At 36.4% G+C, this 72,089-nt stretch overlaps 4 protein-coding genes across 7 annotated transcripts; 3 read left to right on the top strand and 1 right to left on the bottom strand.

Annotated features, from left to right (window-relative positions):
* Positions 1–19,334: 19,334 nt before the first annotated feature.
* Positions 19,335–21,760, top strand: LOC104091712 (bifunctional monodehydroascorbate reductase and carbonic anhydrase nectarin-3-like). The gene is made up of 7 exons (XM_009597118.4): positions 19,335–19,441; positions 19,643–19,860; positions 19,955–20,061; positions 20,179–20,281; positions 20,435–20,602; positions 20,686–20,739; positions 21,506–21,760. The coding sequence occupies exons 1-7, from the start codon at positions 19,363–19,365 to the stop codon at positions 21,584–21,586; spliced, it is 810 nt and encodes a 269-aa protein (XP_009595413.1). The 5' UTR covers positions 19,335–19,362; the 3' UTR covers positions 21,587–21,760.
* Positions 21,761–25,067: 3,307 nt separating this feature from the next.
* LOC104091697 (nudix hydrolase 19, chloroplastic) lies at positions 25,068–31,869 on the bottom strand. 4 transcript variants are annotated; one of them, XM_009597100.4, is made up of 7 exons: positions 31,216–31,869; positions 30,204–30,344; positions 29,930–30,034; positions 29,239–29,338; positions 27,758–27,850; positions 27,221–27,495; positions 25,068–25,438 (listed from the first exon to the last, which is right to left on the bottom strand). In XM_009597100.4, exons 1-6 carry the CDS (start codon positions 31,813–31,815, stop codon positions 27,221–27,223), a joined length of 1,314 nt encoding a protein of 437 aa, XP_009595395.1. In that variant the 5' UTR covers positions 31,816–31,869; the 3' UTR covers positions 25,068–25,438. The 4 variants fall into 4 exon arrangements, with proteins under 4 accessions (XP_009595395.1, XP_009595401.1, XP_018624775.1 ...); XM_009597106.4 differs by lacking the exon at positions 25,068–25,438 and adding an exon at positions 25,681–26,048; XM_018769259.3 differs by lacking the exon at positions 25,068–25,438 and adding an exon at positions 26,355–26,907.
* Positions 31,870–52,682: 20,813 nt separating this feature from the next.
* LOC104121072 (cytokinin riboside 5'-monophosphate phosphoribohydrolase LOG1-like) lies at positions 52,683–56,648 on the top strand. The gene is made up of 7 exons (XM_009632966.4): positions 52,683–53,024; positions 53,382–53,479; positions 53,652–53,682; positions 54,967–55,066; positions 55,724–55,794; positions 55,915–56,058; positions 56,269–56,648. The coding sequence occupies exons 1-7, from the start codon at positions 52,899–52,901 to the stop codon at positions 56,362–56,364; spliced, it is 666 nt and encodes a 221-aa protein (XP_009631261.1). The 5' UTR covers positions 52,683–52,898; the 3' UTR covers positions 56,365–56,648.
* Positions 56,649–59,545: 2,897 nt separating this feature from the next.
* Positions 59,546–63,132, top strand: LOC104121073 (uncharacterized). The gene is made up of 3 exons (XM_009632967.4): positions 59,546–60,764; positions 61,064–61,734; positions 61,830–63,132. The coding sequence occupies exons 1-3, from the start codon at positions 59,656–59,658 to the stop codon at positions 62,846–62,848; spliced, it is 2,799 nt and encodes a 932-aa protein (XP_009631262.1). The 5' UTR covers positions 59,546–59,655; the 3' UTR covers positions 62,849–63,132.
* Positions 63,133–72,089: the final 8,957 nt, after the last annotated feature.

Raw genomic sequence — 72,089 nt, 5'->3', positions numbered from 1 at the left:
ACACACCAAAAGATACAGTGAGAAACACAGTAGAAACATTCTTGTAAGGTAGGGAGTTGCGGTCAGCAGAATTTTCATTTCGACCACAGAATTGGATTGTGGTCCGCACATTTCTCATTTTGACTGCAATTCAGATGCCACTAACATGCCAACTCTTTGATAACAGAGAATTGGCTATTTTGCGGCCGAAACCAATTTTCTGCGGTTCGCAAAAATTATCTAGCAATTGCACTTGAGAGTCACCAATTTGACATCTCTCTGATCACAGGAATTAGGTTGTTCTGCGGCCGCAATGGAATTTTTGCGATTCGCACATTTTTCATTGCGGCCGCAGGACCATGCCTTACTAAAGTACCCTAGACTTTAACTTTTGTGGACCGCATAATTTCTTATGCGGCCGCAGATTCCAACCAATTATGAACAGACAATCATTTTTACTAGGGCTTGAAATCTTTGCACAAATTTGACATGGAAACAACATCTAAGCATGAAAATCGATTAACTCAATTCTCTTAGAGCACCTTTCCAGTCTACCCACTACATATTTACCCCACATGGTTGTTCAAATAGATTCAATAGACAAATGGTCTAAATTTTTACTAAAAATCTAAAAAATAAAAGAAATTAACATGATGATGAATCATACCAGATGTGAATGAGTGCAAGAGATGAGTGATCAACAGTTTCTAGGCTTGTGAGCCGAGAATTTAACAAGAAATTTCAATTTGGTGCAATTTGTGAGCTCAGAGAGGGAAAATGGGAACAGTGCCCTAGCTTCTCTATTTATACCAAACGGTTTCTGCCAAGGGAAAGAGACGTGCGTACGACCGCAAAATTCCAATTGCGGTTAGCACTCTGTTACCTGAAGGCCCAGTTGCCCTTGCATTTTGCAGTCCGCAGAATTTGGTGTGCGGCTGTAGAATTTGCTACGGACCATAGAATTTGTCTTGCAGTCGCAGATTGGCCATTTTTCTGACAGACCAACTTTAGAGAGTATTCATTTTCCACCTTCAATTTGTACGGTCGGCAATGTAATTGTGCGGCCGCACAGCACCTTTTGCTGTAGCAACCATAATTGTATGGTCCACACAATACAATTGTAGTCTGCAATTCTTTCCACACTTAACCAATTTTCTAGGCACAATTCCTGTAAAGTACACTCATCCCTGCAACACACTACAAATCCAGTTAGCACAAAAAATAACACCTAACTACAAAAGAAGAAAAGAAAAGAAAAAGAAACATCGGTTGCCTCCCAAGAAGCGCCTGATTTAATGTCGCGGCACGACGAAGATTACCATCATTTGAAATGAATCACTGCCACAACGTGGCCATCACCAACTTTTCCCAAATAGTGCTTCACCCAGTGACCATTGACTCGGAATACCTCATTGTTTTTGTTCTTCAAGTCCAATGCACCAAAAGGTGTCACACCCACTAATTCAAAGGGAACACTCCATTTAGACTTTAGCTTTCCGGGAAACATCCTCAACCGTGAGTTGAATAGAAGAACAAGATCACCAATTTTGAACTCTTTGTTCCAAATGTATTTTTCATGTAGATATTTCATATTTTCTTTGTACAGGACGAACTTGCATAAGTGGTACCGGAACTCATCCAATTCATTCAAATGTGCAATCCTCAAATTAGCGGCTACATCCCAATCAAGATTCAACTTCTTTAGAGCCCACATGGCTTTGTGCTCAAGTTCCACCGGGAGATGATAAGATTTTCCAAATACCAACCGGTATGGAGATATTCCGATAGGTGTTTTGTAAGTTGTCCGATAAGCCCATAATGCATCATCGAGCTTCTTGGACCAATCCGTTCAATTAGCACTCACTATTTTGGACAAGATACTCTTTATCTCCCAGTTGGAGACTTCCACTTGACCGCTAGCTTGTGAATGATAGGGAGTCGTAACTTTATGAGTAACACCATACTTGCTAAGTAAAGTGTCAAAGGCCTTGTTGCAAAAATGCGGCCCCCATCGCTTATGATAGCCCGTGGAGTACCAAACCTTGTGAAAATATTCTTCTTCAAGAATGCCACCACACTTTTCGCTTCATTGTTGGGTAGAGAAATGGCCTCAACCCATTTAGACACATAATCAACCGCGACCAAGATGTAGGTGTTTCCACAAGAACTCACAAAAGGACCCATGAAGTCAATGCCCCACATATTAAAGATCAATCTCTAAAATAGTAATGAGAGGCATCTCATTCTTCTTTGAGATTTCACCGGCCTTTTGACATTCATCACATCTTTTCACTACATCACTTGCATCTTTGTAAAGAATTGGCCAATAGAAACCGCAACTTAGCACTTTAGCCGTCGTTCTTGCTCCACCATGGTGACCATCATATGGCGAAGAATGACAAGCCCCAAGAATATCACTTTTCTCTTCTTCCGGTACACATCTTCTAATTACCCCATCCGTATAAATCCGAAAAAGGTATGGCTCATCCCAATAATAATCTTGACAATCCCGTTTAAGCTTCTTCCTTTGGTTTGAAGAGAACTCAATCGGGATAATTCCACACATAAGGAAATTTGATAGATCTGCAAACCATGGCACCTCCTTCATTGAAATAGCCAAGAGTTGCTCATCGGGGAAGGAGTAATTGATTTCAAGGTCATCCTGTGGCCTCCTCTCCTCCTCCAAATGAGACAAGTGGTCCGCCACTTGATTTTCACTCCCTCTTCGATCTTGGATGTCAATATCAAACTTTTGCAACAAATTCACCCATCTCATAAACCGAGCTTTGGAATCTTTCGTGTTCATAATATAGCGAAGTGTCGCATGATCCATGTGGACAATAACTTTCGCACCCATCAAGTACGGGCAAAACTTCTCAATTGCGAACACAATGGCAAGGAGCTCTTTCTCCGTAACGGTGTAGTTGACTTAGGAACTATTCATAGTCTTACTAGCATAGTAGATCGGATGAAAAAATCTTGTTGATGTGTTTCCCAAAAACAGCTCTAACCGTTACGTCACTAGCATCGCACATTAGCTCAAAAGGGATACTCCAATTAGGAGCGGTTGTCAACTTGAAATTTAACAATTCAAAGGCTCTCATGCAATCATCATTGAAGTGAAACTTGGCATCTTTTTCTAAAAGCTTGCACAACGGGTTCACCATTTTAAAGAAATCCTTGATGAAAAGCCGGAAAAACCCCGTGTGGCCTAAGAAACTTCGCACGCCTTTCACCGAAATTGAAGGTGGAAGTTTAGAAATCACCTCAATATTTGCCTTGTCGACTTCAATGCCATTCTTTGAGATCTTATGGCCAAGGACAATGCCTTCCTCGACCATGAAATGACATTTCTCCCAATTTAGCACCAAATTCGTTTCTTCACATCTTGCCAATACTTTATCCAAATTTGCCAAGCAATCATCAAAGGAATCCCCAACCACCATGAAGTCATCCATGAAAATTTCAAGGTAGTCTTCCACCATGTCCATGAAGATAGCCATCATACACCTTTGAAAAGTCGTTGGTACAGTACATAAATCGAATGGCATCCGCTTGAATGCGAAAGTACCATAGGGACATATAAAAGTTATTTTCTCTTGATCTTCCGGAGCAATAAGGATTTGGTTGTAGCCCGAATATCCATCTAGAAAGTAATAGAAAGCACAGCCGTCCAACCTATAAAGCATTTGGTCAAGGAAGGAAAGTAGAAAATGATCTTTTCTTGTAACATTGTTGAGCTTGCGATAGTCCATACACACTCTCCACCCGGTCACCGTTCTTGTGGTAATCAACTCATTCTTATCATTGGTGACCACCATCATGCCGCCCTTCTTTAGGACACATTGCACCGGAGAAGTCCACGAACTATCGGAAATGGGGTAGACAACCCCGGCATCCAACCATTTGATAATCTCCTTTTTGACCACTTCTTGCATAGACTCATTGAGTCTTCTTTGATGTTCAATAGATGGTTTAGCTTCTTCCTCCAAGTTGATCTTGTGCATGTAAAATGAGAGGCTTATTCCCCGAATATCTACCAATGTCCATCCAATAGCCTTCCTCATCTTATGTAGCACTGTCAATGTGGAGTCAACCTGCACGTTAGTCAAACAAGAGGAAAGAATAACCGGTAAAGTAGAACAAGGGCCAAGAAATTCATACCAAAGATGTGGAGGCAATGTCTTCAACTCCTAGGTCGGAGGCTCTTAAATTAAAGGCTTTGTAGGAGGAGTTTTCCTATTTTCAAGATACAAGGAGAGTTTCTGGGGTGCATAGTTGTACGACCCCATTCCTTGAAAAGAATTCACACATTCCATGAAGTCATCCATCTCCTCATCATAAAAGTTAATCAAGACGACCTCCAACATATCACCCATATTTATCATGGCACTTGTATAATCAACAATCACATCGGTCACCAAGTGCACAAAAGAACACACTTCATTGCTATTAGGTTGCCGCATAGATTTGCACACATGGAATATCACTTTTTCATCACCCACCCGAAAAGTGAGTTTTACGACTTCCACATCAACAAGAGCCTTCCCCATAGAAAGGAAAGATCTTCCAAGAATAATCGGCACCTCATAGTCCACTTAACAATCAAGAATGACAAAATTCGCTGGAAGAATGAATTTATCAACACAAACCAATACATCTTCAATCACTCTCAACGGTCTCTTCATGGTACGATCGGCTATATGTAATCTCATAGATGTGGGTCTTGGTTGCCCAATTTCCAAAGTCTTGAAAACCGAATAGGGCATCAAATTGATACTTACCCCAAGATCACAAAGAGCTTTAGCAAACTCGGCACTTCTAATGGTACAAGGGATTGTGAAAGCGTCGGGATCTTCCAATTTAGGAGCCATTGAATGCACAATTGCACTCACTTAATGAGTGACTTTGATAGTTTCAAAATTCATCGACCGCTTCTTTGTCACCAAATCCTTCATAAACTTTGCATAACTGGGAATTTGTTCCAAAGCTTCAACTAATGGCACATTGATCGAGAGACTCTGCATCATGTCAATGAACTTTTTGAACCGATTCTCGCCATTTTGCTTGGCAAGCCTTTGAGGATATGGAGGGGGAGGCTTAGGCAATGGTGCCTTAGCCTTTTGTACTACCGGTTCCAGTATGTCAATAGCGTGATCCCTAGACTGGTTCACTTCCTCTTGAGTCTCTTCCAAATTATCATCAATATCAATCCGCACTTCATCATGTGCTTGCAGCACATTGTTCGGGATCTCTTCTTCTTGTACTACTTTTTCATCATCCACAAGTTGCCTTTGACTTGAGGTGGGTGCATTCCCACCTCTTCCACTTCTTGTAGTAACGGCCATAGCATGCCATGTATTGTTCCCACCCTTTGGGTTCACCACCGTGTCACATGGTAGTGCCCCCTTAGGATGAGAATTTAGAGTTTGAGAGATTTGCCCCATTTGCACTTCTAAGTTGCAGATCGATGTGTTATGTGAGGCAAGTTGAGCATCGGAATCGGAATTCTTCTCCATCATTTGCTTTAACATGTTCTAAATGTTCCCCATTTCATTGTTGGAAGAACTAGGACCATGGAAAGGATAAGGAGGTGGGTTGCTCGATTGTTGATACATCGGGGGCCTTTGAAAACCCGACCCTTGGTTGCCTTGATTATTGTTCTATCCACCTTGACTATTACCGCCCCAATTACCTTGATTATTGCCATTCCAATTTTCTTGATTGTTGTTGTTATGCCAATTCCCTTGATTATTTCCACCACTCCAATTACCTTGTTTGTTATAATTCTAATTGCATTGATTGTTTTGAGGTCGCCATTGTTGTTGATTTGGGCCTTGGAAATTGTTTTGTTGCCCTTGAAAGTTGTTCACATATTGCACCTCATCTTCTTGGTCATTGTAAGAATCATCTTGATCAAACCCACTATCTTCTTGCACAAAATTATCCACTCATTGTTGCACTTGTAGACCTTTAGTTTTCTGTTTGTTCACCATCATGTTTACTCCCTCCATGGCATTAACTTGCCTAGGATTTTGCACTTGTTGAAGTTGAGCCTTTGCTGGTTGATTCATGGTGGTAGTCAATTCGACTATGGCTTGCCCGTGGTCATGCAACTCTTTGTGGAGGTGAATCACATTGGGATCATCTTGTGGAACATTAGCCTAAGATTTCCATGCCGATGATGTGTCCTCAATTTTATCTAAGATCTCACACGCCTCCGCATAAGGCGTAGTCATGAAGTTCCCACCGGCAGGTTGATTCACTACACATTGGTTGGTTGTGTTGATCTCATGATAGAAAGTTTGTTGAATCATGTTCTCCGTCATATCGTTGTTGGGACATTCTTTAACCATTGTTCTATATCGCTCCCATATCTCGTGTAGTGGTTCATTGGGCTCTTGCTTGAATGCTAGAATTTCATCTCTATGTGTACCTATGTGCCCCGGAGAGAGGTACTTAGAACTAAACTTTTCTGCCAATTCATCCCAAGTGTGAATGGAATGGTTCGGCAAACGTTCCAACCAATCTAAAGCTTTCCCCCGTAAAGAGAAGGGAAAAATCCTTAGCCTCAAAGCATCCTCGGAGACATTTGTTTGTTTACTCCCCCAACACATGTCCACAAACCCCTTCAAATGTTTATATGCATTTTGACCTGGAGCACAGGTGAAGAAGCCTCGTTGCTCTAGCAAAGTGAGCATCACATTGGTTATTTGAAAGTTGTCCGCCATAATACGGGGCGGGACTATTGTGCTTGCATATCCTTCATTGGGCAACACCCGGTGTGGAGCCACTCGTGGTAGATGTGGGGATGAAACGGGCACATTGTCATGAGGCACTCGTCCTCTTCTATTGGCTTGAGGTTCAAGAAGAACCTCATCCACTTTATCATCATCAAAGTCCACATCCCCCAATGCAATATTTCCGAGCTCATTGTTATCCATGGTTGAACCTACAATTTCCCAACACGTTAGTAACACGGAAGGAAAAGAAGATATTCCAAAAATACACCAAAATATATAGCTAACACCGTTTGTAACTCCCCGGCAAAGGCACCAAAAATTGACAATCGCGCATAATGCACACCTCATAACAAGGTATAAAATGGTCGATAGTAGTTATAGTAACCCAACGAAGAGTCGGGATCGAATCCACAGGGAGTTAGATTGGAGTTAGGAGTATATATTCTAATGCGTGAATTTGAACTATCTTAATTTGCACTTCCACAAAATGATTTTGTTGCTATTTCTATTTTAAAACTAACGATTGAAAAGTAAAGACATAAAACTAGGATAATTGTTTTTGTTGTTTTTCAAGTTTGTAAAAAGCCTAGGGCTATGACCATCACCTAGGTGTTCGCCTAATGGGCTAAAAACCTTAATGTTTTTTTTGCTGATTGGGGTGTATTATAGCTATCAACTCTCAAATACCCACTCAATACCTCTCGGTCAAAGAGTGATTTTGCCCAATTTGGCTTTCTCAAGCCCAAATGGGTATCATACAAAAAGGTTGATAAAAGCTCAAGTCAACAATGATAAAATCTATAGTAAAATACTCTAAAATATATAAAACTTCCAAAAGAGGCAAAGAAAAATGGCTACAAGACTTGCTAATGTCAAAAAGTTGACCTAATTTTATGAAACTAGTCAATTAATACACGGCTGGAAATTCTGCATCTTGCATGAGCTAGGATTCTGCGGCCGCGAGACAACATTTCTGCGGTCAGTAGATTTAGAATTGCGGTCGTAACCTAGTCTTCTACGGTCCGCACTTTTATGTCTGCGACCGCAAGGCACTTCTCGTGCGGCCACACAATTCTTGTGCGGTTCGCAATTCTGAGGGACTTGGAACTTGGAAATTTGCACACCCTCTGAAGTTGATCTCAAGCTCTTCTTTTGCGGCCGCACAATTCCTGTGCGGTCCGTAGTTTGCTAGAAAGCCTGCTGGGATTTCCTTCGTTATTTGCGGCCGCAGATGGAATTCTGCGGATCGCAATTTCTTCTGCGGCCGCAGAATTCCTTCTGCGGACCGCACTTTGTATGCTTTTGTACCCTTTTGTTGCCTTGAGCTCAGACTACTCCTTTTTTAGTCGGATTTCATCTCGGGAGTCCAACTTCCAACATTCCTGCAATTTTGTACTTTTTATTAGTTTTGGGAATACAATTCAATTCTTTTAGACTAAAACAAAAGTAAAAATGCGTTAATAAGTAGTCAAAATCCCCACTTATCAGCTACCACTATAGAATCTCCCAACACGGTAAACACATAAGCAGAGCACAAAATCACGAAGCTCACCCATATAAGAAGCAAGATATGAAATCTCATCCCGATAAGCAGAACCGAATCAAAATGAGAATGATGCTCCTCTATAACAAATCGAAACCATACCTGTAACGACATCATCAGGTGCAGCGGCCTCAGCCCCACCATAGGAAGCATATCAACGGGTCGGGCCTCCCCCTCTTGGGCGCCCTCTACCCTCCTAGATACCCCGCTGCGACACATCTATCTGAAGTCTGGGACAATCTCTCACCATGTGGCTGGTATCTCCATACTCAAAGCAACCCCTCCGCTAGCGTGGCTGCGGAAGTTGTCCGGTACGGGCACTCTAAGACCCATGGATATTTGAAGCACCGCGCAAAGCCTAAAGTGCAAACTGAACTGAGTGACCCACAAAACCTCTACCATGGCGTACCCTGCCTCCAAAATAGGGACTACTAGATCCTCCAGGTCCACAAGGCTTCTTAGCCTCCCTGCCCCCTCTCTCCTGGCCCCACATGCCCTCTAATCGGCGAGCGATCTCTATCACCTGCTAAAATGGAACATCCGTCTCTAACTCCGGAGCCATGCTGAACTGGATATCATGACTGAGACCCTCAATGAATCTGCGGACTCGCTTTCAAACTGTACAAACCAAAGCAGGTGCATGTCTGGACAAATCACTAAATTTAATGGCATACTCTGACACTAAGATAGTGCCCTAGCGCAGCTGCTCAAACTTCGCGCGCCATGCATCCTGAAGAGTCTGGGGAACAAACTCTCTCAAGAACATCTCTGAAAACTGAGTCCATGAAAGTGAAGCTGCATCGGCCGGGCTAACAAACTCGTACGGTCGCCACCATTGATATGCCGCTCCCTTAAGCTGGAACGTAGTAAAAGTAACCCCACTCGTCTGCACAATACCCATAGTGCGGAGAATATGCTGGCAGTCCTTTAGAAAACCATATGCATCCTCTGAAGCCAAACCACAGAAGGTAGGAGGGTAATACTTCTTGAACCTCGCAAGTCTAAGTTGTTCCTCCTCAGATGTTGTTGCCCTAACCACGGGCTGAACTGGAATAACAGGTTGTGTCTGCATAACACTTGGAACCTGACAAACATGGACTCGCTGCTCTGGAGTATGGGCGGCGGGAGTCTGAGCTCCTCCCCTTGTCTGTGAAGTAGATGGTGCAACCAGAATCAACCCTACCTGAGCCAATGTGTCAAACATGCTCAAGAACTATGGTAAAGTCTCCTGAAGTCCTGGGGTAGCAACAGGCGCTTCCGGTACCTGTCCCTTAATAGGAGCTACTAGAGGCTCCTCAACTGCTGCTCTAACTGGTGCTCTAGCTAGCACGTGCTCCTCCTTGGCCTCTACCTCTATATTTTCCCTGACCCTAGCAACACCAGCTCTAGGGTAGCGTCATCAAAAACTGCAGCTCATGACCTCACCATCTATGAGAGAATAGAATGATAAAGGCTCAAACTTCGAGATCAATAAATCTGCACGATAGGAATGAAAGAAGTGAAACTGTCCTAAAAGTTCTGTAGCCACTCGAAGATAAGTACAGACTCTTCCGTACCGATCCACGAGACTCTACTAAACTCGCTTATGACTCATAGAACCTATGAACCTAGAGCTCTTATACCAACTTGTCACGACCCTGATTTCCCTCCCCGTAGGATGTCGTAATGGCACATAGTCTTTAGGACTAGGTAAGCCTAACGCATACTAAATTAATGGCAAAATTTAACCAACAACTATTAAATACGAAATAGAAATTTCTAAACAAGCCAACAATCCCAAAACCGGTAGTACAAGTCATAAGCTCTACTGAGTTTACTAAAAAAATCTTTAAGTACAACTATTCCATAATAGAAATAAATAGTACAAGTAAAATTTCAAAAGGTGACTCTAAGGCCTGTGAACACGACAGCAGGTATACCTTGAGTCCTCACAACAATCCCCGATCAGCTAGCTAATGATCAACAAACTCAAAAGTACTGGATCTGCAAAACAATGTGCAGAAAGTATAGCATGAGTACACCACGGTGGTACCTAGTAAATATTAAGACTAACCTCGGTGGAATAGTGGCGAGGGACAGTCAAGACACCTACTAGACTTAATAACATGTACAAGTATGAATGTGTAAGAGGGAACAATACCAATATAAAGCTAAGCATGTCGACAAGAATAGCTCAACAAGAGAGGGATAAAGTGTAACAATTTTCCACTTAAATACATCTCGACGATAAGAGAGATAGCATGAATCAAAGATTCCCAATAATGATAAGTTAACAATGAACGGGATAACAAAACTTCAATTAAGGTTAAGAAATTACGGAAGAGATAATATTAACTTCAATTAATGTTAAGCATTTACGGAAAAGACATCAATAACTTCAATTAAGGATAAGCAATTACGGAAAAGACATCAATAACTTCAATTAAGGATAAGTAACTACGGAAAATACATCAATAACTTCAATTAAGGATAAGCAATTACGGAAAAGACATCAACAACTTTAATTAAGGTCAATAAGAGTTTATCGGCAACAAGGGTAGAACATGAATCGATCAACTCCAAATAAAACACGTCAGGGTGACTTTAGTAAGTGGAGGATTTAACATGGTAAGACAATTTCATTTTCAATGGACATAAGAACCTAAGAGTCCAAAACGGTCAAATTCCCAGAAATAAGCCCGAGTACGTACTCGTCACCTCGCGTATACGGCCTTCACATGACACAATTAGCACAAATGACTCAAATCCTAAGGAGTAATTTCACACAAAGTTAGGCAAGATACTTACCTCAAATAAGCTAGACCAATGCTCTAAAGTGACCTTCTCGTGTGAAACAACCCCAGGACGGCTCAAATCTAGCCAAAATAACATCATCTCATGAATAAAAACTATAGGAAACAAATTCGGATAATAAAGCTTCAATCTTTAATAAAAACTAAAAAGTCAATTTCGGGCCTCAGAACCTGATAAAACTCACAAAATCAAAACACCCATTCCGATACGGATTCAACCATACCAAATTTATACAATTCCGACATCAATTCGTCCTTCAAATCATCATTTTACATTTTTGATAGTTTTTCACAAAAAATCCCATTTTCCCCCCAACTCAAACCACTAATTTAATGATAAAAACAAAGATAAAATTACGAAATAAAATCAAATCCGAGTAAAGAACACTTACCCCAATCCAACACGTGAAGAACCCCTCAAAAATCGCTCAAATCCGAGGTCTACAACTCAAGATATGATAAAAATGGCCAAACCCTCAAATTAGAGTTCTAATATTTCTGCCCAGTGAATTATACATCGCGATTTCGGAACAAACATCGTGATAGCAAAGAGTAAAACCTTCAGTTGCCCAAAACATGCTTCGCGAATGCGACATGTGGGTCGCGAACGCGGCGGCCAAGGTCTTCTGACCCTACGCGAACGTGTTTGTGTACTCGCGAACGCAAAGAGAAACAATGCATGATGCCTTCCCGCCTTATTTCTGCGCGATTGCGGACCACTGCATGCAAATGCGAAGGCAAAAGTCCTCCAACACTACTAGAAATCCGCTAAAAACCGACCAAAAATTTCCGACCAACGTTGGTCGGTCAAAAAAAGGGACCAAAAACCGTCCAGCTTGGACGGAAATTGGAAAAACAATATTTTACATTTTTTTTAAAATAAATACCGACCAACGTTGGTCGGTAAATTGGTCAACAAGTTGACCCAACTGGTCAGACTTGCTTAGTCAAAAAACATTTTGGATTACCGACCAACGTTGGTCGGTTAATGCAGGGGAAGCATTTATCGACCAACTTTGATCGGAAATTTTTATTTTCTGGAAAATAACCGACCAAAGTTGGTCGGTTATTACGTCAACATTGGTCAAACTTTTCAATTACTTTTATATTTACTATCTAAATAATATAAATATAATCTGTTAACACTTTTGTAATACAAATAATGAATACACTAACATATACTATATATAACATGCTATATATGTAGTTAAAGTAGTACAACGAAGCGTGTTATATATATATATATATATATATATATATATATATATAACAAGCTATAATAATGAATACACTAACATATACTATAACAAGCTATATATATAGTAGTACAACGAAGCGTGTTATATATATATATATATATATATATATATATATATATATATATATATATATAACAAGCTATAATAATGAATACACTAACATATACTATAACAAGCTATATATATAGTTAAAGTATTACAATGAAGTGTGTGTGTGTATATATATATATATATATATATAGAGAGAGAGAGAGAGAGAGAGAGAGAGGTATAGCCGTATATATATAAGAACACGAAGCGCTAGGACCACAGGGTAGGGTTCTTTTAGGGATAGACTTGTGAAGATCCTAATTAGTATATATAATTTATCATCAAATATATCTATTTGTAAATTGATTCATCGACTTATAACTTACTTAGATGTATCAATGAATATTAAAAATAAAACGTTTGACCTATATCGACTAATAGTAAAAACAAAACGTCTCGATCTATATCGATTAATCTATGTCATGCATTATTAGTGATGAATGAATGAAAATAGAAGAATTAATACTAAACATCTTTGACATGTATATATATATATATATATATATATAGATCACAAATTAAAGAAACGAAATAAGTTATTAGTATTAAGTAAACGAGTTAAATTAATAGGTCAAACATGGTCAAATTTTAACAAGCTATATATATACACACTAACATATACTATAACAAGCTATATATATAGTTAAAGTATTACAGTGAAGTGTGTTTTTGTGTGTGTATGTGTGTGTATATATATATATATATATATATATATATATATATATATATATATAGGTATAGCCGTATATATATAAGATATATATATATATATATATATAAGAACACCAAGCGCTAGGACCACAGGGTCAGGTTCTTTTAGGGATAGACTTGTGAAGATCCTAATTAGTATATATACTTTATCATCAAATATATCTATTTGTAAATTGATTCATTGACTTATAACTTACTTAGATGCATCGATGAATATTAATCGATGATTCATCAAAACGTCTCGACCTATATATCGATTAATCTATGTCATGCATTATTAGTGATGAACGAATGAAAAAAGAAGTTATTAGCATCAATTACAATATAGTGTATGTGTGTGTGAGAGAGAAATTACTCATATACTTAATTATAACTTAGAAAATTTACTTAGATAGATGCTATTATAATTTATTAAAAGTAAATAGTTAATATAATTATTTATAAAGATTATGCTTATAGTTTATAATTATTTTATAATAATTGTATAGTTAAATAAAATAAATGCTTATAGTTTTTTATAGTCAAACGGTCAACACTTAATGTACCGACCAACTTTGGTCTCGTGGAGTTTTTCCGTTGCCCCAGTCTCGTGAGTCATCTCCAAAGGGTCGACCTCCATGTCATCGTTCCTCCCGTCCTCCCCGTGATCGTTCTTCCCCTCCTCCACAAGACCGTTCTCTATACCGTCTTGTAAATGAAAGTTCATCAGACGGTGATGATGATGTTGTAGAAAACACCCCTTGACTTTTATATACTTTGAACTAGACAAATAGAACTAGTTTTGAACTAGTTCTAATTAGTTTTAACTTTGTTTTGGATTTTTATGTCCAATTGAACTTTAATTTGTTAGTTTTAAAGTATTTATTGAATGTTTTGGTTGTTGTGTTGTTGTTGTTGTTATTGTGTTGTTATTGTTGTGTTTTTGTTTTTGTTTTGTTGTTGTTGTTGTTGTTGTTGTTATTGTTATAATTCAGTTGTTATTAGGTGTATTGGTATGCTGGCAGATGGTGTAGCTGCCAAAATAGGCATTTTATGCCAAAATTAAACCCAGAATAACCGACCAAAGTTGGTCGTTTTTAATTTTTAAAAAATTATTCCAAAATACCGACCAAAGTTGGTCGGTTAATGAACATTTAATTCCCAGAATTCAACATTACCGACCAACTTTGGTCGGTATTTTGTCTGCACTATTGAGGTTACCGATTATAGTTGGTCGGTAATGTTTAATTTAAATTATTTTAAAAATATATATATTTTCAATTAGCGACCAAAGTTGGTCGATTTTTTTTTATTTTAATAATTAATAAAAAAATATAATTTAGTTAAACCGACCAACTTTGGTCGGTAAAATTAAATTAATAAAATATGTTTCCGACCAAAGTTGGTCGGTAAGTACTTAAAATTGTCAGATAGTCGTTTTTAGCTGCCGACCAATGTTGGTCGGTAATTTCCGACCAACTTTGGTTGGTAAGCCATTCCGACCATCAAAACACTGTTCACACCCTAATGGTCGCGTTTTGGTCGGTAATTGGCCATAACCGACCAACTTTTTGGTCGGTTTTTAGCGTATTTCTAGTAGTGCAAGCTACACGATCGCGAGCTCCTATTCACGAACGCGAAGAACAATACTACCTGCCTCCAAATTACACTACGCGAACGCAGTGCCATTGACACGAACGGGATGAAAAAAAATGAGATGACAGAACCAGCAACTCTAAAGCATGAAGAAATGGCCCGCAGCCCATCCGAAACACACCCAGCCCCCGGGACCCCGTCGAAACATACCAACAAGTTCCATAATATAACGTGGACCTGCTTGAGGCCTCAAATCACATCAAGTAACATCAAAACTATGAATCATACCTCGAATCGAACTTAATGAACTTATGAACTTTCAACTTCTACAACTCGCGCCGAAACATATCAAACCAACCCGAAATGACGTCAAATTTTGCATGCAAGTTTCAAATGACACAACGGAGCTATACCCACTCCCAGAATCGAAATACGAACCCGATATCAACAAAGTCAACTCCCGGTCAAACCTCTCAACCTTCCAAACCTTCAACTTTTTAATTTTCGCCAAATTGCATCAACTTAACTTACGAACCTCCAAATCTAAATCTGGACACACACCTAAGTCCAAAATCACCAAATGAAACTATTGAAATCATCAAAATAGCATTCCGGAGTCGTCTACACAAAAGTCAAAACTCCGGTCAACTCTTTTCACTTTAGCTTCTAAAGCAAGAATCATTCTTTCAAATCAATCCTGAATCATCCGAAATCCGAACTCGACCACACACGCACATCATAATGCATAATACGAAACTGCTCGAGACCTTAAACCACCGAACAGGACGCTAATTCTCAAAACGATTGGCCGGATCGTTACAATGTTCCTGATGAAATAATATTTGTTGGTATGAGTCAATTTTTCTATTTTGAAAGCAGGTGACTCAATGAAAACTATTAAACATGTTCTTTTTCCAAAATTTTAAGCTCTACAAACATGTCAATTTAGCCCCATCAGCACATTTAAACAACAAATTTTCATTCTATATTGTTGATCGTAATTCATTCATGAATGACATGACGCCCTAGAATTCTATAAACAAACACTACAGAGTAGTAGGAAGAAAATGTGAAAGACCAGAAATAGATAGGCAGGAGATTTGTGATACGAGCAAACTTCCGGAACAAGGCTAGACAGAAGAATTAACCATTTAAAATTTTGTTTTCCCAATTTTCATTTTATCTAAGCAGTACTTTGGAAAAAAGTCAACAAATCCTTTTCTTTTCACATTTTAAATATTGAAATAATTGACTGAACATGAACGAGGGCCGTTTAGACATCGCAAGTCTTCCCAAAATTCATTTGCGTGGTGCTTGTTTGGCCCCTTCTGAAACGTTTTTTTTCTTTCTTTTAAAACCTTGAGTTAGGTTTGGAAAAACTTTGTCGTGAACGAAACAAAATTTCTTAAGACCAACAATCATCAAAACATGTTTACGTTAGAGAATTTTTCCAGAAAAGTATTCAATAACTTTTTAAAAAAAAAAAAAAAAGGAATTGTCCAAAACGCCATTCCAAAACACGAGCAGTAGCCCCAGTCAGAATATCATTTGATTTAAAAATTAAATAGCTATCAACAAGATGAGGTGAATGAATGTGAGTCAATAGCCAGAAATATTAGTCTTTATGCCTACAGATTTGCTAGAAATTTCCTGAAAGAATAAGCCAAAAAATAGAAAACCAAAAGAGAAGCATAGTTGGAACTTTCTCTAAAATGACTATTTTTTAGATGCTAAAGCAAAATGTGCATTTTTATCCTTTAGAATAGGCAGCTACGAGTGCAAAGAAGTTGAAGTTTCAATACACCACGCCAATTTATAGCCGGTTTGGCCTGTTTTTTTATTTTTTTATTTTTTTTGGTCAAAAGTGATTTTTCGGTTAAAGTACTTTTCCAAAGTTAAGATATTTGGTCAAATTTTTAAAAAGATAAAAATACTTTTGAGTAGAAGCAGAAACTATTTTTGAAGAGCTGAAAAAATTTAGATTTTTTCAAAGGCAGAAATGTTCGGGACTCTCCTAAACTTGATAACTTTTATTTAGTTCCTCCTTAAAATTCACGTGGTCGTTAATATCCCCCTGAATTTAAAATTTTGATAGTCTTGATCTCCTAGATGCTGATGTGGCAAAGAGCGTGAATACAATCTCTTTTAGGCGCGTGGGAGGGAAGAAAAATCGAAAAATCAACTTCTAAATGGGGTATTTTTAAATACTAACCGTCACATAATCAAATATAATAATTTATTTGCTTCAATTGCATTTCTCGTTGTTTCTTCTCAATAAACATTGCATATTTTATCTCAATTGTAATTTTTTAGATACAATGAATATAAAGCTGAGGGTATATCGGAAACAATCCCTCTGCCCTTCTAGGGTAGGGGTAAGGTTGCGTACATCCTACCCTCCCCAGACCCCACTTGTGAGATTACACTGGGTTGTTGTTATACAATGAATATATGTTTCAACTATGTATTTCTTATCTTTTTTTCGATCCAAATCTACAAAAGTTAACTGAAACTCCATTTATTTTAGCCAAATAAAAGAAGATTTAGCCAAAGTAAGAAGTTCAAATGGTGTATTGCAATGACTATTTATTTAAACTATGCATTTTTCGAGTCAAATTCGCAAATATTTGGTTGGAAATTTACTATTTTTAGCTAAAATATTTATTTAGCTATGGCGTTCGAGCAATGTATTTTTTTAGATGCAATGATAATATGTTCTAGTTGTGTATTTCTTCTTTTTCCGACCAAATATGTAAAAGTAACTTGATTAAATTATCATTATCTTTAGACAAATAAAAAATTATATAGTCAAAATAACGTTGTCTCAAGTTTTATTTAACAGATTTCGGCACGAAAAAAGAAATTTAAATGCATGGTGGACTTAAAAGGATAAAAATATACATTTTATTATAAAAAATACTACATGGACAAAAAAAATCCATGTGGCAGCGCGTATGTCATACTCTCATGGATTGTCAGCGTCCAGGGGGATCGAGTCTATGAAATTGCCAAATTCAGAGGAGGTATTAAAGACCACGTAAAGTTTAAGGGAGAACTAAATAAAAGTTGTCAAGTTAAGGGGGGTCCTGAAATATTTTGCCTTTTCCAAAGGTACTTTTTTGAAAAGCACCGTTATGAAAATACACTTATTAGAAGCACTTCTTAAAAAAATAATCCAATAATAATTAATTCTCAAAAGTGATTTTCCAATTGATTAGCCAAATATAAATTGCTTCTCACCAAAAATAATATTTTTTTAAAAATAAGTTAGAGTTTAGAAGCTTGGCCCACAGATTATTAGACTGATATATAATTTAGATCTCTTCTTTTTAACAAGTTTCTGGAAGCAAAAGAACATTTTATAAGCGGACCATGCTAATTTCAAAATTACTGATGCACCTAATGACATAATTATAAAAATAATATCTTCATGTCACTACGTAGCTGAGTATTTGTTAAGGTTTATTATAAGTCTATATTGGCAGCAGCAGCCCTATTATTCAACAGCAGCAAGGTGCCAAAAACCTTTTCTAGAGATTTTTGCTTTTTTTCATTTTTCACAATAATTTTTTTATTTTGTTATTTTGAGAGATTTGTCATAATAAAAATAGATTTAAAAAAATATTGTAACCTTGGATCTCCAGTCTCATCCTTGATATCCAGACTACTTATCTCGTATTAGAATGGATAAGCAGGAAACTTTGCAATTCATCAAAACTTTAAATAACAAGATACTCCAAATAAGAAATTAGGAAACATCAAACACAATCCATGATTCGGATCTGCAAGTAATTATTTTTTTAAAACCGTCAGATCACCTTTGCTTGATCGTATAAGAAATTCCTTATGCTAACGATGTATTTAATAAAAGTTGTAAATTGAAGTAAAATTAGAGTAGGAAAAGAAATGTACATGTCCTCCATAATAAGTTGTGATCCATTCCTCTATGAACTCATCCAAATTAAAAGGAGCTGAATAGAACATGGTATCATTTCTGCCTCGCCCTATAGGCGCATCACCATCTCACGGCATGCTTAAAAAAACAAAACTAGCTATTAATTTCTAAAATTATTAATTTTTCACATATATATATTTATGTGTCTCTCAAAAATATTGGGTTTAATAAATTTGGCTCCACTCTCTCTTCAAGGTCCACCGATCCACGGTAGGGTTTGAACTCGTATTTTTTAACCTACACATTGCATATTGTGCTCTTACCATCGAACCAATGCAAGGACATGCAAATATAGGTCCTTGTATCAATATCAATTGCGTGAATGATAAAGTTTTATTTTAAACATTCCATGCAACATGAATAAACAACAATAATGAATCGCTCATGAATGGTCATGCTAGCGAGAAAGATGATGTTATCGTGGACGTCAATTAAATAGAATTTCAACCAGTAAAAAGTCAAGAGAAGAATTTCAAAAAGGAGTCCTCGGTCTTTTCATGTACCTTATTTTATATTAATCCAGAAAGTAGTACGATGTTTCAAGCCCACCTGAATTAAATTAGAAATTTCGCATTAGAAGTTTAGTCAAAAGCAACTTCTTTTTGGTCACAGCTTCACATTAACTTATCCTCCCCTATATAATGATCCAGGAGTTTTCTGAATTTGCTCATCAACTACATCAACATTTCAACAGTTGAAGATATATAATAAAGATATGGCAGCAACCAAAAGCTTGTTCATTATTTCTTTTCTTTTCCTTTCAAGTGCATTTCTTGCAAGATCTGCAGAAGTTGGTACGTTAAAACTATTATAGTAATTCAGCTCCAGTGCATGTTTGATTTTAGTGCGTGCATGGCTTCTTATTTTTGGTGCTTTCCTTTATATACAGTCAGAATGAGTGTGATAATTTTTATATGTATGCACATTTTGATATTTTTATCCTAGATTCGCGTTTGTTTATTGTTATGATTTTCTTATTGTCTGGGAAATTGTAGATGATGAGAGTGAGTTTAGTTACGATGAAAAAAACGAGAATGGACCAGCTAACTGGGGCAAGATTTATCCAGAATGGAACACCTGCAATACTGGAAAATTGCAGTCTCCAATTGATCTTCTTAACAAAAGGGTTGAAGTAGTATCAAACTTGGGAAAACTTCGTAAGCATTACAAACCATCCAATGCCACTCTCTTGAACAGAGGCCACGATATGATGGTAAATTGATAATTGTGGATCAGTACTACCACAATATTTAAAAGACTCCTCGACTATGATTTTATTAATGAGTGATTATAATTTGCAAACGCAGTTGAGATGGGAAGGTGGTGCAGGTCACTTGAAGATAAATGGAACAAAATATCAACTCAAACAATGTCATTGGCACACACCTTCTGAACACACTATCAATGGAAAAAGGTATTGCCTAGCTTACATATAATAATGTTATATATTCACTGCGAATTGTTATTCTATGTTTCTCTTTCTCTTTTCTTTTTTTCATTGATTTTGTTTCGTCAATATCAACAAATGTAGGTTTAATTTGGAGGCTCATTTAGTACATGAAAGCGATGATGGAAAGACTGCTGTAATTGGAATCATGTACAAGATTGGACGGCCTGATTTCTTCTTATCTATGGTAAACACCAATATATTTATATATAATTAACACAAGGATTTAACTTATATATCAGTGACTATTTTAATTTTTAAAAAACATTTGACTATTAACCTGCTAAGGTCATTTGCCTTATTTTTTGGGGTTCTTGACGTTGTTATCTTTTTATCACAGATAGAGAAGGATTTGAAAGCTCTTGCCAATACAAAAGGTATAGAGAGGGCCATTGGAACTATTGATCCAAATCTAATAAAAATGGATGGAAAAAAATATTACAGGTATATTGGCTCTCTAACAGTACCGCCTTGCACTGAAGATGTTGTCTGGACTATTGATAGAAAGGTAATCAAGTACTTAATTAATTTTATGTGAAAAAATTTCATTTTGAAAGTACTTACTTAATTTTATGTGAATTTGTTTCTCAGGTGAAAACTATAACGAAAAGACAAATGAAACTGATCCGAGAAGCTGTTCATGACGTGAGTTGCTACCCCAAAATATTAGCAATTAAGATTTTTTTTTTTCTCTAATTATATTATCATCCCTTATAGTTATAGTGGATGTTTCTGGATCCAACTCTTATCGAGGGTGTTTGGCTAAGCTTATAAGCTGGTCAAACTGGCTTATAAGCACTTTTTGGTTTATCTACGTGTTTGATAAATATCCAAAGTGCTTATAAGTTAAAATCAGTCATAAGTCATATGTTGGTCACCTCCAACTTATGACTTTTTAACTTATATTAGTTTATCCTTAATAATATTTTCTAATTCACTAAATATTTTTCCCAAAATAAATTTTCTAACTTTCTTTTCATTCCATATTCATTGTTCATCTTTTTCTTTACAAAAAAATCCTTTTAATTTATAATCTTTTGTAAAGTTTTTAAGGATATTTTAGTCATTTTAATAAAAGAATTACTTATCAACTTTCTTTACCAAGTACATCAACTGCTTATTATCAGTTTCATTATGTCTATCCAAACACGTAAATGCTTATTTAAAAAATCAGTTTCAACACTTAAAAATATTTTTCAGCACTTTAAATTTATCAGCTATTTACAATTAACTAATCGAAACGGGTTCATTAAACAAGGTTGACATGTGATAGACTTTTCAGACCCAAAAACTTTTTATGTTCAATTTGTGTGATTCTAAAAGGGTGGTTCTTCAACTGAAAAACTCAAGAATCTACTTATAAAGCAATGTTTTTTTGACTATTCATTTCTCTTTGTTTTATTTCTCACAGGAATCTGAAACCAATGCCAGACCAGCCCAGCCAGTAAACAGACGTCCTATCAAATTCTACAAACCAGAAGAAAGGCCCTGAAAAAGAAGTGAAATTATTCTGTAGCCATAGTTCAAAAAGAGACCATACGCTCTCTCTAAATTTAGCTGTTGACGTCGTTATTATCTACTAGTAACAGATGATTGTATTAATATCTTCCTTATTGTATTTATTCATTGGATCATATATAGTAATAAACGCCAGTTTCTGGACGAATTTGTTTACGTTTGTGAGCCTTGAATTTGTCTGCATTTCTTCCAGCATCCGACAAGAAGAATACGATATTACATTTGTAGACACCTCGATTTGTTGGTAGGAGTAGTACTTGATAGTGAAAGCAAAATCATAGTCAATTTTTGAAATCACAAAGAGGAAATTTCAAACTTAGACCAATATTTTTGGACGATTGATCACGCCAACTCTAGTCCTTAGAAAAAGGATAAGCAGTCGCTGCAAATATAATCCGGTCTAAAAGTTCGGAGTCAAATCCCACATAGAATTAAGGTTTCGGTAAAACTGTTCAATATCACCGAGAGGACAAGCTCGAATAACTTTTAAGTTACTTAAACTAATTAACTAGTGATTATCAAAAAGCAATAGAAATTTATCAACTAAAGAAACTAAGGGTTGGAGACAAAATTAAGGAGGTCTAGAGTTATGATTTCCCCAATTGTCGGAATCCTTCCCACTGCGTCTCCTATAATATCGCATAAGTATTCTCTACTGATCATGAGCACTCAACTTATCGTAATTCTCTCTCGAGCAACTATAATAATGTACTAGTCATGTTCTCTCGAATTACGGTAGTTCGCACTTGTTTTATCGCTCACTAGGATCACGTCAAAGCTTCGTTATCTCTAATCTCGCTTTTAAACCCGCAGTATTGATCTTTCATACACCTTAGGAGTGACTTTGTTCAACAACTACCTAAATATGTATCATTTCTCAAGCAACACATAATAAATAGGAACAATCAACCAATGGCCATTCAATCAACTGAAATAAGCACGTAGTTGAACAAATAGATAAATCCAAAGGTTAAATTGTATTAAAATATAACAAGAATTCATCCTCCGAGAGGTTCCATCAAAACTCTAGATAATAAATTAGTTACTCATAATAGTATGTAAAAACTACAATACTAAAAGTCATAACCAACAATGAAAAGTAGGAAGAAGAAGGGGAAAAACGCGTGGTTAAATCTTCCTCCTTGCTTTTAGCGTATTCTTGACTCCTTGGGTGTTGTCTTACCCCTAAAGTAGTGTCTCCCCTTTCAAAAGGACGTTTTTGGATGTATTTATATCAATTAGGGTTGATGTGGGGCGTTCTTGATCTCTCCTAATTCGAAAAGGACATGTTGAGTCGTGTGCTAGAGTTGGTGCAACGCGTGACTTCTAGCACTCTCTCAGTTATTTCTTTGTTCTTTCGCGTGCCGGGTCCAGTGCCAACCTCCATACTGCACTGTTTTTTTGTTAATTCGCTAGGCCATTTCGTGCCTACTTTCATGCAATGCACCAATTGTGGCATGCTCCCTGCATCTCTACTCTTTTTGCATCAAATCATCCAATTCTTACCAACTTTCATCCAAATTCATTCCTGCACACAATAAACATGTAATGAGCATATTCTATGTTTATAAATATGTAATCTACCACAACTCACATAAGAAATAATTTGCAAACATACTCAAAAACATGTATTTTTCATCGTTTATCAATTACCGGAGCACGTTTTATTAGATGACGAAAGTTCACTAACTCCCACGTGCCATAAATCTTGAGTAGTAAAACGGATGAATTTTCACATTTCTCACTCAATATTAACAGTCGATATTTTTTTCTTAGGGGAAACATCCTGATGTGTGAAATGTTGAGTTATATGGTTGTGACCTTTATATTACTACTCCGCAGACACAAAAAAGACCCTAATTTATATGGGATCATAACTCATAAGAATCTAACTTAATGACTAAGGGTGTACATGGGTTGGGTTGGTTCAGATTTTCTAATTATCAAACCAAACCAATTGTATCGGGTTATTAAATCTAAATACAAAACCAAACCAATAAAAGTCGGGTTTTTTAATCTCGGATTTTCGGATTTTGTCGGGAGGGTTTTCTTAGTCTTCATAGCACAAAACGTAAAATTTGTGTTCCAAATATTTCTTTAATCCTAGTAAGACAGAACTATATAAAATATTTTTCAATAAAATAACATAAATATGAGGTGAGTCATGGCATTGTACTAAAATATTCAACAATAAAGATAATAAAATCGCATAAAATAAATATTATTAATAAGTTATAATGAAAACAAATATAATTTAAAATTATGACTAATAAGTACTCCTTATTATTTACATGATTAACCGCTAAAATAAAAATAAGTTATACTTACATTTCATCTTATCCATGAAAAAACTAAAAAATAGATATCCAACACTATTTTCATCCATAGTACAATTGAATTGAATGTCTTTTATTAGCATTAGTATTGATTTGATTTTGGTTTAGGATTTATTTGAGTTACTAACATTTATGGACTATAAAACTTATTGGAGCATCCAAAAATTATAAGTCCAAACTTGAAATAATACGTTAAAAGATAAAACTATAAAAAGCTTAAGAAATATTTATAAACTACACTACCATAAATATTTTTATGTATTAAATATATTTAAAACTTTTATACATATAATGTCGGGTTGGTTTGGTTTCGATTTGACTTTTTTTAGTTAAAATCAAACCAAACCAAATATAATCGGGTTTTTTTTCCAACACCAAACCATAGTCAAAAAAAATTTCTCGGTTTGACTCGAATTATCGGGTTGATACGATTTGTTGGTTTCATTTGTACACTCACAGCTAGCAGAGGGCATTGCTGAACTCCTTAGCAAAGATTATTTTTTGCTGATGAGATCTATTTTTATGGAGTTCTAAAGAAGTGAGACCAAAAATCTAGAACATATACTTTTCGATTTCCTTTAACTTCTCGGACGTCCGAGGCATCTTAAATTGCCTTATCATAATATTAGTCAAATTTTGCTTTGATAATTCTCCACATCTCCCCCTAAACAAAATTCTCCACTAAATTATCCGTCAAATTAAAGCCAACTCCGTTGATCTTGAAAAATATATCACCTCCAATCTACTTTAATTGATTTTTGCTCTTTTTTTCCCACGATATTTGATTTTTACAAGTAGGAATTAACTTCTTTTTTTTTAAAGTAGCCCTTGAAGTAAAAAGCCTAGGAACATTTATTGTATTTTCAGTAAACAAACTACGGTTAATATGATCAATTTCATTCTTAATTAATGCTAAAAGATGAATTCAGTGTCGTCTTTTGGATTAGAGCTGCAGAAGATGAGACTATTCGAAGCTAAAAAACATGTACACTGTAAAGAGAGAGTGACCGGTCAGACGTTAGATTTCAGTAAATTGTTATTTAAATGAATAGACGTCACAAACATTTGAAAATTTTACATCATGGAAATTGAAAATTGTAGAGTAAACGGGAGAAATGGTTGAAAATCAAACAAAAGGTGCCATCTTTCGACTTCCAGGTAAATGTAATCTTTAATGAATTAACTAATACGACATAATACGTATTTTTTAACATCATATATACCTTTTTTTCTTGGGCAGAAAGTCACGAACTCCCGTAGGCCGTTTGTTTTTTGTTCTTCGCTGTTCTAAAAGTATAACTCTCAAACCTGAAATTCAAATTACAGAGAGAGAAGCCAATGCGCATTGTTTACAAAGTATACATGTACAAGGCACGCGCATTTTGGACACTTGCTAGCAGTATTCAATCGCAAAGGCACTGATTGCAGCACCGGTGGAAGTTCATGACTCACTGCAAGATTAATAGTTCGTCTCATCGGAAGATTGTCGCCTGGAAAAAGAAAGAAGAAAAAATATGAAAGAGAAGTTGCATTCGACGACGAACTATGTGCTCCGACACGGGTGCAGGTGTCCGACACGGGTGTGGATCTAGAGATCGGATCCTTCGAGATGTAAATTATAAGATTCAGGGATATGGATATGGATCCTAATACAAATACGGGTGCGGGGATCCGGCTAAAAATAGATCAAAAAAATAAAAATATCTCTAAATTTTGTGAGATACCTACGTAAAGCTTGTAAAGTGTGGATTTCCTTTTTATTCTCAAGTTGTAGATACGTAAAGGATTGGATTTCAAGATAAGGTATATTATTTTCTTCAAATTTGCCCAAGTTTTGGTTTTGATTTTGAAAATCAAATTATATCTCGTCTCGAATTTTTCCGTTCATCGTGGTCAAACTACCCAAAATTGTTTGACCAGATCCGGTATGGATTCCATACCCACACCCATACTAATGTCATGTCGACACAGGTGCGGCACCTAAACTGCCGTGTCGAAACAACTTAGACGACGAAAGAAATCCCATCATGACTATGAAGTTTCAGCATTCACTATAACATCCATCCAATTTGAGCGCCCACAACAATCCTCCATATTTCTCTAGCAAAATAACAAGAAGCTGTAAATACATCCAGGAGGTTATTGAGAAAAAGCATATCTAGTCACAGTCGATTACATTTTATAGAATTTACAAGAAAAAAATAAAAGTTAAGTTTGTACTAAAGTTCTTCTAGTAACTATGCAGTCATGGTAGAAAGGGAATTCATATATGGTATCTTACTCGCACTATACTTGCACCACATAAACTCTACAGCAAAACAAAATTTAACTCTTACATTTGTTCTGTTTGAATGATACATCCGAAATTATAACCTAAAATTTCCACAACTGCCAATCGCAACCAAATAATTAAAGAACCCAGGAAGCATATAAAAATTCCAAAACATAGTACAACAAACGTCCCCGACTTCTAATGATCTCTCAAGGGAATATAAAACTTCTCTAAACAGGGATAAGGCTCTAATTTGGACGAGTTAAAACTTAATAATCATTAACCTTAACAAATTAAACAAAGTAAAAGTTGCTACTGAACCTATTCAAACATCTAAAACTATTCAGTCCTCGTCATTTTCGTTTCCTAGTTACTGGAGAAAAAGATACAAATTCTAATGGAGCCTGCTACTAATAGTGATGCCTAATATACTTGCAAAGGCGATGGAGGAGCGCAACCCACATGTCCAAGAAAGGAAGTGGTGTATCATTGTTCACCCTAAATACAGGATACTAATTTGGCTCATTGCCAGTGGGATTATCCGGAATTTGTACTCAAGTAGATTAACAACCATGTCGATCTACCTTTGCATTATAATTTCAAGCTCCTCCTTATCTGAAGACATGGAAAATCTTACTTACCTAAGAAGGTTTGAAAATAACATTGTTTATGTCAACTACTAAAGTCCTGTCATGCAGAAAGACATCACCCGTGTTAATCTTACCACCTAAGTAGAAAAACTTTGAGAAAAATGTAAACTTAATGGTATAGAGCAAACTGACACATTAGAGGAGCTTATTACAGTATTAACATTGCAACAATGTCAGCAACTCTATTTCTTTTCTTTTCTTTTTTATTAATCAAAAGCCACCCTCATGGTGGGGGGTTAGGCATGACCCTACCTCGTAAATTAATAAAGCAACTCTATTACAAAGAAGAGATTTTACAATAGAAAGATGATAGACGCAACAAGAATAAATAGCACTAAAAGAGCACCAACCTATAAATTTGAGAAAGAACTTGCAAGTTGTTTAACTTGTGCTTCAGCCCCATTCACCCAAGAGGAAATGAGATGATGAGCAATTGCAAAGGGCCCAGGTATAAACATAGGAGCAAGTTCCCCACTTTCCACATTGAAATCGGATGACAAGCTCTGTCCTCTTTCTACACCCTTGCACATTTGGTCCACTTTACCTGCGGCTGTCCTTTGTGCCTTCTTGTATTCCGCAAATGTGAGCGCCTTTTTCACATCTTCTCTGCTGTGCCATTTAGCATCTGGATCACAGGTTGATTCACCGTCACAAAAAAGAAAGAAAATGGCCATAATCAAAATATAAGGTGGAATCCACACATTATAAGTCAAGGGGCCAATGATAAATTCTAGAGACCTACTATCTGAATTCTTTTCCAAGAGGCCCTGTTTTACCACATTCCCCCCAACCCAAAAAAATACGAAAGAAAGGGGCAGTGTGGGAGGGGAATTTTCCTTCGAACCTTTGAGAAAAAAATCAAACATAATAAAAGATTTCTATGTTACCTTCTAATTCCACCTTATCCACATTAATATCCAGCGATTTTGCATACGCAAAGAATCCCACCATAAGCTGGCACGGCATGGTGCTAGGTCCAACTGCAAAGGAATCATACAGTTCGTCCATAATCACAAAAGGAAAAGAAAATGGCATGCAGGATACACACAAAATATACAGTAACAAATACTAGTGAAAAAAAGGAAACCTCTGAAGACCCATTTCATGAAGCAACTAATTGGCGCACAATCAGATCAACAATGTTCAAAAGGGAAAAGGAAAGATAATACGCATTTCCCATTAACCCATGCATAATTACGCATCACATCTCCTCTAAGAAAGGGTATGGAAGAGATTGAGCAACTTTATTCACAGAGTGAAGCAGGAACAACTAATGGCGAGATCTTAAAGTGAATACGGCACGCAAGGTGAGACTAACCATAGGCTCGCCGCTGACAGAACCATGCAGAAAAGATTATAAACAAATAACAACTTTGTCAATTATAAAAAACAAAAGGTCCAATAAGACAGGAAAATAACAACAATAGCAAACAAATCTGATATATAACTGAGAGGGCCTGGAGTTTTGATTTCACAAGAAGCAACAGCAGAGAATGCTTCAACTTCTGTAAATATGCTTGTTTTGCAAAAGCATTCAACCAAAGGACAGAAACTTATAGGGAAAGTAATAAATAAAATTGTCGTTGCAAAACATAGTCAAACATGAAAGAAATGTCAGGATAATATCGAGAAGATTTGTAGCTAAATAAATCCAAAAGAGCAACTTTAGTATTCATCCAATATATTGTTATTAAAAGACATTGCTTCATCACTACGATGCAAAGCAAGGGGTTATTGCTTCATGGGTGAAGTCGTGCACTTCAGAGAAGTATAGGCTTCAGAGAATGATGCGCAAAGTTATCCAAATGAATATCGGTTGGCTTTTTGGATCTCAATTTTGAGAAGTTGGATTAATAATAAAATTTTTGTATATTGGATGTTGAATTTATCATTAGTACTAATTCATATTTCCTTTGTCCCAGTTTATATGAAGGTGTTTGACTGGACAAGAAGTTTAAAAAATGACGGAAGATTTTTGAAACTTGAGGTCTAAAATAAACCATAGAAAAGTGTGGCTAGAAATCATCTCATTAAGGGTAAAAAGAGAATTTTAAAGTTGAACTGTAACTAAATATAGAAATGTGTCATTCTTTTTCTGACTGACTACAAGGAGAGAAAGTCGCATAAATTGGAAAGGAAGGAATATATGTTTTGCATTTTCTAAATTTTTCTTAAATTGTGTGATTCACTTCTCTTTCTTTTCAAGCTCCACAGACCTTGTCGCTTTTTAGCGCTTCCTTCTTAAGAATAGCTGATTCCATAATTACTTTACATCATAAAAAGCAAGGTGTATAAGATCATATAAAATAAGAAGTGCCAAGAGAATGCATGGGAACAGACACAGCACATCTGTTTCCAAGAGCATTACCAGGCCAAGGCTGAGAACTATGGTACACAACTTGTCCAACTTCAATACCAGTCTCCTCCCAAGTTTCTCTTCTCACAGCCTCTTCCAAACTTTCTCCTGGCTGGCAGCACATTGAGAAAGTAATTAACATGTATTCAGAAATAAACTGTGAGTGACGGGATCGACAATCAATGCCTGCTAATTACCGATTAAAAAGAAAAAGGGGGGCAGCAAACCAAGGGGGGGGGGGGGGGAAGGAATACTCCATCCATTCCATATTATATGACAGTGTTCCCTTTTTGATTTGTTCCAAAAAATTGACACAATTTCTTTTTTACGATAAGACATTGTCATTTGTAGACCACAAGATACTAAGGTATTTAGCATGTGTCAAAAGTCTTGCCTTTTTTTACTCGAACTAAGTACCCTGTCAAACATCATCATATGAGATGAAATAGAGGAAGTTAATAAAAATTGACCAAGGGCTAAAAGTAAATAACTAATATACTGATGCAGAAATGAGGTTCTAGTGGCTAAAATTTCTTTTCACCATGGACAACATCCATGGGGATCAAAACTTATGAATGCTACTTTTTACTAAATTAGGTAATTGCATAAATGAGGAAGAAAAGCTATGGGCAGCTCGAAAATGCATGGCATACATACTTCTGTTGTTCTAGGCCTTACTTAAAATCAAAAGTACGAGACATACCTCAATGAAACCAGCTAGACAACTCCACATGCGAGGTACAAATCTCGACTGCCTACTTAATAGCACACAGTCATTCTCTTTGTCAATAACTAACATAATGACAACCTGTTGCGAAGGCAAGATACCAAAAGAAAGTTAGGATTCTCATGTAGCATTTCAATATGTAAGTCCCATAACCTCTTCCACAAAACAAAGAAAAACAAGTAAACCAAACATGAGCACAATCACAAGCAAAATCTAATCAGAGAGAAGAAAATGAATCTGATTGACATACGGGATCAACTCGAGGATATATTTTCTTCTTGCACAACTCATTAGAGCATTGTTTCCGCCTCCCAGCATCAATTAAATTGTTCTTACCTCCACAAAATCCACAAAAACGTGATACCGTATGCCATTCTAGTAATGATCTGGCCTGATAAAATGCCAAAGCCGAAAAAGTAAAATATAGCATCAGTCAACATGGGCACCAATTTTTAGCATAAGTATAATAATGAATAACAACTAAAGCAGAATGTTACTCAATATTTGGATATGCACAGCTCAACAATGACAATGATGTGGCAACTGTAACCCAAATTCATTTGCCATTTATCAGAAGAAGAAAAAAAACTGATGCTAGATGGTATTATCAGGACTCTTGGACGCGTCCGCACCATGTCTGCACTTCCTGAGACAACCAACCCTTAAAACAATCTAAATATGACTTTGGTAAAGAATACTTAAAATACTAAAGGTCCATTTGGTTATAGGGATTAGGGGGGTTATCCCAGTATAAAATTTGGGAATAATTTTGTCCAGTGTTTGATCATGGGTATTATAAAACCAGGATAAATTTATACCAAAATCATGGGATCATCCATCCCATATAGGAGGTGGGATTATAATCCTAGGATAACTTGTCTTGAACCAAACGACCCCTTAAGTTTGAAATGCACATTTACAATGTGACATTAACTGCATAATCAGGTTTGCAGTTCTAGATAGAGATTAGCAGCCATTCTAATCCTAGTTACCACACCTTTTTCGCCTACAAGAATCAACATATCTAAATATAGATAAAATGAGCTGCCTGAAAAAGATACATGGGTTTAAAATAACAGCAGGCAGTGGCTAGTTTATGAAACTGCTTCAACTACCTTAATATGCCTAGTTAAGCCATATGCCTACTAATCACAATGCAGGCCACTAGAACAGCTATAGGTGATCCAATTCAACAAGAAATGATAAAAGATGGATTTTGTTGAAATTGTAATGAAAAAGCAGAAGTAAATAGGAATACATACATGACCAGCAATAGCAAGTTGAGCCATGGCTGAAGCATCTTCCCAATCAGAGGCAACCATGAGAGTCCTGAGCTCAACAAAGCAAAATTGCCTAGCACCTAATTCATTTACCAATCGACTACCAGCCTCTGTGACATCAATAGCCCAGTACACAACATAAACGCCATCACCATCACCCTCAGAATCAGAACCCAAGTAAACCAAAGAATCTTCACTCAATTTTACCTCAGAAGAATTCTCCAAGAATGCCTTACAATCGTTAAAACTCAACCAAGCCAAGTGCCAATTAGGCTCAGGCGAATTCTTGAGTGAGCCGGCTAAAGGCCTTCCCTTTCTGAAAGGCAAGATCTTGAAATTAGGGGAAGTGAGTGAAGGGTTATCCGTATGATCTTTTAAAAGAAGGGTTTTAAGGGTGTGAAGAGCAGAGGCTGGTGAAAATGGATCACTTGGTTTAGGGGTTCTTAGCTTTATGGGGTTGCCTGCAAAGGCATGAGTCTTGAACAAATTCATGGACAAGAGTGGGTGACTGTGTAGTAATCTTGGGTTTTGGGAGAGGGAGACAAGTTGGGAAGAATTTGAGAAGGAAAGACGAAAGATCATTGCTTTTTGATTGGTGTTTCCTCAACAAAGGAAATGAGGTTGGTGTATGACACGTTGACATCTGTACTTTTGGCTCTCTCTATTGTGTCCCCTGCGCCACCACGTTGTCTTCTACTTAGCCACAATTTCATTTGTACACCTTGGAGTGCTTTTCTTTTAGATTTTGTCTACATTTTGGCTAAATTCCAAAACTCAATAGCTAGTTTTGTACCAAAATATCACTATTATATTTTTTTAAAATTACCTCAAACTTTTATATTTTATAAAAGAGCCCATCATTTATTATTTTATAACAATGTTGCTTCGCCTTCTCGGTCATCTGATAGTGTATCATGTAATTCATTATAAAAATGATAATTTTGTATCAAATTTATTTATGTTCAGGACTATGATTTGTGATAATATAATGAATGTTATTGATAATGGTATTGTTGGATATTTGTGATAATTTTTAGAACTTGTGGGTATAAGTCATGTTTCATGTTTTTTCAAACCAAACATCACCCAAAACAGATGTCGAAACACATTTTCATTTTCAACCCAAACTTCACCCAAATCAGATTTTTCAGAATAAATTTGAAAATCTATGGCCAAACGCTAGCTTAGTATTTATTTTTGTTGCTCATAATTCCTTCTCTACTCATATTGGATCTTATTAATTCGAATTTCAGATTATTATTTTTTATTTTTAAAGCTTAAACTCGAATTTTCTAATTAAAGGTGAAGAAATTTGATGTTCGCGGTGAAGCTCTTTTTTCTTATACTTTCAAAGTATGAGTGATACCTTATTAATTTAAGAAATGTTACTTCAAAAGTTGTGTATTCTCTTCTTTGTGATTTTTATGTATTTCTCACCTCTCTAACATAAATAAAGTTGGTATTTTATTTACAGGGCGCTCGAGCTCCCTTAACCTGGAATGTAACTAGGTATCCATCCATATATAGTGCATTAATTTCCACGAAAGTCTTTTAGCACAATTCATATGTAGGATCCACGTAACACACAAATGTCTCAAAGATATGAACTCTAATAAGCACATGTCAATATTGATTCCAGTTTCTATCATCAAATATGGAAGCTGTAGTTAGTAATGGTTCCTGTCCTAGTGTTAAATCCATCATAAAGATCCACAATTAGCCCAGATGACATCACTACTTGATAAGTGAAAATTAAAACCTTATGCTTTAGGTAGGGGGCCTCTCAATCTTGATAACCTGCCTTTATTCAACAATTGAATGTGTCATTTAATATGTAAATCGTGTGTGGGATGAATTATAACTTCATTATTAGTACTATATAAGGGACCATGTAAAGAGTTTTGTAATCCTTAGTTACTTTGTAACTATCTTGTTAGTTTGCCAACCAAAAGGGTTTGCTCTTCCAAATATGTCTTTGTATTTGTTATTTATGACTGCATATACTAAAGTATGTTTCCAATAAATCAAGATACTTTCAAATCCTTTTTGGCAATACATAGCCCTTTAGACTAACTTTTTACGGGTGAAGTATGTACCATAACTTTTTTGTTCCTACTTTATTTCTTTTTACTTAGGTTCCTATATTTAATTTGGTAAATGCATTAAACTTTGAGCCCTTCAAAAATGCTTGAAAAGTTTGTGAATGACGATGACGTCATCTAATAGAAATAATTATGCACAAAGATAAATCTAAAGAACTAAAGAGTGAAAATCGTACGTTTTCATAAAAAGTATAGATGTTATTATTTTAAATGTTCAAATGTGGCCGAAATAAAAATCCGAACATAACATAATACAACCATGAGCAAAATCTTAATTCCCAAAATCTGGTGTCACAAGTGCATGAGCATCTACCAGAATATACAATACTACTACAACAACTGTCTAAAATAGAAAATAGACATAATACAATAAATGGATAGGATGGAGACTCTGTGTGCTACGGATCATAACATAGAGAGAAGCTCACCACAAAGTCTCCTCAGCAATTGCGCCTACGCGCCTAGATGACCATCAAAAGTACATATCTCAATACATGCACAATCAGTGCAGAAATATAGTATAAGTATGTAAATTAACGTGTACCTAGTAAATATCTAGTCTAACCCCAAAGAAGTAGTGACGATGGGTCAACATTGACACTTACTAGTGGTCCAATAAATCAAGTACAGTAAAAGTATACTGGTAAAAAGTATGGCAAGTAAAACAATGAAAACAGATATAGGTACATAATATGATCCTCAACTGTAAAAATAAACATGAAGTCCTCCAATACTGGATACTTCCTCAAATGGGGTACACAATGGTCAACACCAAATAAAATATCACATCTCGAGTCAGGAAAACTCATAGGTATACTGACTCCCTATCAAATATTACGCACGATTTTTTCGAGGTGAACGGCCTGATCCCATAAGAGTAATGGCATGATTTCCTGTCATGGAGTACGTCCCAATCCCATAATAATAGTGTACACTTCCGAGGTCGGACGGCCTGATCCAGATGCATCTCATAATACTACCGAGGCAAGCGGTCCGATCTCATAATGATACTACTAAGGCGTTCAGCCCGATCCCATAGGAATAGTGAAACTTGACGGGTTACTGGCCCCACTCATGAATATACGTGTGAGTTATGAAATTCGAGAGACTTTCGGACAAGTTCGTACAATACAGGAGAAATTCGTAAAAGGAAGTGTAATTTTCACTACTAATCAAGTAGCTCGTCAAATATCTAAAATAGCAAGTCCAATATCTTACTCAAGTCTAGTCTCAAGCTAAATAATAATTTAAGACATTTAATCAGCCAAGAATAACTCAAATAGTACAATTAAGCATGACGTGAGTCTAAATCTACCCGAACATAATAAGAAATTCTAGCATATGCACGGACGCTCGTCGCCTCATACGTGCATAGCTCTCACAACATGTAGCACATAATAAATATAGCACATACGGAGTAAATTCTCCCTCACAAGGTTAGATAAGATAAGAGACTTGCCTCGCTCTAAAATCCGATAACCGGTTCCTACGCCTCTCTAACATCTCAAACTAATGCCAACCGATCCGAAACTAGTCAAAGAAAGTGCAAACCAATCAAAATATATCCAAAGAGGCGTAATTCAACAATTAATAACAATTCCCAACTCTACGTGTAAAGTCAACAAAGTCAACCCCCCGGGTCATGCGCCCGAATTTCAAATTTTTTGAAGATAAATATTATCCATAGCACCACAAACTCAAATATATAATTTCTTCCTAATTCTATGTCCAATTTCGTGGTCAAAATCCAAAAATATCATTTCTAGGTTTTCTTCCAAAATTTCAAAATTTCTAATAATTTTCGTATTAAAATTCATATATAATCAATGTATATAACTCAAAATGAGTAGGAATCATTTACCTTGTGATAGATGATGAAAATACCCCGTCAAAATCGGCTCCAAATGAGAAAATGAGATGAAAATGAGCAAATCCCCGATTTGCTAACTTATATTTTGTCCAAATACTTCCTCTTCGCGATCGCGGAAACACCCTCGCGATCGCGAAGGTCAAATAGCCTCGCCTAGGAATTCCTTCTACGCGAATGCGAGGTCCCACTCACGAATGCGACACCGAACCTGACTAGCCTACGAGAATAAGAGCCAAGCTCCGCAAACGCGAAGGCCAAGCCTCCAGCCTCATAAATTTGCGGGGAGATGTTTGCGATCGCGAAGAGCAACCCTCCAAACGAAACCACCTCGCTAACACTTTGCATTCGCGACCCTGACCACGTGAATACGGAGGCCAACCAGACCACCCCAACACGATGCCTTCTCGAGATCGTGAAGCGTAAACTCTTCCCCAGCTCCAACAACCCTTCACGATCGTAATACCTCCTATGCGATCGCGAAGCACACGCCTGACACCAGAAACCAACAGCTGTAAAACAAAGGGAAATGGTCTGAAACCATTCCGAAACATACCCGAGGTCCCTAGGACCCCGTCCAATCATACCAACAAGTCCTCATACCTTATCCAAAGGCTCAAAAAGCCACGAATAACATCAAAACCACGAATCGACGATCAAAATCTTCTCTTAGTTTTCAAACATTCAAAATTCTCTGAACGCGTTCGAATCACATTTAGACATTCCGGATCATAACCAAACTTCACGCACAAGTTCCAATCAATAATAAAATGAATTTATCCAAGATCCCAGAACACCTCATGGAGTCTGATAACATCAAAGTACAGTCCAAGTCAAACTTAATAAATTCAAGAACCTTCAAAATGCAAACTTTTGATAGTAAGCGCTAAATCATTCCCGGACTATCGATACTCAATCCGAACATACGCCCAAATCTGAAATCACCTTATGAACCTATATGAACCTTCAAATCATGATTCCGATATCGTTTACTCAAAAGTCAAACCTTAGTCAACTCTTCCAACTTAAAGCTTTTGAATTGAGGATTATTCTTCCAAATCAACTCCGAACATCTCGAAAATCAAAACCGACTACACGTACAAGTCATAATACATAAAGTGAAGCTACTCAAGGTCTCAAACCCCCGAACGATATGCTAGAACTCAAAACGATCGGTCAGGTCGTTACAATACTGTTGATGGTCATATACTGTTGAAATAAAGATATTTCTTTTCTTACAAATAATTTAATTTGTCATAAATCATATAATCCTTAATTACTTGGGTAACAGAGTTTTCTTTTTAAAATAAAGCATTAATGATTAATGACAAACTAAATTAATTCTTGAACTTTGTTTTAATGAATTTAGGTCTTCTGAATTTCATCTAAACTTAGACTTTAATCACTATATTTTTTCTTGCATAAACTATGGTCGCATAAAATTATGAGTATTTAATCAAATATATACCAAAATAATCTATTAAAATTTCTTCTTTATTTCTACTTCTAATTAGAAATTATATGCTCACAAATTCAGAAAATATTAAATATCTTCTTTAATTTATGATTATATTCCATTTGGAATCATTTTGCATACTTTAAATTATGTTACTAAACATCAAGTTATCTTTGTCTCTTTAATATCTGCTTATTTCTTAGTACACTTGCTTTCTTAAAAATTTCTTTTAATAAATTATCTAATGATGTGATCAAAAAACCTAAATAATGAATAATACACGGTAAAGAAGCGATCATCTAAAAAGAGTTGTGCCTAAAAACGTAAGACAATATTTTTTTCAATTAAAACCGTTATGATGTACTTTATTACCTTGATCTTGGGCTCGGGCTCAGCACGGGCTTTTCAGGACTAGTATAGGGCTTTTTTTTTTTTTAACCTGCGCTAGAAAATATTTATATTTGGTAGCCGAAAATGTGCATAAAACTTGTATAATTTTGGTATATAATATACAGAATGTGTATATATATAAAAAATCTATACTTTTAGCTATTATTTTAAGAGCGGCTATACAGTGTCATTTTTCCTATATATCTATATTATTATAAAAGTATGAATACAATGTTGGTTTACCAAAATAGCCTTAAAATTTAAATATAATAACTTCCAAGGAAAGGTCATAACCGGAATTCCAACGTCGGCCCTCTAATCCTACTAGCCATAGGACAAATACATGAATACATCCAGTTGTCCCTAAACCTAATACCAGTTCCTCCTACGAACACATTATACTTCCTAAAATTCATATATTTGACAACCTCTACTTATATTGTTTGAATCCTAAACTAATACCAATAACTCTAGGAATCCATTCCTATTACAAATTTAATAATTTGAGAACTTATTATATTACTGAATCCATTAGGAAAAAAAGACTCAAACACTTCTATAAAAGAAGCCATTATTTTATATTCTCCATCATAAACTTTTTGAGAAGTATATTACTCCATAACAAAATTCTGCAGCAAAATTAATTATTTCTTCCACTTCACTTATGTTTAGATCTTTTCCACTTGGCTTAATTATTATATTGTTTAATCGTTACTCCTAATTCGCATTCTTTATATCTCCTTTGGATCTTTTTAAAGATGCACGGGTTTTTAGTTTTGTCCTAAAATAGTTATGATTTTGATATAAAACTTAAGTATTGATTCCTCTAAACAGGAACATAAGCATCTATGGTTAAGTGTCAGTCGATCAAAATATTAATAAGAGCTTTGGAGGTATAATGAATATTGATGCATCGTTTGGTGAAAAGTAATAAAATTTGGAGGTAAATTTCATCAAGTGTTACAAATAGTTCCAAAATCGACGATAGCAAAGAATGTAAATAGAGGTATGGTAAAAAGCATACATTTAGCATCAAATAAAAAAGATTCAGCATTCATGACAAATATAGAAGAGCGTATAATAAGAGATTTGGTCTCCTTTCAAAATAATTGGTTGTCCATTACAACAGTCATGGTAGTGCTAGATTTTTTAATAGTTTTCATCATTAAATAAAAATATAAGTTCTCCAAAATACATTATGGCAACAACTATAATAACTAGCAAAAATAAATATGTCAATCAACTAGATGAGATATCGATTGTCAAATTATTTTGTTAAAGTAAAATCCTTCTTATTTTGACTCCATAAAAGATGATAGTAATACATGCTAAAACATTTTAACACAAGATGGCTTTTCACCACTCATGTTATTTATATATTTAAAGACTAAAAGCTTCTTCCCATTCCTATAGTAGAAAGCTACAACAAAACACAAGTTCTTATAATTCAATATGTAAATGAATGCACACCACAATCTTCCTTACCCGCTTTGTTTATATAATTAATTAAAATGTAATAGTGATAATAAAACATACTCTATATGGTATGAATTAGCTAAACAAATGATATTTTATAAGATATAAGTTGCATGAATTTAACAATGTTTATTTTTAGTCGTGTAGAGAAACCTATGTATGAATAAGGATTAATTTACTTCCCCACCTAGTTACTCTAGGTTGGGGGTAGGCCCTAGGGCAGAAGTTATAGATACCTTTCTATACTTTGCATCTGCAGTATTTTATTTAATTTCTTCTGCATTATTGGACTTTGGCATCATTTATCATGCACTTCTGGACCTGAGACAGTTGAAGAATCTTATCCCTTTTTTGGTTATGTCTTGAAAGATCGAAATTTTCTATTGTATTGTACTTACTTTATTGTTTTATTTTTTTTTCATCTTTTTCTTCTTTGTTGGGCTGTTACACGTGAAACATGTACATAGAAACTAGTATATATATATATATATATATATATATATATATATATATATATATATATATATGTAACACCATCCCTTTCTCGACAACCAAAAGTTATGGAAAAAATAAGTAACCAGCTGTTGCTTCAGTAAATTCAAATATTCCACTTGCTGATGGCTACTCTGTGTTGAATTCATCTCCATTTAATCTTTAGCTGAAAGAGAAACATGATAGACTTGTCTGCCTCTTCAAAATGGATTTACATTGGAAAGCCAATATGCACCCAACTCTTTTCCTGTGGTTGTTTTTAGAGGCTTTGCTTTTCTAGGGATAAATACGACATCCTTTTCACCCGTTATTTACCGATAATATAAAGAATTTTTACATATTGATGATTTTCATCCATTACAATTGAGTATTTACTTAATTTTTAGGTTATCGTAGTAAATATGCTATGACTAGTCAGGGGCGGATACACCTTGCAGCAAGCGGTGTCATGTGACATTGTTTCGTCGAAAGTTTTACTATATATATATAGTATAGTATACAAAATGAAAATATTGGATATAAATATAAAAAATGACACAACTAGTCATTATAATGATTTATTCATTCGTTTATTTCTTCAAATATTGACGCCACTCATCAAAACTCCTGCGTACGTCACTGCAACTAGTTACCGGTCATTATACACGTTAGATAACTAATTGACCAAATATAATGTTAAATAACTACTCCATACATTATCAGTACACAAAACTTAAATTTATGTATATGCATACAGACTATACAGAGAGCGATTGGTTTTCTGTACTGCCTAAGGCCGTCCCAATAGGACCACTTGGATATTTTAACAAGGCACTTTTTGCTTAGCTGCCTCTTTAATTTACCATTGCCTTTTCAAACGTGAAGTTTGCTTTGAGTTGTCTATCGTTTCACTTTTATCACTTTTGGTGCTTCTCGTTTTTCCTCTTACTGTTGTGATATTTTCTCTATACTTTCTGGGTACCATTTAACACAGTAACAAAAAATATTGCCGACGTAATAGTGTGACCAAGATAATAACATTACATATTTTCTATCTTCTAATTTTGAAGCAGTCGAAAGTTTTCAAGTTCTATATTAAGAGGTGGAAACCATTCTATACTAAAAAAATCTCCATTTTCAAAACTCAAATTCAATAAATCTGATTAAGGTTGTCTAGACTTCTACGTGGTGCTAAATGGTGATTGACATAATAATTATGATCAGTAAATTTAGGTAGTACGAGAATGACATGATATGAATTGTCATTATCCAAATAAAGGAAATATGATGCTACCAGAAAATATAGAAACTACTAGAACCGGGAGTCAACAAATGGCCAGCAAATCACTACTCAGTATCAGAAAGTTAAGGCTGTCAAGTAATTCTGAAAACTATGTGTTCCATCCATATTAAATACACAAAGGAAACTCGTGATTATCGGCCTCCCCTTTTTTAAAACAGATAGAGTACTTGAGTAACGTCATATAATGGGAAGTAGTAAGAGTAGTTTAATTTTATGGGTTCGAACTCATCATACAAACAGAATTGAGTTGGAGAAAAGTTAACGAAGTACTCTATAAGAAAGTAAGAAAGAAGAGGAAAAAATAGCTACGCAATGGATAGCTCTTCTGTCCATCTATCGTGAAGAGGATTAGTAACAAACTCAGAATTTAGATATTATTCAGTGTGTGTTTCCCTTTAACGAGCCTTATATTGTGTGAATGGTCGGTTAGTTTTGACTACCAAATGGTTATATTCAAAACACAAGAATTTTGATAAGTATTATTCAGAATTTAGAAAGGTTGTATATATAATGGATGATTATGGTAATTAGTCGAATTGATTTTGCAATACTTTAATTGTTGGATTAAGATTATTTATATACGGATAGTGTAAATAATTTTTATAAAAATGAGTATTTTAATCTGTTGTAGAATATAAAATGTGTTATTTTTTAGTGAAGTATTTAACCCGAAAATACTAGTTAGAGCAATTACGGCTTGTGCCACCGGTCGTCGCAAATCCTCACGAAGTTGCCCTTTAGGCGCCATAGCCTAAAATACCTTAATAATGTTGTTTACCCAAAAAATTGGTCTTCCTCAATAGCCATATGTGAATTAACGTCTAATGGTACTTCGCCTCGGGCCCAACGACATCGACAAGCGGCCTTTCGGCCCTGGTTGTCAGTTGTTATTTTCTCATTGAAGGCCAGCTTAGTTGTCGATAGGTAAGGCCATTAATTGAGAGTTCGTTGGTGCTAATTCTAAATCAAAGACACTTTCAACAACAAGTGTGTTTAGCAGATTCGTACCAAATAACCACTGTTATCCTTAGCCCCACGGTGGGCGCCAAACTGTTTACCCGAAAAATGGATAGAGTTAAATTTGTACGTAGTTCTAAGGGTATGTGGTATAACTTGACACAAATCGTAAGAATTAATAGAAATATCGAGTATTGACTTAGAGAATGAAAAAATAAGCAAAGTTGGAAAGAAGATGATTTATGATTTAAGCAAGATGAATCAATCTATGAAGCTCAAAAAGGATAACCCTTCAATATAGAAGTGTATGATAACTCAGTTACAATGTATGCTAAAACTTGTGTTGTAGAATATAAAATGTGTTATTTTTTAGTGAAGTATTTAACCCGAAAATACTAGTTAGAGCAATTACGGCTTGTGCCACCGGTCGTTGCAAATCCTCATGAAGTTGCCCTTTAGGCGCCATAACCTAAAATACCTTAATAATGTTGTTTACCCAAAAAATTGGTCTTCCTCAATAGCCACATGTGAATTAACGTCTAATGGTACTTCGACTCGGGCCCCAACGACATCGACAAGCGGCCTTTCGGCCCTGGTTGTCAGTTGTTATTTTCTCATTGAAGGCCAGCTTAGTTGTCGATAGGTAAGGCCATTAATTGAGAGTTCGTTGTTGCTAATTCGAAATCAAAGACACTTTCAACAACAAGTGTGTTTAGCAGATTCGTACCAAATAACCACTATTATCCTTAGCCCCACGGCGGGCGCCAAACTGTTTACCCGAAAAATAGATAGAGTTAAATTTGTACGTAGTTCTAAGGGTATGTGGTATAACTTGACACAAATCGTAAGAATTAATAGAAATATCGAGTATTGACTTAGAGAATGAAAAAATAAGTAAAGTTGGAAAGAAGATGATTTATGATTTAAGCAAGATGAATCAATCTATGAAGCTCAAAAAGGATAACCCTTCAATATAGAAGTGTATGATATCTCAGTTACAATGTATGCTAAAACTTGTGTTGTAGAATATAAAATGTGTTATTTTTTAGTGAAGTATTTAACCCGAAAATACTAGTTAGAGCAATTACGGCTTGTGCCACCGGTCGTTGCAAATCCTCACGAAGTTGCCCTTTAGGCGCCATAATCTAAAATACCTTAATAATGTTGTTTACCCAAAAAATTGGTCTTCCTCAATAGCCACATGTGAATTAACGTCTAATGGTACTTCGACTCGGGCCCCAACGACATCGACAAGCGGCCTTTCGGCCCTGGTTGTTAGTTGTTATTTTCTCATTGAAGGCCAGCTTAGTTGTCGATAGGTAAGGCCATTAATTGAGAGTTCGTTGTTGCTAATTCGAAATCAAAGACACTTTCAACAACAGGTGTGTTTAGCAGATTCGTACCAAATAACCACTATTATCCTTAGCCCCACGGCGGGCGCCAAACTGTTTACCCGAAAAATAGATAGAGTTAAATTTGTACGTAGTTCTAAGGGTATGTGGTATAACTTGACACAAATCGTAAGAATTAATAGAAATATCGAGTATTGACTTAGAGAATGAAAAAATAAGCAAAGTTGGAAAGAAGATGATTTATGATTTAAGCAAGATGAATCAATCTATGAAGCTCAAAAAGGATAACCCTTCAATATAGAAGTGTATGATATCTCAGTTACAATGTATGCTAAAACTTGTGTTGTAGAATATAAAATGTGTTATTTTTTAGTGAAGTATTTAACCCGAAAATACTAGTTAGAGCAATTACGGCTTGTGCCACCGGTCGTTGCAAATCCTCACGAAGTTGCCCTTTAGGCGCCATAACCTAAAATACCTTAATAATGTTGTTTACCCAAAAGATTGGTCTTCCTCAATAGCCACATGTGAATTAACGTCTAATGGTACTTCGACTCGGGCCCCAACGACATCGACAAGCGGCATTTCGGCCCTGGTTGTCAGTTGTTATTTTCTCATTGAAGGCCAGCTTAGTTGTCGATAGGTAAGGCCATTAATTGAGAGTTCGTTGTTGCTAATTCGAAATCAAAGACACTTTCAACAACAGGTGTGTTTAGCAGATTCGTACCAAATAGCCACTATTATCCTTAGCCCCACGGTGGGCGCCAAACTGTTTACCCGAAAAATAGATAGAGTTAAATTTGTACGTAGTTCTAAGGGTATGTGGTATAACTTGACACAAATCGTAAGAATTAATAGAAATATCGAGTATTGACTTAGAGAATGAAAAAATAAGCAAAGTTGGAAAGAAGATGATTTATGATTTAAGCAAGATGAATCAATCTATGAAGCTTAAAAAGGATAACCCTTCAATATAGAAGTGTATGATATCTCAGTTACAATGTATGCTAAAACTTGGTCCTTACAGAAATATAGCTATCCTTTTTATAGTGGGGGTCCTACTTTAAATATAATTAAAAATACATAGTGGAAAACCCATGATAAATCAGTTTTTCCCTAATTCCCGTCGAGGTTCTCTCCCTTAGTGCGGCTGCAACGACTCTTGTCTATGAGCTCGATCTTGATCGAAATCGGTATTTGTGGGTTTCCAGTTTTAGAACTCGATGCGGGTTTGAGGTTGATGCTGACTCGGGGTCCGGTAATGACTTGGGCTCGGTATAGGTTAGCCTTTGACCCTTAAGCTCGATACCATCACATCTCATCATAATTCAATTCGGACCCAAGCTCGATAATGACTTCGAGCTCGGTATTTGACATATGCCTGAAATTTAAAGCTCGTTTGTGCCTTCTTCGGATCCCATGTCGATATTATGAAGATTTTATTCGGTCCATTATGTTCCCATCTCGATCAAACGTACAAAGGCCAAAATCAGTTTCGACCGTATACAGATAGTTTCCTCGTTTCTCGGAAAGGATGTGGTGAGAAACGATATGATTTCCCAACGGCTCGATCAGATATAAGCAGACGTTTACATCGGGCTTGATCATGACGCACGTGATATTTGTCCCATCGATTTAGTTTTTCAAGGCATTTAATGTGTGTGAGACGATGGTCAGCCACTGTTGATACCAAATAACCCTAGGCCAGATCCATCCTTCTTTTTGGTAGATCGTTATTTTGATCCGTTACTTCGTGAACAGGGGATGCCTTTCACCCTCGACCATCTCATTCGATTGTACTGCACTCGCCTCTTTCGAGGCGGATTAATAAAACTTTAGTGTCGGGCTACCAAGGTTCTGTTCTCGAGCATATATGAGGACAGGGATCGAGGCTGGATGAGCAGGTTCGTTCGAGTGAAGACTTTGAACCTGATTCCGACTGAAAAGATGTCATTTCCCGAGGAGTGGAATATGAAGCGTAAGCATAATTCTGCTATTATCTCTCACTATTTTGACCCTTTTTCTTTTCTCACTGATATCCCCTTTTTGTGATGCAGCGGTTCATTGGATGCCCGGTACAGTTTTCGACCTCAAGAACTGGGTACAGGATCTAGCTTCAGCCTCTACATATGCCGAGCGTTTATGGTGTGGTATGTCAAAGGGCCGATGGGAGGCCAAAAATCATGGTAAGCCTCTTTCTCGTATCTTTGGTAGTTCGAACGAGATGCTTTCCATATACTTAAATCAATTTTCATGTATGTAGGTGTGGGCAAAGATGTAGTTTTGAGGCCCCCGCCCGGCGAGGAAGAGGCTTCGTCCTCTATTCCAAAACCGATGAAGGATAATAAAATAAAAAGGGCCTTTACTTTCGAAGATCCAAAACCAAATATGAGGATGGCTCGTAAGCCGAGGAAGAATACCATCCCTTTAACCATGGAATCAGTTTTACGTCTAAGGGATGAAGACGAGGAAGAAGAAGAGAACTATGGGTCCGTGCTGATGGCCCGAATGAAGAAAACCATCGATGCCCCACAGGAAACTGCGTCGATGGTGATTTATAAAGCTCCGCCTCGGACTGAGGAGATATCGGAGGAAGGTTCGGGCAGAATCCCCGAACCGTTAAAGATCGAGGATGCTTCCCACCGAAGGCAACAAATGGTGGGTATATTAGGAGAGGTCGGTCCTGAAGCTCTCCGAACTGAGAAGAACGCCCCAAGCGAGTCGCTTGGGGTAATAGTAATCGGAGACTCGCCCAATCTTACTGCCTTTTTCGAAGGGCGATTCGGGAAGCCCAAGCTTTGGGGGCCCTCGAGATAAACCGATCTCATGAAGGGGAGGACACCTTCTGTGATTTGTTTACTGGTGTCGAGGATGTTGCTGGCCCTAGTGATGTGTCGTGCCTTTTTTGTGAAGTGCACCAAGCTCTAAATCGGGTAAGCTCTAACTCCCTTCATTGATACCACTTTCATGTTTGCTATTCTTTTCTAACTTCTTTTCTTCTTTCTTCATAGGCCGCAGTGGTTCATCGAGAAGCATGTTCTCAATCTCGAGCCGAACTGCGTCGATATACCTTCAACGAGTTACGGAGGAGAGGAACGTCCTTAAACTCCTCTTAGGGCAAAGGGGAGATGAAATCAACGACCTTCGAGCTGAGTTGGCCAAGGCTCACCGAGATCAAAACTATATGACCGAGCAGGTAATGATCTTATTAAAATCCTATGATCTAGATACTGAACGGTGGCTAATATTTAGGTCTTACAGCTGCAGCAAAAGCTTGAGATGATCGGGAAGCTCCGTGAGGAGGTCGATGTGATAAATGTGAAGTCCTTGAAGTGGAAAGAAAGTATAGACTGCTTTGCTGCAGAGAAAAAAACTGCTCGAGCCCAATTATCATTGGCCGAAAACCAACTTCACAGCATGAAGGAGAAGAGCTCATTTCAAGCAAGAAAAATAGAGGAGATCGAGGCTCGGTTGGTCTCCGAACTTGCCAAGGCCAAATCTGACACCGAAAAAGTAAAGGGCCAATGCGGATGCATTCGTGGCCGTCTATCTGGCCGATGCTGAAGCTGCTCAAGTACAAGCAAAAGAGGGAGTCGAGACTGCTAAAATTCGAGCACATTGGGTTGCTGAACTTGGTAAATGCCTATCTCGGAGGGAGACCCTCAAGGAGATCCATGCTCGAGGTTTCGATCTCACCGAAGAGATAAAAAAGGCTAAAGAGCTCGAAGCCGATGCTGAAGCCTTGGCTTATGATGATGATGATGATGATGGTGATGATGGGAGCAAGAGTGGGTCCGAGAGCGGGGAGGAGCCCGATGGCGAAGATACCGCCTCTGAAAATAACCAAGAAACTTAGCCCTTAGTTTCCATTTTGGTTTTTAGTGTAGGGTCCTGTCGGAGGTTGTAAACATGTATACATATATAAAGATCTTTTCTTTTCCTGACTTGCTTCTGTTTTATTCTCTGCTTTGTGAAGATTGCTTCATTCATGCCTTATGAAGTTTTTCATAAGGCTTTAGGCAATTTGATCGAATTTGGACCTTGTAGCCTTTATAACCAAGTGAGTGCTTGCTCGAACTCGAAATAAGCTAGCCTGTAGGCTTAGTAGTCGGGTGAGTGATTGCTTGAACTCAAAGTAATATAGCCCGTAGTCTTAGAGGTCGAGTGAGTGATTGCTCGAACACGAAGTAATATAGCTCGTAGGCTTGATAGTCGAGTGAGTGTTTTGCTCGAACTTGAAGAAAGGTAACTCGTAGGCTTAATAGTCGAGTGAGTGATTGCTCGAACTCGAAGTAATCTAGCCCGTAGGCTTAGTAGTCGAGTGAGTGATTGATCGAACTCGAAGTAATGTAGCCTATAGGCTTAGTAGTCGAGTGAGTGATTGCTCGAACTCGAAGTAATGTAGCCCGTAGGCTTAATGGTCGAGTGAATAATTGCTTGAATTCGAAGTAATATGGCTTAGTAGTCGAGTGAGTGATCGCACAAACTAGAAGTAATGTAGCCCGTATGCTTAGTAGTCGAGTGAGTGATTGCTCGAACTCGAAGTAATGTAGCCCTTAGTCTTAGTAGTCGAGTGAGTGGTTGCTTGAACTCGAAGTAATGTATCACGTAGGCTTAGTGGTCAAGTAAGTGATTGCTCGAACTCGAAGTTATATAGCCCGTAGGCTTAGTAGTCGAGTGAGTGATTGCTCGAACCTGAAGTAATGTAGCCCGTAGACTTAGTAGTCGAGTGAGTGATTGTTCGAACCTGAAGTAATGTAGCCCGTAGGCTTAGTAGTCGAGTGAGTGATTGCTCGAACTCGAAGTAATGTAGCCAGTAGACTTAGTAGTCGAGTGAGTGATTGCTCGAACTCGAAGTAAAGTAGCCTATAGGCTTAGTGGTCGAGTGAGTGCTTGCTCGAACTCGAAGTGATGTAGTCCGTAGGCTTAGTAGTCGAGTGAGTGATTGCTCGAACTCGAAGTAATATAGCCCATAGGCTTAGTGGTCGAGTGAGTGATTGCTCGAACTCGAAGTAATGTAGCTTGTAGTCTTAGTGGTCGAGTGAGCGGTTTCTCGAACTCGAAGTAATGTAGCCTGTAGGCTTAGTAGTCGAGTGAGCGGTTGCTCGAATTCGAAGTAATGTAGCCCTTAGGCTTAGTAGATAGTCCCCGGGTGAGAATGGTTGCTCGAACTCGAGTCGGGGCAGCCCTTAGGATTTATAGTCGAGTGAGTATTGCTCGAACTCGTTGATTTTTTGGTTGGCAGTCCCCGATTTATGGGGTAATGGTCGGCCCTTAAGCCTGTTTGTATAATAGATCTCGAAGAGGAATTTTTCTTGGATATAAGATATCGGTAAAGAAATTTTCTTTGTAAGTCATTATACATGTGTTCATGTTTTGTGTCAGGGCTCGAGCCAATCACATGGGCATGGCTTGTTTGACCATTTGTCCCTTACAATTTTTCCTGTCGAGACACTGTTGCCATGAAGAAACGAAGTAACTTCCTTTGCACCGAACTTGATAATCATGGGCATGGCTCGTTTGACCATTTGGCCCTTACAATGTTTCATGTCGATACACTGCTGCCATGAAATAATGAAGTAACTTCCTTTGCACCGAACTTGATAATCATGGGCATGGCTCGTTTGACCATTTGACCCTTACAATTTTTCCTGCCGAGACACTGTTGCTATGAAATAACGAAGTAACATCCTTTGCACCGAACTTGATAATCCTCGTTGATATGTTCAATAACAACGCCCCCCAGTATTTGAGGTTGATTGTAAGGAGGCCTCAGATACTGTTGAATTGTTCCAAGTTAGCACGATCAATAGTTGCCTCATTAAAAAAACTTGCCGAAAAACCCATTTGGGACAAAAATCGGTCTAAGGGAAAAAAGAGTGCAACGCATGCTTTCTGGCCTAAAGGCTTCGAGTTGAATAATCCGTCCATCTTTGGTCGAACACCTGCAAGGGTTAGTTTTGAAATATAATTGAGGGGGGGGTCGTACCTTAGTAGTAGTATCGTTTTAGGCGTGATACATTCTAATTGCTTGGTAGTTGATTGTCGTTTTATCATACCGAGCTTGTAGGATTTCCACTATATGACCGGTATCGGTCTCTGGTCGACCTTTGGTTGGTAGCCCTTTTAATAACGGACCCAGAACCCAACTGGTCGTCTTCGACTCTTATTTTAGATTGATATCAATTGTGCACATCAGCCCAAGCAATAGCTGGGTACTCGATCAGATTATGCTTCAGCCACCGTGAAGCTATCGAGCTTCGTTCGTTTAGACCTTGAGTGAAAGCTTGAATAGCCCAGTCATCTGTGACTGGTGGCAGATCCATTAGTTCCATTTGAAAATGAGATACGAACTCCCTTATCATCTCGTTATCCTTTTGTCTTACCTTGAACAGGTCCGATTTCCTGGTCTCGAGCTTTATGGCCCCGGCGTGCGCTTTTACGAAAGAATCTGTAAGCATAGCAAAAGAATCGATAGAATTAGATGGTAAATTATGATACCATATCATTGCCCCCTTTGACAGGGTTTCACTAAATTTCTTCAATAATACGGATTCGATTTCATCATCCTCTAGGTCGTTCCCTTTAATGGCACATGTGTAAGAGGTAACATGTTCGTTGGGGTTAGTAGTTCCATTATATTTAGGAATTTCGGGCATGCAGAATTTCTTTGGGATCGGTTTAGGAGCCGCGTTTGGGGGGAAAGATTTTTGTACTAATATTTTGGAATCTAAGCCCTTCAATATTGGCGGTGCCCCCGGGATATGATCAACCCTGGAGTTATATGTTTCCACCTTATTGTCGTTTGCCTCGATTCTTCTTTCTCCGAACTCTATTTATTTGGTCAGTTCTTCGAACATCTTAGTAATTTCGGGATTAATCCCAGATTCTTACTCATTTGACCTTACTACAGTTGGCTCCATTCTGTGGGTGATTTCTCGGGGTGGACTGGGCTCCGGTCTGCTCGGTACCTGGGTTTGACTCTGCAACTGAGCTATCGCTATCTGTTGAGCTTGCAACATTTCGAAAATCATACGCAAGCTGATTCTGTTTTCCTCAACGTTATGGGTGCCTCGAGGTGCAGATCGAACACCACCATGAATGTTATTTTCAGGCTCAGAACGTTGGTCTTCCTCAATAGCCACATGCGAATTAACGTCTAATGGTACTTTGACTCGGGCCCCAACAGCATCGACAAGCGGCCTTTTGGCCCTGGTTGTCAAGTTGTTATTTTTTTCTTGAAGGCCACCTTCGTTGTCGATAGGTAAGGCCATTAATTGAGAGTTCGTTGTTGCTAATTCGAAATCAAAGACATTTTCAACAACAAGTGTAAGAGGGTGTGTTTAGCATATTCGTACCAAATAACCACTGTTATCCTTAGCCCCACGGTGGGCGCCAAACTGTTTGCCCAAAAAATGGATAGAGTTAAATTTGTACGTAGTTCTAAGGGTATGTGGTATAACTTGACACAAATCGTAAAAATGAATAGAAATATCGAGTGTTGACTGTAGAGAATGAAAAAAATAAGCAAAGTTGGAAAAAAGATGATTTATGGTTTAAGCAAGATGAATCAATCTATGAAGCTAAAAAAGAATAACCCTTCAATATATGAGTGTATGATATCTCAGTTATAATGTATGCCAAAACTTGGTCCTTACAAAAATATAGCCATCATTTTCATAGTGGGGGGATCCTACTTTAAATATAATTAAAAATACATAGTGGGGAACCCATGATAAATCAGTTTTTCTCTAATTCCCGCCGAGATTCTCTCCTTTAGTGCGGTTGCAACGGCTCTTGTCTATGAGCTCGATCTTGATCGGAATAAGTATTGGTCGGTTTTCAGCTTTAGAGCTCGATGCGGGTTTGAGGTCGATGCTGACTCGGGGTCCGGTAATGACTTAGGCTCGGTATATGTTGGCCTTTGACCCTTAAGCTCGATACCATCACATCTCATCATAGTTCGATTCGGACTCGAGCTCGATATTTGACATGTACCTGAAATTCGAAGCTCGTTTGTGCCTTCTTCGGATCTCATCTCGATATTATGAAGACTTTCTTCGGTCCATTATGTTTTCATCTCGATCAGACGTACGAAGGCCGAAATCAGTTTCAACTGTATACAAATGTAGAGATATATCTAATCCTAATTATTTTCGAGATGATTTTCAGAAAATATATCTTCCAACATCCGTAGTGGTATTTATATAGACAATGTTGGGATTAAGGTTGGACCGACTAATGGCCTTATAATAAGCTAACACCCCTTATGGGTGTACTAGGCCCAAAAAATATAATTTCCAACATTTAGGTTACTTAAAAATAATTAATTATAATTATTTTTTAAATAATCTGATAGTGTGTTAGGGTAAAAAGTGTATATGTATATATAGGGCATGGAGGTGATCATATGCCATTCCTTTCATTGCGAAGTTAATTACTAGGGGAAAAAGTCTCCGTCTCTGAAAACCATGCAGTTTTTTCTTGCTTCCTCTACCTCTAGCGTCAAATGCTGGTCCTGTTCTCCTTTTTCTTCTCTTCTTTAACTCCCTATCTTCTCCTCATTTTGTTAGTGAGGGGTTCCCTAGTCTCAACCACCCCACAACTTCTTTTTATAATATAAGCAGGGCTAATGCAGTGAGTTAGCACAAGTTTAATTAAACTCATAATCTTTAACGCGAAATAATATTTTATGTGTAAAAATTTATTAAGGTTATAAAAATAATAAATATGAACACATAATTTTAAAAATATAATGGGTTCAATACTAAAAATTTTATAGACAAACCCATATATTTTAAATCTTGATCCGCATCTCACTATAAGTATATTATCTTTCACTCCAGCTAATGGTGCTAAAATATTCACCAACCCAAAGTCCTGTTGTGACTCCTATTTGACTTCTGTCTCAAAAACCCCACATGGAGTAATACGAAATTTGCAGCCTTATGTACGGATACCACTTGTGAGCAGTGGTACGACAAAATGGTTAAAAAAATAATTATCCACTCATATTATTCATTATAAAATGAGTTGGATAATAAACATTTTAAAACGAGTCAAATACGGATAAGAACCATATTATCCGTTTAGAAAATGAATATCGATAGATTTAACTTTTATATTTGTAAAGCTTCAAATTTGGGGTTTCTTGAATTTGGAAGACTAAAAATTCTCACAAAAGTGATCATATTCAAGAAGTCATGGATAATATGAATATTCATATCCATATTATTTGTCGGTTAAATTATTTTTTATGAGTATTAAATATGAATCGAGTCTAAAAATTTATCCATTTTTACATTATCTATCTTCGACCCGACCCTAGGACTGTCACCCTACTCGTGAGGCTCTCACTAGAGGTCACAACTAGTACGGATCACTAATTTCTGCTCACGCTGATTGAAATGACCAACTTCCAATAGGGCATTTCAATTTTAGTTCTAGTTCACAAATAAGGCATAAAATATACTAAGTAGTATTTTGTTATTCAACGCTTGGAGAAGTCAAAAATTAACAGCAACTCTTTTTTAATTTCAAACAAGTTGTGATGGACTTGTGACGCATTCTTAGGTAACAACGTCCCAATATATAGATTATGTGTCGTTAGTTAATTTTATGTTGATTATCCACCTATTGCAACTCTTCTCCTTTATGTTGGCACGAGAAAGTTAAGGTAAACAATCTCACAAAGACATACTAGTTGATAAAAAGATCATCCAAAAAATATAAACAAAATCTTAATTGGCAGGTAAAGCAATTGACTACAACTTTAAGTGTAGAGGTAGATACTTGAGCAATATGAGTGGCTGTCTCTTTAGGCGTGCTAGGCTTGGTTTTGCCATACTGTTACGGAATGCAGATTTGTGGATGCACGTGGCTATTTGGCATATGCAGGAAATTTTCAATAATTCGTCACTGCTACTTGTCCAAGGGGCATGGAACTTATTGTCTAGGTGCATGGATATTTGCATTGTAACCCCCCTCCCCCCACCCCACCCCACCCACAACACACACCAAAATGCATTTTTGTACTATCGGGTTATTTTTATTAGTCATAGTAAATAATCTACCTTATTTTCAAAATTATAGATCATACTTTTTATGAAAGGGGTACGGGTATCTGTAGATATATTTTGTATGACCGGATCGAATTGTATAAAAAAATCTTTTTAATTGTTAGGTGTGTATAAGTTAAAACTCTTACTATAAAAGGCAGTGTAACTTGTTCCATTATTTATACAAGCAAGCAGTAAAGATACCCACACCCACATAGGAAGAGAAATTGGAGATGGAGGAAGATGGGGATAAGAAAATGAAGCAGTCGAAATTCAAGAAGATTTGTGTGTTCTGTGGGAGTAGCCCTGGAAAAAAGAATATCTATAAGGAGGCTGCCATAGAGCTTGGAAGAGAACTAGTAAGTAAATACTCCTATATATTACTTTGCTTTTTCTCTGTTTTCATCACTTTCTAAATTCAACGTCTGCATCTCCTGTTTATTGTTGTTACCTTATACTGGTAGAAGCAAAAGTTTTCTTGTCTTTCTATCTCTTTCACACCCATATTGACGATGATGCATGTAAGTCAACTTACGCACATACTCTCTCACTTGAACTAAGTCTCAATCACAAACAAGTTGCGTCGGCGGTATGAATCATTACTTCTAATTAAGCTCGTTTCTGTCCAATAATGAAAATCATGTTATACTAGTATAAATGATGTCAACTTGCTTTTCAGCTTTTTGAAGTTATTCTTTTTGCTTGTATAAAACAAGGTATCAAGAAATATAGACCTGGTTTATGGAGGAGGCAGTATTGGTTTGATGGGTTTGGTTTCTCAAGCTGTTTATAATGGTGGTCGTCATGTTCTTGGGTTAGTTCTGTATTTGCAAGTAGTACTTGTTTTCTTCTCTATATATTTTCCTTTTTTTTTTCTTCTGACACCTTGCCTTTAATCTTTGTATTAATTAGATTAATCTCCATATTAAACATTACTATTGGCTAAGATTTTACCCCTAACTAATTTTTACATACTCTTGCTCCAGAGTGATTCCCAGGACATTAATGCCAAGAGAGGTATGCTTCTCACATCACTAGTACTCACTCCGTCCCATAATGCTGAGTTTAAGATATTAATTTAACTTATACTTATATTAGATTAGTGAAGTAAATGAACATATAAATTAAAAATAATAGTAGGAAACTTATTTCGATAGATTTATAAGTCATACTTCATCAACTAAATGAAGTAACTTTTAAAACGTGTGAGAGTTTAAAGAAATGGAGTATACATGTTCTGAGATTTCATGTATACGAGAGGAGAGGAAGGAGAAACACAATACTAATATATATCTACCACTACTAATTGTTTTTGGTCCTCTCCTCTTTTTAATTTCAGTTAGCTAGCTAGCTAGTTCATCTTGTGGTAGCCTCATTTGCTGTATTTTCTACCTCATTCTTATTATCTTTGATTGTTGTTGTTGGTATGTGATCATGAAACAGCAAGATGGAATTTTTGTTTAGTTTGTAGGTTCGGTTTAAAATTATTCTTTTCAGAATTTTCTTGTTCGATAGCTATCACTTTCTTTATCCCCCCTTGAGCCCTTCCTTCCCTTTTCTTCTTCTGGTCCCCCTCGTTCTAAGACATTGGTCCTCCTTGCTACTTTAGACATAAAAAAGAAAAGGGAAACTCTTTCTTAAGCTGTCCTTCATTTTTAAGTCCTCTAAACAAATAGAGATTCAAATATATATACACATTCTAATAATAAAAACAGTACGACCCATTCTAGCTTGCAAATCAACGAATCCATGATCAAGAGTGAGTATGTAATTAGGAATTAGTTTGATCTTATTATATACATGTGAGTGCATTATCTTAATTCTTTTTGTATATGTATAGTTCGAGCAAAAAGCAATGAGATTCGTAGAACCTTCTTATTAATTAGCCTTGTTCTAACATCAGTTAAACAAGATGAAACTGGAGATATGTATTATTTCAAGCCTCGTCATCTTCCTTTTGTTCTTTTGCCTCTTCCTCTTTCCATTCTTGTTTTATGTTGTTGCAAATTATTATGATTATTATGCCCTTGCCCCCCACCTGCACCCAAGGAAGAACCCCCACCAATCGTTTCTGGAGATAATCAACTTTGTATCAGTGTGTCTGTGCGTCTTAATGCTATCCACTTGTGTGGGGCTAAAGTTTAAGTGTCAGTAGTTGTGTTTTGGATTGACTTGCTCTTGCTCTTGCTGTGTGGGTATTTTTGCATTGACTTAAAAGGTTTACTGTACTGTAAACAATAATAATAATAATAATAATAATAATAATAGTGTAGTGGTGCACTGTATTATATGCATGCACAGATAACTGGTGAAACAGTAGGAGAGGTGAAGGCAGTTGCAGATATGCACCAGAGGAAAGCTGAAATGGCCAAACATTCTGATGCTTTTATTGCTTTACCTGGTTGGTCATCATTCTCCTTCCTAGATTCTCGCTTGTTTTTCTTGATATTAAATATAATTATTTCCTTTCTTTTCTTTGACTTTTCTGCCGTGATACATTCTTCATATATACAGCATATATAGTGACCCGTGTAATATTAGGAAATTGTACTATACATACACTGAGATGATGAGTATGACTTCTATGCACCTAAAGTAAATTAGTAGTTTCTTAGGAATTAGGTTATTAAGATGAAAAATGGGATACAACCACAAACAACTGCTTATTGTAATCTTAATTTGGTAACATAAAAAATCAACTAAACAATTGCTATATAACCAGTTAAGATACACTAGTAATGTAAAAATTATTTACGGTACTGTATATTTATAAGTTAAATCGGAGAAGATTTACAGTGTATAGTTAAGTAGGAAGAAAAAGAGTAAATCTGAATAATGCAGCATGCTTAAATTAATCACTGTAACTAACCAACGACAAAAGAATGCAGTGTCTAACTACTTTTGGTCGCCAAAACATGAAATAAACTGAACTCCAACTTCTTTTTCTTAGAACTGTTTCAAAGAAAATTTGGAAAACACGTAGTTTAATAATAGGCTTTTTATTTGCAAGGGAATAGCAAGTTAAATAATCGTACGTGCATGCATGGGGTAATTACAGGTGGCTATGGAACGCTAGAAGAGCTGCTTGAAGTCATTGCTTGGGCTTATCTTGGAATCCATGATAAACCGGTAAATTTCATATAAAATCCTAAATGGGAGTTCATTAATCAACTAATTAAAAACTTTTCTAATTATTAATCAAATGTACCCTTATTTGAACGGAATATTAATAATAATTAATGCATGCAGGTAGGATTACTGAATGTGGATGGTTACTACGACTCCCTCTTGACATTTATTGACAAAGCAGTGGAGGAAGAATTCATTTGCCCCAACGCCCCTCAAATTTTTGTATCAGCTCCTAATGCCACCGAACTTCTAAATAAACTCGAGGTAAATGATCTTTCTCATGATTAGTAGTAGAGTATCACTTTAAAGAAAAAAGAAAATATACAGAATTAGAACGATCAAGGCTTATAATCTAATGGTATAGTTATTGTTCTTAGAATGCGAACACTATAGTTATTTACAAGAAGTTTATCCATGGTTTAATTTTCTCTATCTGATAGGAATACATGCATATTCCCATATATTATTTTTCAGGGGTACTTTCCCAGCCAAGAAATTGTTACCTCGAGACTTAATTGGGAAAATGAGGAGTTAGATTGTTCCTCCAAATCCCACATATCATCAAGGTAGTTCTACTGATTATATGTTCCTCCTATAGAGGAAGCAAATGGGTGATGGCTCCCTGTCATCTCAGAAGACTAGCTTTAGAAAAATTAGGAATTTAAGTTACTTGCAGTTGTATTTTTCTTACATTTTTTTTTAAAGACATTCGAATATAATATTGGCTCGTCAGTTGAAGTTGAGTGTAGCTCATCCTCTCAAGTGACTTTTTCTTGATCACTTTTTCTCAATTGATGCTATAGATTATATTGTTGCAGAGCGTTAATAATTATGATGGTTTATATTTGTTTTAATCTCACTATTAACTACTTATCTTTTCGTTTTATTTTATGTATGTTAGTTTGATTGCACACCAATTAAGACTATGAAAAAAACTTTTGAATCTTTAAGAGAATGTCATTAATAGTAAAATAAAAATATTTGAAATTAAATTTGCTAAATTTACAAAATTAAAACGGCATTCCTATTAAAATAATTTAAAAAGAAAAGTAAGAGATATAAACTGAAAGATGGAGTAATATAAAAAGTGGGTATACAAGCAATTAATTACCTAACCTCAAAATTAAAAAGAAAAAAAGAAAAAAAAGGGATAAAGTACGTTAAACAGGTTTACGAGACTCTGAATTAATTCCCTTAATTTAGGTATTGTTCCACTAATACTCAATCTAACACCCCAATGCCCCATTAAAGCACAAACTCTTCACCTTGACCACATTTATTTTAATTTATTGAATAAGTGGTAGGAGTATTTATTTTACTGAACCTATAATTTATTTCATATTTAAAACAGTGATATCATTATTGAACTTAAGAAAAATATACGTGCTCCAAAATCCATCACACAACTTCATTGAACAAGAAACTCTCAAGGGAATTAAGTCCTAATAACAATTGTAAAATCTTTTTCCCTTTTCGCTGAAATGGATGTGGACAGCACCAAATGTGCATAATGGCATGGTCAAAATCAGGTTGCCTCCAAAAATTCAGCCAAACGATTTGAAATCTAATTAATTAGTGTTCATTCTCCAACTCTGCCTAAAAAAGTAATGCTTTTATTTGCCGTACACTAATTGAGTTTTTGAAAGAGTTTAGGGGTTTGATCATTCTTTGAAGAGGAAAAATTAAGAAAAAGGGGAAAAAAGAACAAAGTTATATCTGTAGTTTCTATATATTTAATTGCGGTTGAATTAATAAACATACTGATTCATTTCTAAGGGAAATCATTATATCGAACTAATTACATTGCTGCTCTCTCCTTCCTTTTCAAATTTCAAAGAACAACTGCTTAACTTTTTGAATTTGCTAATTTTACACTCCTCCTTTTAGCGACGTGAACTTAGAAAAAGTCAATCTAGGATTCTTTCCTTAATTGGAAGAAGTTAAGAGAATGTGAACTGTATGCAAATTTGAGCCTTGACCAAATAACTTTATTGAGTTAGGAAGAAAAAACAAACTCTATTCTTATTTAATTAGTGTTATCTTAGATATCTACATCGACTTTCAACTTCTTAAGCTATGCAATGAAATACAGCTCTTCGATCTCCTCCTTTTTTATACTTTGATTTCTTCGACCATTCTTCAGTGTTTGTAGGTGCTCATAATCTCTGAAATATACGAAACAAGAAGCCTCATTCTCAGTAAGATGAATTAAAAAAATATTATACAGTACCATTTTTCGAATTAAGAAATCTTGGAATTGAAATTAAACCTAGCTAATTTCTGATGGATATGCTAAATGAATTATTTTCTACATGAAATGTCCCCTTTTTTGTCTTTTTATATTTCTTGCGCTAATATAATTATTATCTGTACTAGAGAACTAATTGGACAGTTAAAGAGAATTTTCTTTAGCATACTTAGAATTGGATTAAGGGTCCTAATTTTCTCTAATCAAGGAATATTGTTAATTATGTACTTCAAATCAAATTCTTCAAGGCTCCACTATCTATTCCCACCTAACTTAATTATAAAAGATCTGCAAACAGAGAGGACTATGTATAAAAATAATAATTCAACCCTTTTTCACTGTAATTTCTCAACAAAGAAAAATAAAATAGACGTTACTAAAATTGTCCCTCATGCAAGCAAAATCAGTCCATAGCCAAAAGTTTCTAGCGTTCAACTTAGACCAAGTTTGGCAATAAAGCAATAGCACATATATTATATATTGCAATGTTCATGTATCAACACAAATTATGCTAAAGTCAACCCTTAACTAACCCATCATTCCCTGCATAAAATAAATCTCTTCATACTATCTTTTTTGGTGCATTTGGTGTAATCTTGAGGCTTTGGTTTATTTTTTTCACAAATCTCTGCACAAGTTTGTCATATTTTTTTCAGACATTCTTGCTTTCTTTATTTTCAAGGTAATGTATACTAGTACTCTACCCAGTAAGTACTCTTTTGCATATTCTGTAACTTAATATTACTTTTATTAAGTTATGAAAATGAAAAGTGGAATCTTTGTTATTCTGGTTTCTCCTATTCTTGGGTTTGATAATGTGATATTCAGATTAGTTTTAATATTTGCAAATGAGGGAATATATATGGATCTTTGAGTATAATGGAAGAGAATTTATCTCATCATGGTGTTTCTAAGATTAATGTTTTCAAGTGGGTATCTTATATTTTCAGTATTTTAAATGGTTCCACATTTTTCCTGAAAATACTTGTTTTTTGTTTTCTTGTCCATTCTATTAATGCTAGTTTTTTATTTTTTTCTAATAAGTTTAATGGATTTTTACTTTTCTGTAGTTTTTTTTATGACAATATAAACCTCTGAATTCTAATGCAACCTTAACCCCCTTCCAAATATTCTTGCTGCTTCTTTTTCCTTTTTTTTTTTTGGTGGAGGCCGGCTTAGGGGTGGTCAGATGAAAAACCTTACCCGCATTTGGTCTAAAAATATCCAAGTAAATATTGTTTTTACTAGACTCAAAATACAAGGATTAGAGTGTCAAAAACTAAGAGAAAACCTTCTTTTCAGGCAGCTAAACTGGCCTTTAATTAGTGTCCTTAGTAGAAAATTGTACGTGAACTTAGTTAACGTAACGCGTTCTTATATTATTTGTTTACAAGTATAGAGAGTTAATCCCATGTGACCTTTTAGCTGCTTTTCTTATGGCATCCTTCATCTCCACTTTATTGCTTTGCACATACACTTATTGTGTATGCTACATATACTGTTCTTTCAATAACCTCCCTCTCTCCCCTCTTCAAATAAGCCTACAAACTGTGTATTTTCTTTTCAAGATTTGTTCTTTACTTCATTTTACATTCCATCAGGTTGCACTCTGAATGGGATTAGCTAGGAATGCTGATATGAGAAGTGTTGATTCTTTAGATGGAATGGGGAGTGAATCTATGGGAGGAAAGGCTAAAATGAGACAACAAAAGAGCAGTTGCACAAGGCTTGTTACTGTTTTAACTTGTTTACAATTCTCATTTGCTGTTTATGCAACATTTCTTCTATATTACATGAGCCCCTCTCTAGATTTAAGGACTACACCAGACTTCAGTTGGACAACAAGAATTGCTCAGCAATGGAAGCAATTCATTATCCCTCCCCACGTCGTTACTCGTTATAATCGGGAAGCTAATTCAGTTGTTAGAGCTGAAACTCAACCAATAGTTAATCCCTCTGAAGTCTGTGAACATGAGAAGATTGATTTTGTACAGAAGAAGTCGAACGATGCTGTCACGATCAAGTTGAAGACTGAGCTTTATCAAGAAGTGCTAGATTTTCAAAGCAAGTCCCTTGGTGCTGAGACTCTTTCTGAGCTAATGTCAATGAAATCCAAGTGGGATTTACGAGGTCCAAACAAGCCAAAAATAACAGTAATCTTGAATCATTTCAAGAGGAAAACACTTTGTGCGCAACTTGACTCTTTGCTAGATCAGACTCTCCCATTTCATCATGTTTGGGTACTTTCATTTGGAAGTCCAAATGAGCAATCATTAAAGAAAATTGTGGACAGATATAATGATTCAAGAATAAGCTTTATCAGTTCAAGATATGATTTCAAGTACTATGGAAGATTCCAACTCGCTTTACAAACAGAAGCTAACCTTGTATATATCCTAGATGATGACATGATTCCAGGGAAGAAGATGCTGCAAATTCTAGCACATGTGGCAGGGACAGACAAGTATAAGAATTCGGTTTTGGGGAGCATTGGTAGGATTTTGCCTTTTAGACAGAAGGATTCTAGTTTTCCAAGCTACGGGAAGTTTCGATCGAAGGAAGCAGGGCTTTATTTGCCTGATCCTGCTTATAATATTACTGTGGATAAAATTGTTCAAGTGGATTTCCTCTCCAGTTCTTGGTTTATGTCTGCTGAACTTGTCAAGACACTTTTCATTGAAACACCATTCACTTTCATGACAGGGGAAGACTTGCACTTAAGGTATGTACTTTAACAAATTCCAATATTATTATTATTTGCCAAAAAAGTTTCACATAGCAAGTATTTTCTACTAGAGTGAAAATTACTAGTAAATCATATGTACGCTTTCAGAAAGTTCATTTGATCTGTTTAACTAAGGGAGGATAATAAAGTTTTTGAGTTAGTCGTATGCTATATAGTATATTGCACAAAGTTATACAACTTTGATTCTATATGAATATAAAAGATGTCAAATATTATTCAACTTTGTTTCATTTGTTATTTATACTAACTTTAATTTCCTGGAAAATACAATGCAGCTATCAGCTTCAGAAGTACAGAAATGCTGGTTCATTTGTGCTACCAGTAGATCCAAATGATAAAGAAACTTGGGGTGATAGTGAGCATAGACTTGCCTACGTATCCGAAACAACTATAATTTTCAAGGATGTTGTTCAAGTCCGAGATGATCAATGGTGGAGAGCACTCTCTACTGGTTATATTACACAATGGGCAGCAATGTATCCTGAAAAAATCGATGCACTCTTCTATGCCCACTCTGTCGATGAAGTTAAGGCTCTTGCGCCTCTTCTTGAAAAGTTCAGATCAACTGTCGGAAAGAAGGCCTATATCGTTGTCTCAGGATGCAATTTTTGCCCTTGTGAAGATGCTGCTACAGCTTTGAAATGGCCTAAGGCAGTATGCAAAGAAAGAAGATTCAAGATTATGGATATAGGAGTTGGTGCTTTATTAGGAACTTCAAATTCGGAGGTGTCTGTTGTTCAAGCAGTGTATGCTAGCATGAAAGGACTTATCAAAATTCATAATCCTAGCCTGGTGATTACAGTAGCTGATGCAGACTCTAATGTGAAGAAAGCTCTAAATATGGCTACAGAGGCTAATACTAACAGTTCAACGCTCGTTCTTCTACCTAGATCATCGGTGCCAAAGGTTCTGTGGATGGCTGATCTTCGTTCCACAGCATTGCCAAGTAAGAAATTATACTGTGATTTTACACCTAATATTTCCCTTCCCTTTTGTCTAAAGTTGATTTGAGATTTTTGACCAATGCATTTGTTACTTCAGATTGGAATAGGATGAGGATTTCTGTAAATATCATCACACAGAACAGAGCTAATTCACTAGCAAGGCTTCTCAAATCTCTCAGTGATGCACACTATATTGGTGATGAAGTTTTTATTACTTTCAACATGGATAGCAATGTGGATGAAGCAACGCTAAAGCTTGTCAACTCATTTAATTGGCCTCATGGACCCAAAATTATTCGAAGAAGAATCATTCAAGGAGGCCTCATTCGAGCTGTGAGCGAGAGTTGGTACCCCTCCTCAGATAATGATTTTGGGCTCTTACTTGAAGATGACATTGAAGTATCCCCATACTTTTACCTTTGGATTAAATATGCTCTCTTGACCTATCACTATGACCCTGAAATATCTCTTCCTGAGCTCTCGTCCATCTCTCTTTATACTCCTAGATTGGTGGAAGTGGTAAAAGAAAGGCCTAAATGGAATGCAACAGATTTCTTCAAACACATTCATCCTAACACACCTTATCTCCATCAGTTGCCTTGCAGTTGGGGTGCAGTTTTCTTTCCCAAGCAATGGCGGGAATTCTACGTTTACATGAACATGAGATTCACAAAAGATGCCAAGCAAAATCCTTTTCAAATCCCAAGATCAAGAACAAATGGTTGGCAAGCTTCTTGGAAGAAGTTTTTAATAGACATGATGTACTTAAGAGGGTATGTTACCCTTTATCCGAACTTTCCAAATCAAACAAGCTTTTCAACCAATCATATGGAACCAGGAGCTCATATCGCTGCTAAGGAAAATGTGATTAAGCATAACAAGGTTGATTTCGAGGTGCCATTGCTGAAGGAAGACTTCAGAAACTTTCTGCCAAATGGAAAAATGCCTGCAGCTTCAAAATTGCCTTCATTAAACCTCTTCAATCAGCCTATTTCTCTCAAGGGCTTAAAGGCGGCTGGAGCAAAACTGGGGCAAGATATTCTTAAATGCAATCCAACAGAGGTAGTAGTAGTTAACCATGAGACAGGTCTACCTTCAAATTGTGCAAGATTGTGAGAATTCCTCACTTTATCCAATTCCTTTTTTAACTTCCACTCACAAAAGTTTTATTCGCACTTGATGTAAAGTGATAGTAAAAAATTGGGGTGAGAGCAAGTTGAATGCACCGATAAATACTAATCCTTGTTTTCCTCATTTAAGGAAGGGGAATAAGGATTTCCTGATGACAGAACTGAGACTTGTATAGTTACCCTCTGTATCCTCCTCTTTTCTATCTGCCTATATATATCTTTTGTCATTTTGGTAACAGAGATAAATAGGGACCTCTTTATTTGTACTTTTATATATTATGCATACCACTCATTTGGTTCTGGGAAGTGTGTAATATGGCCAAATTTTCATGATATTTGCCATGACATAATATCCATTATAACAAATTTGTAGTTTATGACATTTGCCATGACATAATATCCATTATAATAAATTTGTGGATCATGACATTTGCCATGACATAATATCCATTATTATAAATTTGTGGATCATGACATTTGCCATGACATAATATCCATTATTACAAATTTGTGGATCATGACATTTTCCATGACATAATATCCATTATTAGGCCAAGGATTTCTTGTTATAAATAGAGGAGTTTCTCCTCGTTTAAAAACACATCAATTCAAGAGTTTTTCACTCTTGTCTTTCTTTCTCCTCCTTTATTTCATTATAGAGTATTTTGTAAGAGAGTGAGTGTTGGAAAACACTTGTGTGAACCCTTTCTTTGGAGTGATCTTGTAAGGTTATTCTCTTGGGGTATTTGAGATTAATTAGAGTATTTACTCTAATTTTATATTCTCTTTTGTACTCTTGTTGGTATAATGAAATTGCTCCTCTCCGCTTGTGGATATAGGTCACCTTGACCGAACCACATTAAATTTGTGTCTTATTTATATTCTTTAATTGTCGTTATTATCAACTTTCATTGTCTTTGTTATTGTCATTATACCGTTGTTTGGCTAAATTCCGCACTACCCGGATTCCCGATCCTAACAAAGTGAATAAAACTTCTGATGTCAATCAAAGAAGAAAGAAGCGCATTTTGACCTGATAGTCGTTTATAGCATTATTCCAATAAACTATATAGCAACTAGACTTGGAATCACAGCCCGATGCAGCCTTTTATTCCTTAAACTGATATATAAGACATATGTTTGGCATTAGCAAAATTCTGCTTAACATTAGCACAGGATTTATGCATTTCCAGAATCAGAATGAAAAAAATGTAATCAGAGGAGGGTGCACTACTTCAAGTTAAATGCGTACTAAAATTTCAAGTTCTTACAGCAGAGAAACATTACATCAAACAAGTAGAAATAACTAGGACAAACCAATCAGTTAACTGTGTAGATAGATATGAGACAGACTTGATCAAACCGGAGCCAGACTCTCAACAAACTGGTAAAAATCATAAGACCCAAATTGCAATGAGTTTTCTGTCACGACCCAAAACTCACGACAGGCCGTGATGGCGTCCAACGTCGCCGTTAAGCAAGCCAAGAACTATCACGTTAATTGTTCATTTTATTACTTATGAAATCAAAAATTTTAATTAAGTAAGGAAATTTACGCCCTTAAAATCACGGGTACATATATAATTAGTATTGCATAAAAATAAAATATGATAATAATATGTGAATCCGTAAGCATCAACTAGAGTATCCCCAAAACTCGGTGTCACAAGTACATGAGCATTTACTAAGGAGTACAATAATAATACAACATTTATCTGGAATGTAAATAAGACAGGACCAAGTAAATAGTACGACGGAGACTCTGTGGGCTGCGATACGTAGCCTGGAATGCAGCTCACCATAAAGTCTCCTCACCAGCTGCGCCTATGCGCCCAGATAACTATCAAATGAACCTGTAGATCCTGCACATTATTTAGTGCAGAAATGCAGCATGAGTACTTAAATCAATGCGTACCTAGTAAGTATCTAGCCCAACTTCGGAGAAGTAGTGACGAGAGGTCGACATCGACACTTACTAGAGGTCCAATAAAGCAATATGATAAATCATAAGCAAATATGATGCCCCACATAATAATGGGATAAAACGGTAACCAACATATTCTTTCAAAATTCTTTTTAACGATATAAACTTCTCAATCTCGTATCCTATCTCCACAGCTCGGAAAATATCAAGTGCCAATATCAAAGGAATGAGGAATACCAGATAAAATGCAACACATCAGCGATATAACACACGATTATGCCGAGGTCATACGGCCTGATCCCGAATAATGTGTACACTACCGAGGGTCGAGCGGCACGAACCATAGATATATCTATTATACTATCGAGGCGTTCGGCCCGCTCCACAACCACAAGAAAGGCAGAAAATTATCGAATTAGGAGACACGTGCTTACAATGCAGTACATGAACACAAAGTGAACATAACATTTACCGTTCCTTAAGTAACTTGCCAACAACTCAAGGTGTTAAGGCTTGGACTAATATATATATATATATATATATATATATATATATATATTATAAAATTATAAAATTAATTAACTAAGCCAGCAAAATTAGTTCAAATAACTCAAATATTACATGATAAAGTCCTAAGCCTACACGGACATAAACATATTTTAGCTACATACGAACTCTCGTCACCTCGTGCGTACGTAGCACCCACAACTAGTAGCACATAACAATTACATCACCTAGGGGCAGTTTCCCCTTCACAAGGTTAGACAGAAGACTTACCTCGCTCCGAAGTTCCATACCGGCTCCAATGCCTTTACAACTCTTCAATTCAAATCCAAACGATCAAAAACTAGTCAAACAATGTGCAAATCAATCAAAATAACCTCCAATGCGTACAATTTAACAATTTATAATAATTCTCAACTCTACTTGAAAAGTTAACAAAGTCAACCCTCGGACCCACATGCCCGAATTTCGAAATTTCTTAAAGATAATCATTACCCATAATACCACGAACTCAAATATACGATTTATTCCTAATTCCCTATCCAATTTCGAGGTAAAACTCCAAAAATACTAAATTCTAGGTTTTTTTTCAAAATCTCACAATTTCCACCAATTTCCATGTTCCAATCCATGTATAATTCATGTATTTAACTCACAATGAGAAGAAATCACTTACCTCATCGTTTAAAATGACATTGTCCAGCACTTCCTTCTTCGCGGATGCGGCAACTCCTCTACGCACACGCGGCAGCTCCTCTACGCAAACGCGAGACAGGGCCTGCGAACGCGAAGCTATACCATCCTGCCCTTCACGAACGCGGTTGCCCAATCGCGAAAGCGAAGGCAAAATTCCACGGTCAGGCCAACTTCTCTTACGCGAACGCGACATGCCTATCGCGAACGCGGAGTAACACTGACCAACACATCGCGAACGCGGCTTCCCCATTGCGAACGCGTAGAACAAAAAGACCCAGACCCAAATTCCTTCTTCGCGAACGCGTGAGACCCTTTGCGTTCGCGAAGAACAAAACCAGTAACAACTCAGCCAAATTTGGTCTGAAACACACCCGAGGCTCCCGGGACGCTGTCCAATCACATTAACCAAACCCAAAACATGACACAACGTTGTTCGAGGCCTCAAATCACATCAAACAACATCAAAACTATGAATCGACGATCGAAACCCTTCGTTAAACTTTTAAACTTTTAAATTTCGTCGCTGAATTATACTTAAACATTCCGAAACGACGCCAAACTTTACGTGCAAGTCACAAATCACGATACGAACCTATTCCAAGGCTCGAAACCCCAAACAGACATCGATAACATCATAATCCACTTCAAACCAAACTTATGAAATTCAAAAACCTTCAAATGCCAATTTTCCACCACAAGCGCCGAAATGCTCCTGAGCGGTCCGATTCTCAACCCGAACATACGCCCAAGTCTGAAATAATCATACGAACCTATTGAAACCTTCAAATCTCAATTCTGAGGTCGTTTACTCAAAAGTCAAATCTTAGTCAACTCTTTCAACTTTTAAGCTTCTAAAATGAGAATTTCTTATCTGAATCAACTCCGAACTTACCGAAATTGAATTCCGACCACACGTACAAGTCGTAAAACATGAAGTGAAACTACTCACAACCTCAAACCGCCGAACGACGCACTAGAGATCAAAACGACCAATCGGGTCGTTACATTTTTCCTATAAAGTTATTCTCTTCTAAAAAATCAAAAAACAATTATCTACAAGATTATGGGTGTGTTTCGTATTGAAGGAAAATATTTTTTAATTTTTTCATGTTTGGTTGGCTTAAATGTTTTAAAAAATATTTTCCTCCAATTAGAGAAAAATATTTTCCATGTCAAAAGAAAAAAAAAATTCCAAAACTCTTTTTCAACATTCTCCACCCTATTTTCCATCCCCATCCCCATCGCCATCTCCACCAACACAACCCATCCATCCCGTCCCCAAACCAACACCTACCCCAAACCATACCCATCTACACCACTCCCACCCCAACCGTGCATACCACCCATAATAAATAGAAATATTATTAAGAGTACATTCTTTTCATATTGTAAATAGAGTATATTTTTTTTTCAACAAAATGAGTATAAACTTTTCATGATGTAGAAAAAATATTTTCTTTTATTTCAACCAAACGAGTATTTTTTTCCATGACATAGAAAAAGTATTTTCTTTCATTTCAACAAACTAAGTATTTTCTTTTCCTGAAATAGAAAAAATATTTTTTTTCCAACAAAACGAGTACTTTCTTTTCATGATGTAGAAAATATTTTCTTTCAATTCAACAAAATAAGTATTTTCTTTTCATGATGTAAAAAAAAGTATTTTCTTTCATTTCAACAAACTAAGTATTTTTTTTCATGATGTAGAAAAAATATTTGTTTTCATTTTAACAAAATGAGTGCTTTATTTTCATGATGTAGAAAAAGTATTTTCTTTTATTTTAACAAAACGAATTCCTTTTCATGATGAAGAAAAAGTATTTTCTTTCATTTCAACAAATGGAGTGTTTTCTTTTCATGATGTAGAAAAGGTATTTTCTTTCATTCAACAAAATGAGTAATTTCTTTTCATGTTGTAGAAAAGATATTTATATTTTTAGCAAAAAAATATTTTCTTTTTAGTTATCGAGCTCAAATTGTAACGTTGTTCTTGTATGAAAAAGTAAATTAGTACATTAGTTCCTTTGAGTTTGTGTGAATTTTGAAAAGAATAATTAAATTCTTGAAGAAAATAGAGTTCCGGAGAGGGACGAGGGATCGGGGGAGGGGGGGGACTAACCAAACATTAAAAAATATTTTTCGAAAAATATTTTTCACTCACCAACTAAACAAGTAAAAATAAATGATAAAATCACTTATTTTTTTAAAAATATTTTCCTTCGTACCGGACACACCCTATAAGCCATAAAATTTCTTTGAACATGAAATACCACGAACGACTGATAATGAAATGCAAACAGCCACCAGATTCCATAAGCAAATGCGTGAAAAGGCTAAACTTCATAGGGAGAACTTCTGAACCTTCACCAATCATACCCTTATCAATTTCAAAGTACATTAAAGCACCCATCAGCCCATAATTCCAATAAATGAGTGTGGAGCAGAGAGAAGTGGTGGCTGCAAAACGCCAGCGTTGGCAAACGGTTTTCAGTTGTACCAGTTACTTTGTCGGGAGTCGTAGCAGGATCTCGATGAGGATGTCGTCGACGGTGACCATCGTTGACTGCCAACTCCCACATGTTTCCCGGTGACCCATAAGATTATAGAGTGAGAACAGACTAGTGCCAATTTAATGCAAAGTTGTAGTTAATTTTGCTCTATCAACAACGTATTTACTTTGGTTGTGAATTATATAAAGTAATGCAAGTATCAAAATAACAAGTAAATTAGACAACTAGTATATACAGAGTTTTACGAGTTATTTCTTAAAGCATGCACAACTCTTCAGTCACCACATCGTTTCAATGGAATGGTCGAAAACATATTTTATTAATTTAATTTTACCGACCAAAGTTGGTCGGTTTAACTAAATTATGTTTTTTTTTATTAATTATTAAAAATTTAAAAAACCGACCAACTTTGGTCGGTAATTGAAAAAATATATATTTTTTAAAATAATTAAAATTAAACATTACCGACCAACTATGGTCGGCAACCTCAACAGTGCAGGCAAAATACTTGACCAACTTTGGTCGGTATTTTGGAATAATTTTTTTTATTTATTAAAAACCGACCAACTTTGGTCGATTTTTCTGGGTTTAATTTTGGCATAAAATACTTGTTATGACAGCTACATCACCTGCCAGTATATCAATACACTTAATAACAACAACAACAACAACAACAACAACAACAACAACACGACAACAACAACACTACAACAACCAAAACATTCAATAAATACTTTAAAACTAACAAATTAAAGTTCAATTGAACATAAAAATCCAAAACCAAGTTAAAACTAATTACAACTAGTTCAAAATTGGTTCTATTTGTCTAGTTCAAAGTATATAAAAGTCAAGGGGTATTTTCTACAACATCATCATCACCGTCTGATGAACTTTCATTTACAAGACGATATAGAGAACGGTCTTGTGGAGGACGGGAAGAACGATCACGGGGAGGACGGGAGGAACGATCACGAGTAGGACGGGAAGAACGATCACGTGGAAGTCGACCCTCTGGAGATGACTCATGAGATCAGGGTAACGAAAAATCTCCACTAGATAGGAGAGTTCGGATCTGAGCTTGCATGCCAAGGAATTGAGCATCTCTAAGCCTTTCTCTTTCATTGGCCGCTTCTAGCTCAGATGTGAGCTTTGTCACTGTCTCCCGCATAGCGGAGAGGCTCTCCCTATTAAGTTGCTCGCCTTGCGAGGAAGTCCCTATTCCTCGCATTCCACACTTATATCGATGGAAGTTTTTAGTAGGAAGCTCGTATACCTTCCCCCATTTTGGACCGCTAACAAACTCCAACCATATTCTTTCAGCATCCTCGTCTGAAGGTTGGGTTGGCTCACCCGATTCACCAGCTGGATGACTACGGATGAATTCATCCACATTACTTTGATAGCGATCCTATATTAATTTAAATTAAATCAGTATTTTAAATTTTTTATAAAAGTAAATTATAATACTTAAAGAAAATTAAAAGCTTACATATGTAGTTGAGGCCCGGTCCTCGACCCACCTATCTTGATCTCCCTGTTTCTTCTTCTTCACAATATGTGTCTCCTTGAATAGCTCATCATGACTCATTGGACGCTCATACTTCTTTTCCTGAAAATAAATTAATTTAGTTAATAAACATAATAGATATACTTAGAAAAGTAAAATAATTTAAGCAGTTACGTACCAATCTTCTTTTTATTGTCCCTAGGCTGATCGCACCTCCAGTGTGCAAGGAGCCTCCCTTCTCGGATACGCGAGCTTTCTTTCCTTTTTCGCTCCTCTCTAAGAACTCTGTTGTAAGCCATTGCCTTTGCAAATCATTCCACAAATTCTCAAGTAACCAAACAGGCCTCTTGTTCTTATTTCTAGCATCCGAGAAAGCATCCGCCAATCTCTTGCGAGCTATATGATGAAAATTTGCAGCCACTTCTGCGCTATAGCGGTCTTCCCATACACACTTGCTCTGTATTTCAAAAGTTAAATATTAGATGGAAACATCATAAATATAAATTATTAAACTGTTTAAAAGAACATTTATACCTTAAATTGATTGAAAATTTACTCCTTCAGTGAGAATGGGCAATCAGTCCAAGTCGCATAAGGGCCATCATAAAGCTTTCTGATGGCATTGGTGATTATCTTCGTAGTCTTATTACCCTGCTTGAACCTGCAATTTAACAATAAAAATACATTAATATCTTAGTAAAAATGTTACAAATCAATAGACGCAGAAATAATGAATAACACTTTCCCATCACCCTCAAGGACTATGATGATCCTGCCTTATCTATCATAATGCACTACCTCGTCATCACCATCCGAAGCATGTGTATCATAGGCATATGAAGACGGTGTAGGCGGGTCAGAGCTACTTCCTCGCAGGCGAAGCCCTGTAATAGATGGAGTCGATGATGAAGATGGTTGTGATCCCTGTGACTGCGACATAGCTGGATGCGACCCAAGTGGATATGATACCGATGGTTGTGACCCGAGTGGCTGTGACATGGATGGATACGATCCATATGGCTGTGATATGTAGGGATGTGATCCATGTAGATGTGACGTAGATGGTTGTGAGGCAGCCGAACTGTATGTCGGACGTATGGTCCTATGGCCCTGTGATGGAAGACCTAGTGTCTAAATGAAGGTGTATGGCTCGTGATGATGTGGAAGCTCAGTATAGTCGTGTGGTGGAGGATAAGACATAGGCATCTCTGAAAAGGGTGGACAAGAGGGAGTATTATTTTCTACCCTCATCTTTCCCTTCGTAACCTTTTCTCGACCCCGAGAACTAGTAGGGTCATTGTTACCATGACCCTTACCTGCCATCTGCATAATATAATACACATTTAGATTGAAACATGTAAAAAACTAGCTATAAAACGAGAGTGCTTTAAAAAACTAACTTTTTAATCCTTATCGACGTATTGTTCCTCGTCCGAGAATTCTTTGTCCTCATTTTCTATAATTGTTACTTCATTTATATCAACTTCTTCCAATATGCGTTCAGGATGTTCCAAATCATTTTCTAACTGATCGTCCACTATTTGGTGAACATTGGAGATATCGTTTTGATATGCAACATCTAACACATTCTCGACTTTTACCCTACCTACAGGCTTAGTTTTTATTACAACCCACCAATCGGACTTATTCCACCGCAATGGATAAGGAGCATAATACACTTGCCTAACGTTATGTGCAATTATGAAAGGATCATAGCGCTCATACTCCCTCGTATGATTAACCTCAATTATGTTGTATTGGTTGTGTACTCTTGTACCTCTTGTTGTATTTGGGTCAAACCACTTGCATCTAAAGAGTATCAATTTCTTATATGGCCAACCTGTATATTCTAGTTGTAATATTTCTTTGACCAAACCATAATAATCAATATCTCCAACTCGGTTGCCATCACCACCTTGAACCCAGACCCCGTTGTTGTTGCTATTTTTATTTTTAAAGCAATCCTCTGTATGAAACTTATAACCATTCACTACGTACTTAGACATTGTTGTGACCTGAAGCCCAGGTCCCCAAGATATATCTTTCAAAAATTGATTTACACCATTATTTGGATTATTTACCTACA

This window comes from Nicotiana tomentosiformis, chromosome 6, assembly GCF_000390325.3.
Source record: "Nicotiana tomentosiformis chromosome 6, ASM39032v3, whole genome shotgun sequence".
Taxonomy (NCBI): domain Eukaryota; kingdom Viridiplantae; phylum Streptophyta; class Magnoliopsida; order Solanales; family Solanaceae; genus Nicotiana; species Nicotiana tomentosiformis.
This window is presented reverse-complemented; position numbering and strand designations above follow the sequence as displayed.

Excerpts from the sequence above, each read along its gene's own strand:
- LOC104091712 (XM_009597118.4), top strand. The coding sequence starts at position 19,363 with ATGGCAGCAACCAAAAGCTTGTTCATTATTTCTTTTCTTTTCCTTTCA. Across the intron at positions 19,442-19,642 it reads TGCAAGATCTGCAGAAGTTG|ATGATGAGAGTGAGTTTAGT; the intron begins GTACGTTAAAAC and ends GGGAAATTGTAG. Across the intron at positions 20,062-20,178 it reads CACACTATCAATGGAAAAAG|GTTTAATTTGGAGGCTCATT; the intron begins GTATTGCCTAGC and ends CAACAAATGTAG.
- LOC104121073 (XM_009632967.4), top strand. The coding sequence starts at position 59,656 with ATGGGATTAGCTAGGAATGCTGATATGAGAAGTGTTGATTCTTTAGAT. Across the intron at positions 60,765-61,063 it reads GGGGAAGACTTGCACTTAAG|CTATCAGCTTCAGAAGTACA; the intron begins GTATGTACTTTA and ends AATACAATGCAG. Across the intron at positions 61,735-61,829 it reads TCGTTCCACAGCATTGCCAA|ATTGGAATAGGATGAGGATT; the intron begins GTAAGAAATTAT and ends TTGTTACTTCAG.
- LOC104121072 (XM_009632966.4), top strand. The coding sequence starts at position 52,899 with ATGGAGGAAGATGGGGATAAGAAAATGAAGCAGTCGAAATTCAAGAAG. Across the intron at positions 53,683-54,966 it reads GGACATTAATGCCAAGAGAG|ATAACTGGTGAAACAGTAGG; the intron begins GTATGCTTCTCA and ends ATGCATGCACAG. Across the intron at positions 55,067-55,723 it reads TGCTTTTATTGCTTTACCTG|GTGGCTATGGAACGCTAGAA; the intron begins GTTGGTCATCAT and ends GGGTAATTACAG.
- LOC104091697 (XM_009597100.4), bottom strand. The coding sequence starts at position 31,815 with ATGATCTTTCGTCTTTCCTTCTCAAATTCTTCCCAACTTGTCTCCCTC. Across the intron at positions 29,339-29,929 it reads GTCTAGCTGGTTTCATTGAG|CCAGGAGAAAGTTTGGAAGA; the intron begins GTATGTCTCGTA and ends ATGTGCTGCCAG. Across the intron at positions 27,851-29,238 it reads TAGTTCTCAGCCTTGGCCTG|TTGGACCTAGCACCATGCCG; the intron begins GTAATGCTCTTG and ends ATTCCTTTGCAG.